This window comes from Chamaea fasciata, unplaced genomic scaffold (assembly GCF_029207755.1).
Source record: "Chamaea fasciata isolate MVZ Bird 193981 ecotype frontalis unplaced genomic scaffold, bChaFas1.0.hap1 SCAF_25, whole genome shotgun sequence".
Taxonomy (NCBI): Eukaryota; Metazoa; Chordata; class Aves; order Passeriformes; family Sylviidae; genus Chamaea; species Chamaea fasciata.
The window spans coordinates 4,277,475-4,349,375 of record NW_027094110.1 but is presented as its reverse complement, the minus strand read 5'-3'; the positions used below and the strand labels follow the sequence as shown (position 1 = coordinate 4,349,375).

The 71,901-nt window shown below is 45.5% G+C and overlaps 1 protein-coding gene across 3 annotated transcripts; it reads left to right on the top strand.

Moving 5' to 3' along the window:
- The first annotated feature begins 18,740 nt into the window (after positions 1 to 18,740).
- On the top strand, positions 18,741 to 47,160 carry NGF (nerve growth factor). Of its 3 annotated transcripts, none has more exons than XM_066203952.1 (3): positions 18,741 to 18,932; positions 42,313 to 42,440; positions 46,296 to 47,159. In XM_066203952.1, the coding sequence occupies exon 3, from the start codon at positions 46,307 to 46,309 to the stop codon at positions 47,006 to 47,008; it is 702 nt and encodes a 233-aa protein (XP_066060049.1). In that variant the 5' UTR covers positions 18,741 to 18,932; positions 42,313 to 42,440; positions 46,296 to 46,306; the 3' UTR covers positions 47,009 to 47,159. The 3 variants fall into 3 exon arrangements, with proteins under 3 accessions (XP_066060049.1, XP_066060051.1, XP_066060050.1); XM_066203953.1 differs by lacking the exon at positions 18,741 to 18,932 and adding an exon at positions 41,946 to 42,008; XM_066203954.1 differs by lacking the exon at positions 42,313 to 42,440 and having other exon boundaries at positions 46,296 to 47,160.
- The last annotated feature ends 24,741 nt before the right edge of the window (positions 47,161 to 71,901 follow it).

Genomic DNA, 71,901 nt, shown 5'->3' with positions numbered 1-71,901 from the left:
CCAAATCCCACCCTGGATATCCCTGGGCGCGGTGTCCAAACTCCTGGAGCTCTGGCAGGGGCTGTGCCCATTCCCTGGGAAGCCTGGACAGTGCCCAGCACCCTCTGGGGGAAGAATTCCTTAATTGCTCCGACTGAATCTGAAACTCCTTTGTGTTTCCCACTGCTGGCTGTTCTCACTTCTAAGAATTTCGAGGGGCGGTTGAATACTGAGAAATGGGACTGCAACTGTGATGAAAATAAAAGCGATACCTTCCAAAGAGCCTCGAACAGCTCTGGAGCAGATGCTGATCTTTGCCTTGAGGTTAGCAGGGCTGTGTTCAGGCATCTGTTGGTGAGTCACCAGGGCAGAGATTAGAACACTGTGTTTGTGTTTAGATTATCTGCTGTAAATGCATCCGGGTGCCTGTCCTGGGATTAATTTGATGAAGGCTGACATTTGTGTACTATCACCTCATTGTTATCTGCTCCTCACAGGCTTTGTTGGCAGTTCCATGACCACCTCCCCCATCCAGCTGAGGAAGGGGAATAAGAAAGTGGAAAAGGTCAGATGTCCTAAGTGATCTTCACCATGTGCTTAGCATCTACATCACAAAAATTAATGGGAGTAACTGCAGCCTCAAGAGCTAGAGGACAAAAGCTGTCTGTCCTTTGGGGTGCAACCACCTCCTCACACAGAATTTGTATATGATTCCTCTCCCAGCTGCGTAAGACAGTAACAGAACAAGGGGGGAGAGTTTTAAATTAAAAGAGGAAGATTTAGATCAGATATTAAGAAGGAATTCTTCCCTGTGAGGGCAGTGAGGCCCTAAACCAGGGTTCCCAGAGAAGTTGTGGCTGCCCCTTGATCCCTGGCAGTGTCCAAGGCCAGGCTGGACAGGGCTTGGAGCAACCTGGGACAGTGGAAGGTGTCCCTGCCATGGCAGGGATGGGACTGGATGAAATTTAAGGTCCCTTCCAGTCCAAACCATCCAGGATTCTATGATTTTATGATTCTGTGATATGATGATAAGGCTTCTTTCTAACACCCCAGTCTGTAGCTGAAGTTTGCTAAGACACTGCTTTTGGCTTCTCCTGCTGAACTGTAACACCACATCCCAAACAGCTGCTCTTTCCACAGTGAGAAATGTTCCAGCAGAGAAACGTCTGGAGCAACCCTGGAGTGGCTCCATCCATGGGCAGGGATGGCTCCCACTAGAGCAGGTGAGATTTGGGCTGCAGGAGAGCACAGCCTGAGAGATCAATGCAGGGCTGGAATTCCTGATATAAACACATTTCCATCTAAATCTGAAGTTGGAGAAATGCCCCAGCTCAGCACATCTCTACCCAGTACCAAAGAACTCCAAAGGCCAGGAAGCTCTCCTCAGAGAACGTGGGGAAAGCCCCATGTGAGAACTCTCCCAAAGATGCCTTTGGACTCTGCTGGTGCCACAGGGACCTGCTCAGGTCAGTGTCAGCTTTGTGAGGCTCAGAGTCTGAATTACCTCTCTGCCGTTTCCTTCCTATAAAAGTTCCCAGTGGGACCCAATGGTTTTAACCACCAACATCAGCAGCCACTTTCCAGGGGCACCGATTATCACTTCATTCCACTGTTTTACAAGGCAAAATAAAGAATCGGAGGGGGAAAAAAAGCAATTTATGGAATTCACAACAATAAATTTTATTACAATTCATTAATTTCTCCTCATTCAGTTCTAGAGAGGACAATGTGATTCCAGGAGTGTTTGGGCCAAAAGTTTCAATGTCACTGAAAGCCTAATCCTTAGAAAACATTGGGAGATGAACTTTGACTGTATAGAACTTTAAACAAAAATAGCATTTTTACTAATGTATTCTTCCCAAGTGCCTGCTTCTTCCTAGCATGTTTCCCATCCCAATACTGTTTTTGCAGCTGGCAAATGACACTGCCAATGAGTCTTTATGTTCAATGTTATTTAATATATTCCCATCAGAAAGCTATTTTTACTGTACAATTTCAATATCTTCTTGAAGTGTCTTGCATGTAACGTTCATACTTTAATTTACATTTCTTTCCCATAGGATAAGTAAATAGAGATTCAAACAACAGTATTGAACCAATTTAGGTTTGTTTGCTGAGAGAAGGGATCTTATAGAATGGAAAATTGCTTTGTTTTACTGAAAATAAAAGGAAAAAAATGCAACTTTTCCAGGCAGTTATCCTAGAGATAATGGATAGACCACCTTTCTAATGGGACATTTGCATTTCATTTTATAGATTTGGGGAAATAACGTGGCCAATAACAACTATAAATGGTGGGATGGAATGTTCTCAAAATCCTGTCCCATTCATAGAACAACCACGTTGACAGGTACAACCTTCAACTTGAGGGAAACACCAGCCTGGCCCAGGGCTCAGACCATTTTATCTGGGGTGTGAGGAGCAGATAATCAGTTACACAGGTTTGCCCAGGACAGATCTCATCCCATCAAGATATAGACTCCCTTCCTGCTGCGCCCTTCTGTATAATAATGATAATAATAATTAATACACATCCTCTGGTCCTTCTCTTGGACTGAGAAAATTTTTATTCACACACAACCAGTATAAAAATACTGTGACCTCTTTAACAATCTTCAAGCCAATACTTTCTGCTGAATTGGAAAAATAATCTTATGCGGCTACAGAAATAATGTTTGTGTTTTATCAGCGCTGTTCCCGCCAAAGGCTGGATTATCTGTTTCACATCCATTTAAACACAGGAAGGTTATAATGGGGCAGACAGCAATCTGGGCTTTATTGGCTGGGAAAACTGACCTCATAAATCTGATTTGATACATCTGTCCTTTGGGCTGTCTGCATGTATGCCCATGCATCCACTTGGCCATGTGCCTGCTCAGTGGTGGATCAGCTTCTGTGGCTACTGCTCAGAGGATTTTCCATCTTCCCCTCCCTGCTGCAAAAATAAATACACTGAGGGAAGTGCAGAAAGGATGATGTGTTTATGGGTGCTTGGAGGTGCTTAAGAGAGACAAGATATTCTTGGAGGAATGCTCAGGAAAACATTCAAACCACACAGAGCAATGTTGATTGTACATTTCTGGCCGCACACAGGGATGTTGCTCCCACTGGCACAGGGTGCCCAGAGAAGCTGTGGCTGCCCCTGGATCCCTCCCTGGAAGTGCCCAAGACCAGGTTGCATCACCTTTGCCATGGCTCTCAGCACTCGGTTCCATCAAATCCCTCCCATTTTCCACATTATTTTACTCCTTTCCCCCATTATTTTACTCCTTTCCCCCATTATTTTACTTCTTTCCAGACCAAAGTATTCCATGTATACCTCTCCTTCTGAAATGAAAAACAACTGCAGGCTTGGGATAGTGGAAGGTGTCCCTGCCCATGGCAGGGGTGGGACTGGGTGACCATTAATGCCCCTCCCAACCCAGACCAGTCCAGGGTTTTGTGATTTGATGATAAGGCTTATTTCCAACACCCAGTCTGTAGCTGAAGTTTGCTGGGACACTGTTTTTGGCTTCTCCTGGTGGAACTGTAGCACCACATCCCAAACAGCTGCTCTTTCCACAGTGAGAAATGTTCCAGCAGAGAAACATCTGGCGGAACCCTGGAGTGGCTCCACCCATGGGCAGGGATGGCTCCCACTAGAGCAGGTGAGATTTGGGCTGCAGGAGAGCACAGCCTGAGAGATCAATGCAGGGCTGGAATTCCTGATCTGAACAGTTCCCAGCGGCACCCCTTGGCTTTAATCACCAACATAAGCAGCCACTTTCCAGGGGCACCAATTATCTCTTCATTCCACTGTCTTACAAGGCAGAACAGGATGATCTGTAAGGTCCTTCCAACCTTCATGATTCCCTCTGAGGACACAGCAGACTGTGAATGCAGACCATCCCTACACAAGACTGCAGGTCATCCTGCACCCCAAATATCAACTCCCACATCAGCACCAAAAGCTTGTGCCTGCCACCTGAACAGCACATTCCAAACTTGCTCCTTCCTCCATGATAAATGTTCTGCCAGAGCCATGGCTGGAGGAGCCATGGAATGGTTTGGGTTGGAAGGGACCTGAAAGCCCATCCCATTGCATTTCCATCACTCCACTGATACCTTGGGAAGGCTGACCTGGAACAGAGCTTGGACAGAGCTAGAGAATAAAGTAGGTATTTATTGAAAGGCCTTTAGAATACACCTTGGGCAGGACAGGGCCTGACCAGGGCTACACCCAAGGTGGACCCAAAATGGTCACAAAATGGACCTGTCCTGAGGTCTCACACTTTTAGAAGTTTTGGTCCATTTGCAAATTGGGGTTTAATTGTCCAACCGCGGAGCTGTGAGGTCTCATCCTTCTTGTCCCTTCCTTCAGCCCACCATTGTTTGTGTTTTTGGGCCTGAAGCTTGTACTTGTTGTCCTTGGTCTTCAGCAGGAAAAGAATTTGTTTTGTCTACCTACTCTGTGAAAAGATTTTACTAGTACTTATTGTGAAGCTCAGAACTACGCTCCTAGGCAGCACAGAATCTCAAAAATATGAAAGCTAAAACTTAAGTCATCACCTCCCACATCAACACCAAAACATTGTTATCTGCCACCTAAACCCAGCCAGAAATACTGGATTTTCAAGGAGACCAAGTTCTGAGCAGGGACTGAGGGGTCAGAACTGGCCCTGTGTGACCCCAAACTGGGTGTTCCAATAATTCCAGGTGCATGGATGCATGTGCTGGACTGCCTTTCCCGCAGTGAAATGTTCCAGTTTGTTCATCCCCAGAGACACGTGGTGGGGTTGCTGTGCAGCACGGTGCAGATCCCTTGCAGTGAATTTATCTGAAGGAAACCACCACCAACCCCTCTCCCCTCCTGTTTTCCAGCCATTCCATGAGTCAGGACTCCCCATCCAGGCTTACACAGTTTTCCACCAGCAAACCGATCTAATATTGCTAGTGAGTAAAAGAGAAAAAATAAAGAAGAGTATTATTTGCTCTTTGCCTTTTTCTATTTAAATAGAGGTCCAGGTACCAATCAGAGAATCATTAAGATTGGAAAAGGTCATAACTGGCAGTTTTTGAGACAGATCATACAAGGTCAAAAAATGTGTTTTTTCCTTTCTGTTCTCTTTCCCTCCAAAGGACTTTTGATGTAAAACTTCAGAAGTGCTGCTATAATGTTCTACAGAAAAAGTGAAGTATATGATAGAAGTAGGAACAAATTAAAAATTAAATATTGTTATTTTAAAACATTTCCCTCCTGCCTTAGGTTTTCAAGGTAATTCAAGGATTGATAAACATTTCTGTTCCAAATGTCTGACATAGTTGTTAGATGCAAAAACAGCAGACAAAATATGTTTAAAAATATTTAAAAATTATAAATACATGTAAACCCTAAGCAGCCTGGCTTGGAATCTGTACTGCTTTCTGCTTGTCTCAGGCTCTGTTGTTTAACTTCATAGTGGGAGAGCAGAGGATTAAACCCCAGATTAGCCTCCATTCTCTGGCTGGATTTGGCAGTCCAGCTGTTTAGAAGGAAAGCAAAGAGGAATAGGCTCAGGCTATTGATCCAATTTTCTGCTCTGCGCTGAGAGGACACAGCAGCCTGAGCTGATTTTAGAACGACTCCACTTCCCAACAGTTCTTCTCGTAGTGCAGGATAAGATAAGAAGATCATGGGAACAGCAGCTGATAGACTAATCCACCCATTGATTTCTCCTCCCTGCTTACTCCCTGTGTTTTAATTGAATTTTGTGGTTCAGCATTGGTTTCAGCCCGTGCTTTCCGAGTCAACCAGAGTACAAAGTAAAGCAATGGGAAAAATCAAATTCTTGAATTTTGTCCAAATGGAATTGGACAAAAATAGACTCAAAGATTCTCATTGCAAATTGGACTCTGGAATGAAGGTTGTGTTGGGGGATTTTTTGTTGTTCTGGTTTGGGTTTTTCTCCTTTTCACTCAGCTCTTGCTTGCAACAAGGCCAATGTGAAAAGGAGAATGCTGGGAAAGAGACATTTTCTTGTTCCCAGCAAGCAGGTTAAAAAATTGAGGGAGCTGGAGGTTTTGAAGAACTCACTTTTGACACAGAAGTCACAGAAGAAACTTAGCAGACAGGGACAAGTTGCTGTCAGTCACCTCTTACACAAATATTTCCTTTGCCAGCCATGCTCTAGCTTGGTTTGCTGTCTCTCATCAATGCTCTAAGAGCTAATAATTCAACTGCTTGGACATCCAGAGGCATCACAGTGTTGAACAGAATTCTAAAAGAAAGGGAGTAATTTAAAAATAGAGATGAACAGTTCCCTTCCACTGCAGCACCGGGTAGTCTTTCCATGCCCTGCCTGCCCTGGGCTTCAGACAAGTTACAGATTTTTCCACCACCTTGAGGACAACTCCTAGATCCCTCTTTCCTTCTGGTTTACCTGGACAAAGCCCTTAAGAACTTAGGAGATAAGATATACAAACACAGGTGATGATTTGTTTGATGCCTTACAGCCAAGATTATGGATGGTAATTTCAACATCTCCATATTCCCCTGCATCCCATGCAACCTTCAGGGAGTGGATGCCCCTTCCTCGTTAGCAGAGCTGTCCCAAAGCCTGGTCCCAGTCCCAAAGGACACTGTGCTGTGCTCAAGTGGCAGAGGAACAGACAGGCCCTGTGAAAACAGAAAATCCAGGATGGGAAGAGGAAAAGCACACGCACAACACAACTTCTCCCACTGACCACGATGCTGTAAAATGACTCAGGTTCCACAAAAGAGCTGCAGGTATAAAATCAGTATTAGACTCAAACAATAAGACAGGCATTCTTTAAATATCCTGTAAGTTCCCCTGGACTTCCAGAACTCCTCAGCAGTTGTTCTTTACAGGAAAACATAAAGCATATGTATTACCCAAGATTCCCAAGTGTGAGTTCTGCTCTTAATGTAGTAACACTTAAAATTCCCAGCCTAATTCCCAAGCAGAATTACTTTACCCATGTGACAGCTTGAATTTGGAATGACCCGGATTTTGGAAAGGCTTGTGGAGTGACAAATGCAACATAAAATTGTCTTTGCTTTCCTGAAAAGAACAGTATGAAGAGGACAACCCAAAATACCAACTGTCCCTTGGTGCATTATTGTCTTGGGTTGCAATACAAGATGTAACCAGCAGTGTGTATTCTATTCCAACTGTAAAAACCGGTTGGGAGGTGTTTTTCTTTATCTCTTCCATGACCCATCCTCTCTCCAGGGGATATCTGCTGTTCATGGGCCATTGAGGCTCACTGTATGGCTGATAGAATTACATAATCACATTGGGAGATGCTCCACCCAGTGGGAGGGGCCAAGTATTCCTACCTGGATAAAACCTGGGATTCAGAACACCAGGGCAGCCTGTTTGCACTGGATTCCCAGAGGGAGACCAGACCCATCTCAGCACCACTGGACCTTCAGAGGAAAACTCCACCCTTCTACAGGATCATCTCTGCTCCAACAGAACCACATCTGTCACTCCAGGAGGACTTGACTGGACTGCTCCCAACACCCTGACCAACAGGATGTCAGGTCACATTCTGACTCTGTCAGTGTTTTCTTGTTTGTTTGCTTGCTTTTTTATACTACCACATTTTTATTTTTAATATTCCTAGTAAAGAACTGTTATCCCTATTCCCATATCTTTGCCTGAAAGCCCTTTAATTTCAAAATTATAATTCAGAGGGGTGAGGCTTTTACCTTCTCCATTCCAAGGGAAGCTGACAGAAGCTCTGGCTTTTCCCTGTCTTTCCAAACTGAGACAATTATGAAGAACAGTTTCAGGGCATAAGGTGGTTCTGTGCTTCCAGGGAATCCCAGCACACCAAGGAGAAGGGTGCCAAGTCACAGCAGCACGGCAGCAGCTCCTGCAGAGCCAAGCTTTTAGCTGATCATGGGCAGACAGGCAGGAGCCAGGCATGGATGCTCCCCACGAGGAGCTGCATGTCCCTGTGGTGTCACCCACGGCTCTGCCAGGCTCCCAGAGCTCAGGGACACGGAGATAAGGGAGAGCCTCCAGAAACATGGATCAGTGGCACCATCCAAACTCCTTTTTATGGCAATGACGGCTCCAGCCTTATCTTCTTGATGTTTGGGAAGTGCGTGTCCTGTGCATTGTTCTTAGGAAAGAGGGAATAGTATCGATCTCCAGGTTAGAAGCAGTAACTGCTTTGGGGATCAGAACCCCAGTCTGTAACTGGTTTGGGGATTAGAAGCCCAGTCTGAACTGGTTTGGGGATCAGAACCTCAATTAGTAACTGGTTTGGGGATCAGAACCCCAGTCACTAACTGGTTTGGGTATCAGAACCCCCGTCAGTAACTGGTTTGGTCTGAGTGGGGCTTTTCCTGCCGTCCATAACCTGGGCTCAAGGTGAACTGGCCAAAACCTCACCCTCTCCCCCTGCTTCCAGAACATTCTGTACTTCCCAGTCCCAAGGCAGTGGTGGAAGGTCATTAACCCATTGATTCCAGGCATGAACCACTGCAAATCCCACAATGCCAATCCATCCCCTCCATCCATGGGCTTCCATTCCTCAAGAGCACAGAGTGAGTTTTGTTTGCTACACGACTGCATTATATAAAGCTGCTGCTGGCAATATCAAAACATATTAAAAGTTTAACTAAGACAATGTGTTTGAGAAGAATTTGCTTTCTTTGGAGCTGGAATGTCCCCATAAAAAGGCATGATCTGTACGAGAGTGAGCTGTCCAATGATCTGCAAACGCTGAATTGTGTCCTGGAGTAAACCCTGCTTTCCTCAAACCCAAATTGGTTTGGATTCCCTCTGTGCATGCAAAGAGCACTTTCAATTCATGCTGCAGCTGCATGTCTTAAACCTGCATTGGGGGCTGGTTGATTTTCACAGGTGGATTTTCATGTCACAGTATTGCAGGTCTGGTGGCATTGCCACGAAGGCTCTTCAGGACACCCCTGGGAGGTGAGTGTCAAAGTGTCCCCAAAATGCAAAGCTGTTGCTTTTTGCAAAGCTCGATCCACTACAATGGTTTGGCAAAAACCACAGAAAGCTATTTTCCTTATCCCAAAATTCTCCCTTTTCCTACAAGCCCATTGAAAACACTATAATTCCATTGAAAACACTATTATTGCATTGAAAACACCGTAATTTCTGCAGATGTGTGCAGGGGGTTAGTGCTGGTTCCTTGTGCCTCCTCCCCACCTCACCTGGCCCCTCACCACTTCACCCCATCTCTGAGGAATCCCACATCTCTGCTCCAGCTGTTCCACTATTTCTCCTGAAAGCTTCCTGCTCCCCAGTCTCCCCCAGTCCTTGTGGTCCCATGCCAGCTCACAGGGCAAGGAAGTCCAGCATACATAAAAGTGAGTTGCTTGAGAGCTTCACTTCACTGCTGAAAACGGAGGGATTTTATTTTGCAGACTCTTTACCCAGCAATGCAGAGGTGGAAATCACGGTGAAGATGAGACAACATCTGTGATAGTGAAATGAAAACCTGGTGTATGAGTGTGACAGCCCTACCAGGGGCTCACTCCATGCCTAGTTTTCCTCACAGCAAAACTGAAAGGCTTCGTTTTCATTCAGTTTTCGACTCAGAATAATTCTCACAGGCAGAACTTTGCCTTTTCCTGCAAAACAACTGAACACACACTAAGCACTCCCTCACTGGTTCAGCCAGGTAGTTCTGGCCTGGAGTTCTGCCTCCAGCAGAGCCCAGAGGAAGTGTAGAAAACAAGTGTAAGAATCAGGGAAACTGCAAAGCAATTTACTGGTGGATGTGCCCTCCCAGTTTACTGCCTTTTTTAGTAGTAAAAACAAGTTGTAACCTTGGCAGGGAGCCCCAGTGTTTTACACTTTCATTATCTCTATTGTTATACAATACAGAGCTCAGGTCCTGGAAGATGAGTATGATATTAAATACTTCTAGAGCTTGGCTTTAAAAGTGATTATCTGTAATTCTTTTCAATCTTCCCCAAAGCCTCAATAAGATTTGTCAATAAAGATAAGCAGATACTGGACAGAGAGATGATGAAGGGCAAGTCCATCCTTTCAATCCCTGGTGTCAGGGCAGGGTCCCTCCAACTGGGCACCTTTTTTCAGCTACTTTAAAATGTCCCACCTCCAACAGAATCATAAAATCATGGAATGGTCTGGGTTGGAAAGGACCTTAAATCTCATCTTGTTCCATACCTTCCACTAGACCAGGTTGTTCCAAGCCCTGTCCAACCTGGTCTTGGACACTTTCAGGGATGGGGCAAATTGTCAAGTGCATCTCCTTCCAAGACTGATGTGAAGTTTACATTCCTAATTTCATCGCCAGGACTCCCTCCTGCATCCCTTGTACCTGCCCAGGTAGTGGTGCAAGGATGAGAGCTGAGTGCAGGAACCTGGTCAGACCCACACTGAGTGAGAGAACGTTTACAAATGCCAGGACAACTTCCATAACTCTGATATTCTGACCCTTGGTGAGAGAAAGGTGGTTTCACTAGTGATGACCGCCCTAAAAATTGGGCTCCCTCCAAAAGAGACAGACCCAGCTTCTCTGAGCCAGGTGAGAGGTGCTTGGTAGGCTGGACTTTTGTCCAGGCTGGGGCAGGACTCACACGCCTAAAGAAAAACTGCAGCCAGGTCTGACCTCGCTCCTGTGAAAGCAGAAAGGCTTTTTCAGCATCTGCTGAGTTTAAACCACCAGAAAAACGAGGGATCAGCCTCACAAAGCAATAGCACTTCTCTCTTCCACGAATAAAACCCAGTCCAGAAAAGAGACATTTCACACTGAATGGGTGTGAGCCTGGTGTCCAGGTCTGTTTCTCTTGATCAGGTTAAACACACCTGGGTGTCCCCACAGAGGGGAGGCCTCTCCAAGCACATTCTCCTTCTGAATTAAAATAACATTTTGAAATTACAATTGCCCCGTGACAAGAACAGAGGACAGCACAGCAGCTGGAGCGATCAGCTGGTAGGGACTTGCAAGCAGGCACCAAGGAGCTGGAATACTCCTGCAGCATGAAAAAGGATTTCTTCACATGGAGAAGGGATTCCTTGGGGTCTTTAATGAACGTTTAGTGCAACAGATGGCTTGATGCTGTGCACATAAAAATGGTTTCATTGGATAGCATCACTGCTTGCAAACGAACCAGGAAATATGTGAGGCTCAGAAATCACCTGCACAAAAACCTTGGGGCACCTCTGCATCCACCCACCGAGTCTATGTGCAGCTCCAGGCTCTGGAAGGGCACAGGGGAGTGAGGAAAGGCTCACAGCAGGGCGTGGAAAGAGATTAAAGTGATGAAAAAGCTGCCTGGTGAGACTGTGGCTCCTTGGGCTGGGGAGGGAGGTGGGGCAGGGCACGGGGAAGGTTTTCAGAGTGGTGAAGGTGATGGATGAGGTGGGGATGGGAGTGCTGCTCAAGAGCCCTGACACTGCTGAAACCCGGGGACACTCACTGAGAGCAGCTCAGAACATGCACAGGTACTTTGCAGAGATAGTGGAGAACTTGTGGATGTTGCTGCCAGAAAAGCTTTGGAAGCAAGCAGTGCCTCAGGCAGACAAGTTCATGGACAACAGGTTCATCCAGATATAAATGGAATTAGGGTAGGGGTGTGCCTTCAACATCCCTCCTGCAATGACTGTGAATAAATCTTACCTTCAGCTGTCACTTCTGGGGACAAAGTGCATTTTTTGTTCATTTAAATCTGCTGTAGTCACTAAATGCATTTTTCTGTCCCTAAAGAAATGCCAGTAGCAGTAACAATAATAAACAATAGCAAATAATAACAGTAACAAATAATAACAAAAACAAAATAAAAATGAAAATTTTATAATAATAATAGTAATCCAGCCAAAACTCCAAGCCAAACCAACCCAGTCCATTTCCCACAGAACACAGACCCACAGAGCTCACGCTTCCAGGCGTTGGTATGTAAAGAGTGAATAACAGTCCTGGTTTTAATTACTGCCCTGCAACAGTGCTAGGAACAGAGAGCCATGTTTTACAGCGATTCCTAAGTGCTTGGAAACACACAGAAAGGCTGGCCAGGGAGAATCCTGCAGATGGGATTCTTTTTCAAAGTTGGAATTCAACCTAAGGAAATTAAATCTTGAATGACTGGGGGGCAATCTGGGGCTCTCCTCAAAGTGTGGCCTCTCTCATGTTCGCTGATTTATGGTAAAGCACAGGTAGCTGGAAAAACTTTTACAGGACAGAAATGTTTGAAGAAATTGGCTGATTTATGGTAAAGCCTGTCCTGGTGGCAGAGCCTGGACAAATCCGGGATGAACTTTAAAGCAGCCAGGTAATTCCTGTTATCGCACAGTAATTTCTAACTCTGCCAAATTACCTTTTATTACCTCAATTCCACAGCTTGGTGACATTTTGCTAGTTAATATTTTTGTTGCCTTTCCACAAGAGTCTTCTTAAAAACTCCCAGCAAAACCAGTGCCTGAGAAGGAAGCTTTAAGCAGAGCGTTCATAGAAAAAGACCATGTTCAGACCGAAGAGCAGGAAAAGGTGTTTCATGAAAAGCCTAATTTCACCCTTAAAAAATTATATCCCAGCAACTCAAATGCCAAAGTGCTCGTCCCACCCCCTCCACAAGACTGAAGCAACAAAGCAACATTCCCTGAGAGCAGCAAGCTCTCTCGTGTGGTCTGTTCTCCAGCAGGAGGTCAAGGGGCACCCTGGAATGTTTGGGGGCACTCTGAAAAAAGCAGACACTTGTGTGGGAGAATCTTTGGCCCACTGGCCACAGTTCCTGCGGTGTTGTGTACATGAATTTGCTGTTCAGGGCCATGGAAGCATCCCTGGAGGACAAGCACAACCTGATCCCACAGCTGTGGCCCCAAGTGCTGCTGCACACGAGGATTCAGTCCTGAAAGGAGGAAGAATCGTGCTGTGATCACGTGTGTCATCTGCCCACTAACAGGGCAAAAAGGATCAGATTTTAATGCGCATCCCCTGCAGATGGAAAATCCCTTAAGCAGCTGCCAACTGCCAGAGGTCATGGGCAAAGCAGGGTCCTGCAGGCGGATGATTCCCATTGTGCCAGCCTGGGCTGTGCCCCTGTGAGGCCGGGACAGGCACAGCTCCTGTCGCACTGGGCTGGGAGAGCACTGGGGAGCAAGGAGGGGAAGCACCAGGCCTGTTTCATCCATCAGAGCAGGGCATGAGGCCTGAAGTTTTAGCTTTCGTATTTTTCAGATTCTGTGCTGCCTAGGGGTGCGTTTCTGAGCCTCATATAAAGTGTTAATCAGCTCTCTGCACAGAGCCGGGAGACAAAACAAATCCTTTTCCTGCTGAAGGCCAAGGACAACTTCCAGACCCGAAAGCACAAACAAGGGTGGGCTGAAGGGAGGAACAATGAGACTTCACAACCTGAAGCTGTAATTGAACAATTAAACCCCAATATGCAAATGGACCAAAACTTCTAAAAGTGTAAGACCTCGTGACTGGTTGTCCATTTTTGTGATCATTTTGGGTCCACCTTGGGTGTAGCCCTGGCCAGGCTCTTGTCCTGCCCGAGGTGTACCCTAAAGGTCTTTCAATAAATCCCTACTTTGTTCTCTAGCTCTGTCCATTCTCTGTTCCAGGTCAGCATTCCCAAGGCATCAGGAGGAGTCATCCAGGCCAGAGCTGATGCTCCTCTCTCCTTCCAAACCCGCTGCAGCAAGGCGAGGAGTGATGCTGAAGGATTCTCAGGGAATCTGGGATTGTGGTCCCAGCAACAGGAGGAACATGCAGACCTCCCCCAGAAGAAGACCTCCCCTCCTCCTCCCATTTCATGTTGGCGTTGGGGGAGTGAGTCCTTGAGCTGCTGAGCTTCTCTGGCAGTGCTGGCATCCCCCAGAACAGGATCCCCCCGTCAGACTGTGGCTGTTTGAAAGATTAATGCCGGCACAGTGTTGGCAGCACAGAACCAGGCAAAAATAACCAACCCTAGCACAGGGGAGGGATGTTTTTTGCTGGCTCTTTAAAGGCCTCTGTCAGGGAGATGAATGTGAAAGGTACACCAGAGCAGGTGCTCTCCTTCTAAAAATCCATCAGAGCAGCTTCTGTCCAAGGAGAGAGACCTCAAACAAAATCCACCACCAGCAAACTCTGACAAACAATGGATTTCAAGGAGAACTTCAACCCAAGTCTGGCTCAGCCAAGTGCAAAAAACTCAATCCTGGGGAAAAACTTTGCAGCTCCTAAGCAAAATTTCTTAAAAATATTCATCCTCTCACAGGATAAATGTCTGAGTGCTGACTCCCAAAATCCATAGTTCCCCTAAATTTTAAATAGTATATACACTCTCATTTGATCCTCTCTGCCAATGAATAGCTGATAATTAATCACAGAATCATAGAAGAGTTTGGATTGGATTCCACCCCTGCCATGGGCAGGGACACCTTCCACTATCCCAGGCTGCTCCAAGCCCCAATGTTCAGCCTGGCCTCGGACACTTCCAGGGATCCAGGGGCAGCCACAGCTGCTCTGGGCACCCTGTGCCAGGGTCTCACCACTCTCAGAGAGAATTTCACCCTAACATCTAATCTAAACCTACTCTCTTTACTTTAGAGCCACTAATAAAAATATACATTAAATAAATAAGCCTGCCAGCCTGTGCATTCCAGAAAGAAATGGTGGTTGTTGTTATCTCTTCAAACAACTGTCAGGCCAAATCTGTGCGGAGTCTGAAGCAGAATGTGAGGTTTTTCTCAGAGCTCTGTCTATATGTCACTGCCACTACAATTATGTTCTGTCTGTTAGTAGCACTTGAACCACCACCAGAAATTTTGCTTTTAGTCAGCTCCGGCTTTTGAGATGTTTTCATTTAGAGTCAAAGGGTTTCTTTCTCCTGTGCAGTACAGAACCCAGCAAAAGAGAAAGGAAGGATTAGTGCAGATCACTCCAGCAATCCAGCAGAGCTGAGTGGTTGTGTCCCCGCTCGGGCTGGAGTGCAGGCTGCTGGAATTGCATCGTGTTCCCATCGATTTTCCGACCCAAGCCGCTTTCCCTATGTGGTATCGACTCAGCTGTGAAGCCATGAGGCAGAGACAGTTAAGAAAATATTTACAGGAGACTGAGTCCTACAGCAAATCAGTAATGAACTTGTTTGTCTGACCCATTTATTCATGACCCATAAGTGAGCTTCGGGTTTTTTCTGGAAATGGCTCCTCCACACACACAACCCCACAGTGGTGCTGCACAAACCCCCAAAGGCAACACACGCCTTCAACTCCTCTAACAGCTCTTCCATTTTCTGTAAGGAACAAGAAGAGAATTTGCATTGTGATCCTCCCTTCCAATCTCTTCATTAACTTCTACTCAGCCAAACATGGGTGAGCTTCCTCCAGCTGAGTCATAAAGGTTGAACATCTCCTATGGAGCCAGGCTGGGAGAGCTGGGGGTGCTCACCTGGAGAGGAGAAGGCTCCAGGCTGACCTCAGAGCCCCTTCCAGTGCCTAAAGGGGCTCCAGGAGAGCTGGAGAGGGACTGGGGACAAGGGATGGAGGGACAGGACACAGGGAATGGCTTCCCACTGCCAGAGGACAGGGAGAGATGGGATATTGGGAAGGAATTCTTCCCTGTGAGCGTGGGGAGGCCCTGGCACAGGGTGCCCAGGGAAGCCGTGGCTGCCTCTGGATCTCTGGAAGTGTCCAAGGCCAGGCTGGACAGGGCTTGGAGCACCCTGGGACAGTGGAAGGTGTCCCAGTCCATGGCAGGGGTTGGACTGGATGAGCTGTAAGGTCCCTTCCCACCCAAAGCAGTCTGGGATTCTGTGATCTCTTTCCATTCACTTTAGCCCTGAGAACAGCTCTCAGGCAAGTTTACACAAGTTAACAACGTTCTGCTTCCTGCAAATGTAAAAGTGCAGGAGCTAAATATTCTTTCAGGTAAAACAGACACCGTCTTCCACTCTGAGTGTTTAATTTGAGGTGTTTATAACTCTTCCTCACACTCACATCAAAGCACCCCCAGGACAGGCAGGGGGGAGGGTTGCTTGTGATACATCTTTTCTCATGTAAAGACTTAGCGTTACAAGGAAATCTTGAATGAAATGCACACACGCATTAAAATAAGCGTCTCTGAAGAAAATAAAACTTGTTAAGCTCATCCCATCTCGTTATATGTTTACAGGATCTCTGAAAACTGTTTGATGCTCTGTGGGTCCCTTTCTCAGTGACCTGACACCTCTCTGAAGTGCCAAGATTTTATGAACAGCAGCTGTACTCACCCATGTTGCTTCCAAACCCACAAAGATTTCAGAAATAAATGAGGATTCATCAAAAGCAACATTTTTCCTCGAAGGCTGTTTCTTCTAAACAGACACTTCTTCCCAAATGCCTTCTCTGAGACTTCCAGCAGCACAAAGGGCACGAATTCCAGGAGGAACCCATAGAGTCATGTCACATTTTGGGTTGGAAGAGACTTTAAAGCTCATCTTGTTCCACTCCCTGCCATGGGCAGGGACACCTTCCACTATCCCAGGGTGCTCCAAGCCCTGCCCAGCCTGGCCTTGGACACTTCCAGGGCTGGGGCAGCCTGGAAGCTTCTCACATAAGATGCTCAGCCAAGAGATCATGGGAGACATGAAATTGTAGTAGAAGCAGAGAAATAACTGGATGCAACCCAGTCGAGAATCGGGAATAGTTAATCCTGTGCTCACAAGACTCTTTATGCAGCTGCCGCTCTGATTCCAGAGCACATCTTTTCCTTACTCAGCCTGACATTCCGATCCCTCACCTTGCACCAGTGACCTGCCAAAACAAGAGAACCCTCAGCTCACGGAGGGTTGAGCAAGGCTTTCCTCTTTAAATCTGTGCCTCCAACCACTGCTGAAGGAGAAGGATTCACCTCCGAGCACAGCAGTGCCCTGGGATCAGACATTCCTCCGTGCTGCCACACCTTCTCCAAAAGCTGAACTGCTGTTTGTTTGGGTGACATGGGAACGTCAGAAAAATCAGACAAGCTCCTGCTTCTTCCCAGGAACCCCAGCTGTGCTGCTTGCTAACATCAGCCTGCTGGGGTGAGCTCAGGAGGGACGAGAATGTGGGACAAGAGGAGGATTTCTTCAAGACTGAAATTAGTGCTGGTGATACAGATTAAGCACAAACACAATGTATTGTTGATTACTGTGTCCAAACGAGCTTTTGCGACACAGTTTTAAGAAAAAAAAACAGGCAACTCTTGCCAAGAAATACTCTTAGAGATGCTCAACACAAGTGTGCACTAACTTTTATGTAAAGACAAGAAAAATCCCATCATTTTATCGCTCTCATCTGACGCTGTTTGCTGCACTCACAATGGACTCAAAGGCTCTTTCCAATTTTCCAGCACTAAGTCCTAATCTGAAGATGTCCTAATGAGACAAATGCTCAGCACAAGCCCAGCCTGGCAGCTCTGCCATGGCCAAATCCCGAGGTCAAGGTTTGCAGGCAACATCTGAAGAAACTCTCCCTGTGTAAACGAAGACACACTTTGGCCTGTCACTGCCAGCACATGCAGAAGCATTTTTCTTGGAGAAAAACAAAGCAATCTGCATAATCCTGGCAAATGGGGAAGGCAATTTCAGCACTCATATCCAGCATTTTGTGCTGCAATTTCCTAAAGGATATTCCAGGCAATTTTAAACACACATCACCTCCAAGAATCAATCTAGCACTGAAGCCACTTTGGCTCTGTGGGGGAGGAATTTAAGGTTGTTCTGCTGGTGCTAAATAAAACATGAGGATATGGGTGCTCCAGGTTCAGAAAGCAGCACATCCCCGTGGCAAATAACTCGATTTTCTCAAGGCTTCTCTGCCTCCTTGCTCTTTGCCTTTATGTAGTGCCTTCCACACATCTTTCCCAAAGGATTTAAGGACCAGTCTCTCCAGCTGGCTGCCCTCTCCTGGATGGAATCAAAAAGTGTGTTTGATTACTTCCACTTAGATAAAATGCAGTGATCTGCTTTTAATTTTTTTTCCCCTTGGATCTGTATAATCACAAAGGTTCCACTGTGCCAGAACAAGAACTATGAAATTCTAAGGGGCTGCTTCATAATCCTCAACAGAGCTGCCAACTTTTCTGAGAGTAGAGTTTTTAGCCAAATTGCCTTTTTTATATATACATAACAAAGTTTTCAATTTTTACATTTCTTTCCTACATTTACCATTGCCTAAATCCCGCTGTTGTTCCCTTGTAAGCTGCCTAATCCCTCTCCTCAAACACGCTGGAAAACATTTCCATTTCTCTTTGTTGCTGAAGGTAAGCTTGTTAAACACAGAATATTTCTGTTGGAAGGATTCTCATATAATCTTTTCCTCAAGTCAGGGTCAAATATTTCTTTGCTACTCTCAACCAGTGCTTGGCTGACCCCAGTTAAAGCCAGCTGATAATGGGGACTGCACAGTTTTTGCGGGGAACCCGCTCCACTCCTTCCCCAGTTAACCGCTGGTGCTCCTCCAGGTTCGTTTCCCCACTCCTGAGATGAGCAAAGGGCTCTGGAGATGATTTTCTAAATGACCCATTCATCAGGGAGCCGGGAGTTTCACTCCGGGAGCCCTCATCTTTAAATTGAGGGCAAGGATTAGGATGCAGAGTGGAAAGGCTGAGGACAAAACATCCCTTGCAGAGGGTTTCAGTCGCTGCCAGCGGCACGGCGGAGCCGGAGGGTTCTCCGGGCGTTCTGTGAGCGCACTCACACGACCAGCCGCGCTTTGAAACTTTCACTGCACATCTGTGCATCCCTGCCTGCGCTCGGCAGCGAGCCAAGGGGGCTGAATTCCTGCGAGTCCCAGCAGCTCCCACACGTCCACAGCGCTAGGACCCAGAGGGAGCCGGCACGCCGTGAATCAGAGCGGAGCCCTGAGCGCTGAATGAGGCTGCGACGGCAGCGGGAATGTGAATGGCTCTGCGGGCTGGCCACAGGGGCCGAGCACAGGGGTGCCACGGAGCGCAGAGCAGCCTGGACACCCCTCGGGCAGCGCCGAGCCCCCGGCGAGCAGCGCTCGGGCTCTGAGGTGAGTGACCCGCCCGGCCCCGCACGGCCCGAGCGCGGCTGCGGCACCGCGGGCAGCGCGGCACGGCCCCGCTGCGGAGCCCGGCGCCGGCCCCGGAGCTCCGGAGCCTCTCTGGCAGGAGGAGGCACCGATGGGATGGGATGGGATGGGATGGGATGAGCCGTGCAGCGCGGAGCGCTCGCTGCTTGCGAGCGGCGTTTGGTTGGGTGAAAAACGAAAATCGCATCTGCTGAGGCAGGTTTGGCTGCACGCACATCTGGAAGGTGTTCGTGGTGCAGCTGTGGAGAAGCTTAAGGCTTGAAAAACATCTTTAGCGGGAGCAGCTTAAGCTCAGGGAAATGCGAGTGTTCTTACTCTTTTTATCCAGGTATACGGGAACTTAGTTTTATTTGCATTCTACAGCAGTTACACCTATATGAAAATTCTTGACTGGCTTTGTTCTGAATATTGAGGCTTTCTTATTTCCTTCCCCACCCTCCACCCTTCCCCGTGATAATTCTACTCTAGATCAAAACTCCTTTCTTTCTTTACTAGGATAAATAAATAGGAATTCTGCTAAATCAAAGCGTGACTGACCCAAGGCAGGATCCTCTTAGCTGCAGACAGAGCAGTACTTCAGTAAAGACCGTGTTATCCTCTGGGATGTCCACTTGGAAAAGCTCACGACCTCCCTGCTGCCTGTGTGTAGTGACAGGATGGAGCTGACAATGTTTATTGATTTATAGCTGGTGATAACACTGCTTTAGCTGAGACACTGCTCACAGATAAAAACGGGGACCCCGGGCAGGGAGACAGAAGGAATTTGTGTGCTGAGAACAAAAAGTGTTTGTGCTTTGGTTCTTTCTTCACTTTAAATTCTCTTTATAAAGCTCAGGAAGTTTTAGAAAAACACCAAAAGTGAGCGTGCTTGTCAGGCTGGTTTTCCAAGTTGTCACAGCTTGGAAGTTGCATTGTGACTGTTAGACAGATAATTTATGGATGTTTTCGTGCTTTAGAGTATCACAATAAAGTTTTTGGGGCACTTTTTTTTGCTAAGCCAAACTAAAATGTGATGATTATCTGCAATAAGACGGAGAGGGAGCCGATTCTTCTGTACATTCCTGCTTGTGGTACTTCTGAGCTGGTTCAGATATTGTGGAAAACGGGCTTTTAAAATCCCCCTGCCAACTGCCATTTCAGGCAGTTTTGTCTGAAATTCAGAGGGCTGCAATATTTTCTGCACTTCCCCGAGAGGTTACAGGGATGGAAGAAAGAATCAAATATATTGGAGAGTTCTCAAGTGTGATAAGAAAGACTCGGCCTTTAAATGTATTAATAGTCACAGATATGGATCATTTTTAAACAAATCTCAGCGAGGTCTGCAGAGGAGCCCCCTGACACATCTGTGCAGTACCAGGGATTGCACAGCTTGATCAATCCCAGCCACTCACCCCGCAGGGATCTGGCTCTCCCAACAAGGTGGTAAAGAAAGTAACTGTGGCTCTATTTCCTCATCCTTGTAGCTGAGCACTGTCCCTTTTCCCCGCTGAAATCTGAAATTGTCTTTTTAGACATCTTCATTTAAGTTCGGTGGAGAGTTACAATGAGCACAAGCATCATTTTAGTGGGTTAAAATGCTAAATAAGCAATTACTTCATAGGATAACTATGAAATAACCACAAAATATTAATTTAAAAAATCAGTTTAGAAAAATAGCTAAAATACGTATTCAGACTCGCATTTTCAGGTGTAAAATATCTTTATTTAATGGGATGTCTAGAAAAAGGGTCAAACAGAAGACATTAAAAACGACATTGTTTCAATCAATAGAATAAATCCCATAAATTCCCCTACTGCTCCATGGTTTTGGCCATATAAATGTTCCTTTAAGCACAGATTCTAATAACTGGTTTTCTGTTTCCTTACAAAAGGCTTTTAGGACTAACAGAATATTGAATATGTACTAATTAGCATTACTGACTCAAATTAAAGGCACTTGGCAAAAATACTGGTAATTTTAAGAAGTTAACAGAAATCTTTGATTTTTTTCCTCCTTCATCTGCATTTTACAAACTGCTGATAAGGAAAAGATAAAGAGTTACTAAACCCGACGGTTTCATTCCAAAAGATTCAGTGCTCTAACAGCAGCAGTCAGCGCTGGATTGGTGGGGTTAGAAATATTTGTCGATCCCAAATGTGAGGCCAATAAAAGCCGGGGAAAACTCAACCCCTTCCAGCCCAGCTACAGCAACGGTGACCTCTGCCGGCAGCTGCCCGGGCAAAGGATTTGTTAAACCCAAGTATTTATCAAATCTCATTCTATTCCCAGAGAAAGGGAGAAACACCTCTTCCCACCAAATTTATCTCGTGGAAAGAAAGAAAGTTGTCCCAGGGCAGTGGAGCTGGGGAAGGGGCTGGAGCACCAGGAGGGGCTGAGGGAGCTGGGAAAGGGGCTCAGCCTGGAGAAAAGGAGGCTCAGGGGGAATTTCTGGCTCTGCACAGCTCCCTGACAGGAGGAGACAGCCGGGAGGCTGGGCTCTGGGAACAGGGAACAGGACAAGAAGTGGCCCCAAGTTGTGCCAAGGGAGGGTCAGGTTGGATATTATGGAAAATTTCTCCCCTGAGAGGGTTGCCAGATATTGGGACAGGCTGCTGAGGGCAGTGCTGGAGTCACCATCCCAAAGTGTTCAAAAATGCACAGGTGTGGCACCCGGGGATGTGGCTCAGGGGTGAGCACGGTGGTGCTGTGTTAACGTGTGGATTCAATCTTCTGAGAGCTCTTTTCCAGCCTTCGTGATTCCATGATTCCGTGGAAGCAAAAGGCACATGCACCAACACTCCTACAGCTGCATTCCTGCCCTGGCCAGAGGGAAATTCTCCCTGTGCTGGGTCTGACCTGAGCAGGGTCACAGAGGCCAAAGCATTTTAAGAACATTTCTCCAACCAAAGCTCAGGGACAGATGTCCTGTGGGATGTGTTGTGGCTTTTTCTCTCCCCACAATGCCCTTTGTGCAGGCCCACAGAATTCATTAAATATTTGTGTGCGTGTGGATGTGGATTTGTACCACAAACTATGTGGTCAAGCAAAGCAAGATCATTTTGCCAAGAGATCACAGTATCAATCCCTGTGAGTTATTGCACTCCCGTCTGCCCAGTGCCACTAATACTAAAGCCATGGAATTTGGGGGAAGAAGATCTCAGAGCCTCCATATAAACCCATCCCATCCCCAAATCCTGGGTACTGCTTGTAGTTCTGGTCACTGGTTACAAAGATAAAAGCATAAAGTAAAACAAGAAAAGGTGCAGGTTGACGAAAGCCTGGAACATTTTCTGTATTTAGAGAAACTACAGAGACTATGATTTCTGTCTGGAAAAGAGATGGCTGTGCAGGGTTGTGAGGGAGATATTTATAGCCACAGTTGTCCTTAAGATGTTGAGAGGAAATGGCTGTTGTCAAAAATCGAGGAGCAGGAAGTAAAGCTGGCAGGTGGCAATGTCGAGGCAAACAGAACAAGGTGGTTCCTCTCTCTGGGCATAAGGGAGCTGTGGAATTCCTCCCCATGGGATGCTGCAGGTCACAGGGTTCAGACAGCAATCACTGAGGGCAAAGCTGCTGCCTGTGGTTCCAGAAATCTGTGGTTCCACAATGAGCCCTGAGTGGGATGAGCAGCGCAAGGAGATGCTCCCTACGTGGCTGCTCTGTGTGCACCCCACTCCCCAGCCATGCCCAGGGGCTGCAGGAGGCAGAATTCCTCATCTGGATGCACTTCTGCTCTAGTTCCTCCTCCCTGGTGCTTCAGCTGTCAAATTCTTGGCCTACCCCACCCCAGAAAAGGTGACCGTGTAATACTTACTGTGGGTTGTCAGTTCATTGCTGAAAGAATGGCAATTCTGGCAAAATGGAAAGGTAAAATAGCATCCCTCATTTTGGGTTTTGCTCAAGGATCAGGTGTGGGCCAGTGTTGAGATTTACAGCTCTTCAGGCGAATCAGTGTCTGAGCAGATTATGAGACACTGGAGAAGGGCCTGTGAATCTTGTGAAATTCACTGAAATGGGCAAATACCATTTCATCTCATCTCAGTGTGGTCTTCATATGGAGCTGGCATCTCATTTGAAACTTTTTATTGAACTCAGGTCTTTTCTAACGGCTTCTACTAAAAATATTATACACGAATAAATCTCAAGTAAAAAGTATCAGGGAAATGCCTCATTAATTACACTGACAACAACCTTTCACTCTGATAGCTGCATCACCCTGAGAAATGCAGCAGTGAAACCTGGATGCCAAGAACCTGATGCATTGGCAGAGAGCTGAGGAGTCACCAAGGACATCCAGAGGTGGCTACAGCAACCCAGAGTCAGAACAGCTCCTGGGAGAGACATTTAGATCACACCAGGGCAGGAGAGAATGGGCAAAGTGCTGCTCAGAATCTGGAGTCTGCACACAGCTGAAAGCTGCCCAGTGCAGGGAGAAATCAGGCCCTAAATACACACACGAACATATTATCTAAATTCAAATGACCGCAGCAGGTAGTTTGAAATAAGGTTTGATGGCTTTTCTGTCACCTTCCTGTCCACCCTTTGAGTTGCCCCAGGCCACTGCTCACTGAATGAAACTCTTGGACTTTTCCTTATCTTGGAGGCAGCTGTTTAATCACCTTTCTTCTTTATTCCCCTGCATTTCCAACAATCCTTTGAGAGTTTATGGCACAGTGGTGGACACCATCAGATGACCCAAGTCAAGATGTGTCAGTCACACATTGTCTGTGCCTGGGATTGGTTTTACCACATAAAATCAGAGGATTGTTTGAGTGAGAAGGGAATTCCTCCCATCCCATCCCTGCCACGGCAGGGACACCTTTTACTGTCCCAGGCTGATCCAAGCCCCATCCAGCCTGGCCTTGGACACTTCCAGGGATCCAAGGGCAGCCACAGCTGCTCTGGGCACCCTCTGCCAGGGCTTCCCCACCCTTACAGGGAGGAATTTGTCCCCAGTATCCATCTAACCCTGCTCTCTCTCAGTTTAAAGCCATTCCTCCTTGTCCTGTGTCATGGTCATGACTTCCACATTTCACAGAGACATTTCCTGGAAGAAACTGAGAGGTGCTGACAACGCACCAGGGTGAGGAGTTGCCTGGCTGGGACTTCCCAACCAAACCCTGACAAAATCCCCCTCAGTGTGACAGAAATGAAACCTGCAGTGCCCAGACCACTTGAGGTAGTTCAAGCCTTCTTTTATTCAGAGGTTTTCTAAAACTGAATACCAACACAGACCATAAACTGCTTCCAAAAAGTCTTTCCCTCATTTATCTTCCTGGCTCCAAAATCCAATTTCCTGTCCTCATGGGGTCCATAACGACGTGCTAATAAAATATCAGATTCTGCTCCCATTGACTTGCTAGGAATCAAAATCCCCACTGATTTCAGTGGGAAAAGATTCAAGAGCAAAGACAGACAAAACTCAACCAGAAAGTAAAACAAGTTCTTTGGCTTTGTTTTGGGCCTTGGTTTACGTATTATTGACAAAATCATGGAATCATTGAGGTTGGGAAAAACCTCCAAGGTCATCAAGTCCAACCTTTGACGAACACCACGGTGCCCACTAAACCATAATGACCATTTATGTTATGCAAATATGAATGAAGCTCCTCCAAGAATGAAATCAAAGAAATGAATTAAATGAATGACTAATGGATAAAATGAATCTGGTTTGTAACTCAGGGCTGGTCGTTTCTTTTGATCTGCCATTATTTGTGAGAAATGTTGCTGCCTTAAAGAGGATCCAGCAAAAATTGCCTTAGCTCATTTACTTGTTAACTGCCCAAGAAATTTATAAAGATTACACTGATTCTGACAGTTCTGACCTACAGTGAGTAAACTAGCCAGTGTAAATACAGCTGGGAAGCAGATTATGTGTTTGATAACTTTCTATTTGCAAAGTAGGGCTTTGCCAGGTGAAAAACTAGTATTGTGATTTTTTCCCCGTTCTTAATCACTTTGTATTTCCCCCTGTTGCATAGGTAGCAAGGTGACACAGATTTTTTACTGGTCTGGTTCACTGCTTTACTTCTGACTGTTTTATTTTGTTCCTGACACAACCATATGTGATCCAGGCTCTTTTAGGAAAAAAAAAAAAAAAAAAAAAAAAAAAAAAAAAAAAAAAAAAAAAGTTATTTAGAAATTTTTGTGATGGGGATTTGCCAGGCGCCTCAATGCTACGTAATACTTTGATTAAGATACATTTAAGAGCTCTGGCTCACAGAATATGTGTTTTTCTATTTTGAAACATAGCTTTTATTCTTTTTCTTTGACGACTTTATGTGCTGGATGAGTCAGGTATGAGAAAAGACCTGCGCTTGTTCACAAAGAGCTTTGCCCTGTGGTGGATGACACAGCCTGCATTTTCCAAATGCATCATTTCCTGCCCATTATTCCATGATCCTTTTGGGATTCTCTATGTCCCAGCACCAGACCAGTAAGGGATTTTAGGTGGCTGCATTCCCACAGCCATACAATCTGTTTATGTGAATTATTTGGACCATGATACGCTCATCTTGCCCTCAGAATCTTCTATTTGCCCCTGTCAGAGACAACGAGCCCCTCACCTGGTCATTTTCCTGTGCCGAGAGGACATTAAAGGGCTTCTGTCTAAAAAGGAGTAAGTTGATTATTCTTGCTTCTGCCCAGTGTTACCAATTTTATCCATTTCCCTCAGGAAAAACTGATCACAGTAACTGCACTTCTTACCTGGGAGGAGAAAGTACATGAAGTGTGTCAAGGGAAATAAATAAGAACAGAACGGGCCATTGAGGTGAGGTGTGGGTTTATCTTCCATGTCAAAAATCTTTTCCATCCCTTCCCTCATTACTGGGAAGCAACCTGGTCCAGTGGAAGCTATCCCTGCCCGTGGCAGGGGTGGAATGGGATGAGCTTTAAGGTCTCTTCCCACCCAAACCATCCTGGAATTCCGTGACTGGTGTTATCAGTGCTCTGCACATTCAACATCCACGTTTTCCTTCTGCCTGGATCCAAGCACTCCCTGCCCCGGTCCCTCCTGCCAAACCTTCCTCTCATCATTTTCTCAGGCACAAGCTGTAAAGAGGAGAGTGCAAAGGGTCACTGCTCAGCTTCACATTCCAGGACACTTTATCTATGCCAAAAGTGTGAGTTTCTGGTTTTGGCAAAGCATCCAGAATCCAAAGCATCAGAGGGAGTTTGATCCATGAGCTCTCCCTGGGTGCACGTTCCTGGTGCTGGGAAGGGCTGTACTAGAGACCATTTCTTTTCTCTGTGTGTTCTGAGAAAGAAAAGTGTGTGGCCCTTTCCTTCTCATTTCTTCCCTCCTCTTTGAAAGCAAAGAAATTAGGAAACTATTTAATGACCTGCAGAATTTCTCCCCTTTGTTCAGTGTTTCAAAATTTTGAAAGAATTCAAGTAATTTGAATTCAGTCTTCAGCATTTTGCTTGTGCCATCACTTGAAAGCAAAAGGAAATACTTTCTGTGAAAATAACACATCTCCAGTGCCACAGGAAAACTGATGTGAGGTTTAAAGTTCAGCTTTAAAGTTCATCTCTCTCCCTTTGAATTTGCAAAAGCTCATTTCCAAGTGACATGTATTTAAACTCTGGCATTGTGCACAGAAATGAAGTACACACCTAATCAGCAAAACTCCCCTCTGGTTTTCATTTTAAGCAGGCAAAAAATGATCTTGTAAGGCTTAGACCTTGATTATTGCTTTGAACCCAATACTAATGCAAAGAAACCCCAGAGAAAAGTTGAAAGATGCAAAATTCAATCACAATAGGCTTTTTAAAAAGATGGTTCAGTTAGAAATCTGCTAGACATATGTTATTTTAAAAAATAGAATAAAAAGCCAATTTCTTTTGTGTTAAACAATGTAAAATAGTCATGTATTCATCATCTGATGAAAATTGTAGCAAAAATAGGCAAATAGCAGAGAAAAATCTATTCCTATTGCCACAATTATGTCAATAATCTGTGGAGTCCCACTTTTCAACAGCATTTAATATTTTCATGCTACAAATCACCTCTGCCTACAAATGTCATCTTCTGTCTCCTCCTTCTCCATCCTCATCCATATTCTCTTCCTTCCAGCTCACAGTAAAACTGCTTTTTTTTTTTTTTTTGTAACCACAATCATTCTTCCTGACAACTGATCCACCACACAAAAGCATTAACAAATAACACTGTAATAAATACAAGGTGCACAGCAAACACCCAGACAAGGAAAATACGTGGTTACATATGGGGTTGTTATAATGACAGCTAATTTCAAACACATCAGGTCATTTGTACTAATTAATATTGGCACAACCCCCATGGAAATTCAGATTTGGAATGCGAGCTTTCTTTAAGGTTTTTTGTGGAGCTGCAGAGGGTGTGAAGCCTGTGGCACCTGTGTTCACGTCGTGCTGCAGGAAAGTGATGGATTTTTAAGTGGAATACAAACCAGAATCATGACTACGTGGGGAAAAAGAATAATGGAATTTATTACAGGATCATTAAGGTTGGAAAAGACCTCCAAGATCATCAAGTCCAACCTCTGCTTGAACACCACCACACCCACGAAATCATTTTGCACCCCCTGTTGTGACCAACGCCCCACAGCAAAGGCCAGAGCCACATCCCAGAGCTGGGGGGTCCCACCAGGACCTTCCCAGGGGATCACGAGGTTGAAGGAGCAATTTAGAAGCTCTCACTCAGTTTTCCCAGATTCCCTGAGAAATCCCAACACTTCCCTTCGCAGGGGTGGACAGAAAGGTTGGAAGGTTTAGGTGGGATATTGGCAAAGAATTCTCCCCTGTGAGAGTGGCTGTTACAATTCTGGTTTCTTTTTCTCTGCTGAGGTCAGGATTAAGACACGGGAAATGTAGGTTCTTGAGTTCAGACTTAGATGTTTATTGTTTCTTATCTATTTACAGACTCACAAGGTGTGAGGTCTAACTAGCAAGTTAGAGAACGGAGGTAAAATGGAGAGTTTCTAACTCTTTCCAAGGTTATTTAAGCAATAATTGCCCAATAACAAGATGGTACCTATGTTATTTATGGTTTTGACCCAATAACGACCACCCAAGGCCACAGTGCAGGCCCTCTTCACCCAATTACACCCAAACCCAGGAAGAAGAAGGAAGAAGAAGATGAAGAAGGACTTAGACAACGCCCCAAATCCTCCATCTTGACCCATGTGTGTTACTATGTACTAAAATCTTAAATCCAAGTTTTTCACCCTGTGAGATCACACAATTCAAACCACACACCCACAACCCCGGAGGGATCACTCAATCTCGGGAGCCTGTTCCACAGCCTCAGGTGAAACGTGGTGCTTGCCAGAGGGTCAGCACCCCTCAGCTCAGAAAGCCTGAAATTTTCAGCCTCCAGGGTTCCAGCAGGTGGGGAGGGGCTGGAATGGATTTCCCAGAGAAGTTGTGGCTGCCCCTGGATCCCTGGCAGTGTCCAAGGCCAGGCTGGATGGGGCTTGGAGCAGCCTGGGGCAGTGGAAGGTGTCAGGGTTGGAGGTGGACGAGCTTTAAGGTCCCTTCCAACCAAACCATTCCAGGATTCCATACTGATTCTTTCCAACGCTGGGGTTCACCTGAGGTGCTCCCACCTGCTCTGCAGGCTCAGCCAGAGGAGGAAATGCCCAACCCAGGTGCAGGGTTTGCAGCCAGATGTCCCTGTTGGAACTTCAGTCCTGGGATCACTGCTGACTGCAGCGGGCTGGCTCACCCTGTGCGCTATTGCCCTGGGTCACAGCAGGACTGTGCCCCGTTAGCTGTGACATCAAATCCAGTTGTTAATTGTGCTTGGAATTTCTGATATTACAATGGGATGGGACTGCTGCACATGACAAATATCAAATACTCATCAAAGCGAGCAGTCAATAAAATTGTGCAACCATGTGCGTGCAGGGAAAAAGATGATTCATTTACAGATGTGCTGCTGGTTTTTCATCGCTGCACACAACCTGGGACACATCAGGAACCAGAAAAAGCCTTTAAACACCACCGTTATTTTCCACCAGACAAACTCTTGCAAAAAGTCTGACGTTTCAGCTCCTCTTTGAAACAATTTCTGCTGGATGTAAGAAACAAAACCCATAGAAGTATCCTTTAGGGATCAATTCTCTACACAGAATGACTAAAAAGCCTACTGGCTTCACTCTAAAATACTGCAATTTTTGCTGCTAGTTCTAATAGCTGCAAGAAGTTGGTATTGTTTATCTTTCTAAAACCTCCTAAAAAGTTGTTTGAACTCCTGGAGGCTGCAGATTTTCCGTTGCAGAGACAAGGCAGCACTGCAGCATCTTTCAGAAGGAAGAAATGTGAGAGGGCAGGTGTCTTGTTCCAGCCTGTTAATCTGTACATTACACTGTAACCTGCTATAAACCTTGCAAATGGAAATAAAAGGGAGCTCTGGTGAAAATCTTCAAATTATTGCAAAGAACAAGTTTTCAGGAAGCAATTAACTGCCTGACTGGGAATATCCCTGTTTTTTATTTGATGTCTAACTCACGGGTGGTATTTTGAAACATTTGATTGAGCTCAGTCAATTAGCCTTGATTATGGTTTGGCTTTTCCCTCAGAATAGGCTGATCCATAGGGAATGCCACTCATACCAGCACTGAGGCAGAGCAGGATGACTCAGCTGATTAATCAGCTTTCTTTTCTCTTATTAACAAGCAAGACTTTGGCTTCCCCAGCTGCTGAAGTGATCACTATCGAGCTCGTGTTGTAACTCACACACCTCTGATCACCCCTGACTCACATTCTGAGAGCAGGAAAAGTCGCCTGCACCCCTGATCTGTCAGAGAATCATGGAATTACAGAGTCCCAGACTGGTCTGAGCTGGAAGGGACCTTAAAGCTCATCTCATTCCACTTTGCACTGGACCGGGCTGCTCCAAGCCCTCCCACACCTCTGTGACTGAGGGACATGCACAGCAATGCCTCACCCAGGGATTGCTGTTCACCATGAAGTCCTTGGCATTGGCAGGAGAAATGTTCCCATTCCTGTTGCTTTCTGATCGAGATTTGTCCCTAATTTGGAATCGACCATAATTCCCATGTTTATGGGCTCTGACAATTCCTTCCAGACCAGCAGGTACTGAATCCTCAGCTGTATTTTGCCAAATAAATCTAATCACTTCTTTAGAACACAGCACAGAATCTGCAGATGAGCCGTTTTTTCCAATCCAAAAATTAGATTAATTTATTAACTAAGTTAATGGAAGAAAAGAAAATGGCTACTTGTAAAAATCTTAAGTAAACACGGAGCTTTTTTCTCTTTCTTTAATAGGTAAATGGCACAAAACACAGCCAGGCTACAGGCACAGTGTGTAATCATGGCCATGAAATGCCTACAATGTAAATGGACTTAATGACAAAATTAAACAAATCTCAATTAAAAGCACAATGATTCCAGACAGGCAAAACCCATCACTCTCCCAGCTTCCCACTAAGTAGATCTCCAAGCATGGAAAGGTTGCCAGCTATGGGGAACAGTTTAGAAAGTTAATGACAGTACAAATGGGATTCACTGGAGACTGTAATCCTGACTCTGAAAGCATTGCCAGAGGCCTGACATGAAGGAACAAGTACTATTTCAAGCAGACTGCAAAGCCAAGGCAAAGATTAACATCTGTCAGGATCAGCTACAGATGATATTCTTATTGATCCTTGAACGTCACAAGAATTTAGAAGGGCTCAGAAGAACTTTAAAGAGAATAATCAAGTATCTGTGGATTTGGTTTGTAAATCTGAGGTACCTTTCCCATATTTCAGCTATTTTTTTTTTTGTTTTCGAGCAGCTGTGTGTGATGTAGCTCAGTGCTACAAGGCAGAAGAGCTATTTCTTCCAACTTAGTCACTGTCGAGCTTAGTCTTGCAGGAAAAGCAGTGGCAGGGAGCAGTTCTGGTGCTGTCACCAACCTCCAAGACACAGCTTTTCATGTTTGGACTATGTTGCTGTGGATTTTGTTCCTGCCTCATCCGTATCTATCCCTCCTAACAAGATTAAGACTTTGCTCACATTCTTCTAATTAAAATGCTGTAATTCTGAGAAGAGATTCCACGTCTTCTTTTAGCAGGGTAATCAGTACATCTGTGAGTTCAAGTTACTATTTTTTAACATCAAAGCTTGCACAAAGATAGCTCTCTTCCAGGCAGGCCATAACTTTTTATCCACACTGGTTTGAATAACAGGGTTCATTTTGTAGCGGGATCAACATCATCTCCTACAAGGAAAGGCTGGGAGGGCTGAGAATGCTCAGCCTGGAAAAGAGAAGGGTCCAAGGAGACCTAAGAGCTCCTTCCAGGGCCTAAAGGGGCTCTGAGAGTGACTTTGGACAGCCTGAAGTGACAGGACAAGGGGAATGGCTTCCCAGTGCCAGAGGGCAGGGTTAGATGGGATTTTGGAAAGGAATTCTTCCCTGTGAAGGTGGGTTGGCCCTGGCACAGGGTGCCCAGAGCAGCTGTGGCTGCCCCTGGATCCCTGGAAGTGCCCAAAGCCAGGTTGGATGGGGCTTGGAGCAACCTGGGACACTGGAAGGTGTCCCTGCCAACCAAAGGCTCCCAACATCTTCTCCTCTCAGGTGCACACAAGCTTTTTTTGGCAGCATTTTTTTCCTTATTAAACTGGGAGAAGCATGATTTGAGTGGAGAGTGTGCAGGGCAGGGAACAGAGCTGGGGAAGGGGCTGGAGCCCCAGGAGGGGCTGAGGGAACTGGGAAAGGGGCTGAGCCTGGAGAAAAGGAGGCTCGGGGGGAATTTCTGGCTCTGCACAACTCCCTGCCAGGAGGGGACAGCCGGGGGGGTCGGGCTCTGCTCCCAAGGAACAGGGACAGGAGGAGAGGGAACGGCCTCAGGCTGGGCCAGAAGAAGATTGGATATTAGTGAAAATTTCTTCTGAAGGCATTGCCCCAGGCTGCCCAGGGCACTGTAGGAGTGGAACACCTGGAAATGCCCAAAAACCATGGAGATGTGGTGCTTGAAGGTGTGGTTTAATGGTGGACATGACAGTGCTGTGTTAACGAACTTAATGCATTTTCCCAACCTTAATGATCCTGTGAACTTCAAGATGTATTTCTCTTACCAGGTGCAGCCTTGAAATTGTTTTTACAAAGTTTTCAGTTCTGTAGCTGTCTCAAGGTACCACTCCACAGCTTTCAGAAGCCCCTCCTGCCCTCACTCCTTCCCCCTTTTCTCTAAGGCTGTGACGCAGCACTAAGAGACAGTTTTGTTTAATCAGCTTCCACAAGATTGTTTTGGTGGACGTAGGCTGAGGAAACTCATTACAGAAGTTTGGTCCTCCCAGTCCAAGAGTTCCCACATTCAATCCACTGATTGCTCTCGCTGTGGAAATGGGGGGGGGAAAGGTTCATATCTAATATAATAAAAGGTAGCAAGGAAAATAATACGCTGCTAAACACAGGAATACTAATCTTCTAGTCCTGGCCTACTTTTATAAGAATTTCCAAGTCCACATACCAGGGAAGTCAGTGAACCCCACAGAAAGCTGACGTGTGAGTAGTCCAAAGATGTCCAATGCCATCAGTGATAGCACTGTGTTGCAATTCAGGGATTCAGAGCTGTTCAGACTTAGAGCAGGGCCAAAGAGAGTTCCAGAAAACAGTTATAGAACATTTCTAGTGGTAGAAACACTCAAGGGCGTGATTCAAAGGAAAGAGAGGCATCTTTCCCATTACAATTTGCACTGCAGCAACAAAAGGTTTTCAACAACCAGATGATGCCAGAAAATGTAAAGACCCTTCAGATGCTCCTCACACAAGTGAGTTGCCAAACACAGATTTATAAGAGCTGTGTCAGGTCAGTCCAACTCCCTGTTTCCTGTTCTTAAGCAAAGGTTGCTGAACTCCATTTAAATTTCTTTGCGCTCCGTTCTGCGCTTGAAGGATTCCCACAGCACAGGACAGGACCTGATCTCTCCTTTACAGAAACCCTTCTGTTGGCCTGTCCTTTGCACAGAGGGGCTGTGTGGCCAGGAGAGGTGTTCAAAGGCACAGGAATTTATTCCACAGACAGCTGCAGGCTCCCAGCAAGGGAAGACGTCCTGCACGCTGCAGCATCATTCACCTCTCTGCGTGTTACATCCTTCAAGCTTTGTGTGAGGTGAGGATATTCCAGAGCTGTCAGCCTCCAGAGGTTCAAGATCCAGACAAACAAACCCCCTTCCCACATTGAAGTGTCACCTTAAATTTCATTTCACCTTAAACGGCTGAGCGGGGGAATAAAAACCTCCTATGTGAAAACATCCACAGCAGCTGCCTCCCCTCAGACTCTGACATAACACAAAGATGGAAAACTCCTACTCCTACTCCCCACTGCTCGCTGGGCCTGTGCCCAGCAGCCCACAATGTCCAGCTGAAATATGGCCCCAGCTCAAACTGTCTCTGCTCCCTGGGAGCACGAGCAGATTTGTTGTGCAGCAGCTGCCTGACACACTGGGGATGCTCACAGGGCTGAAGTTTGGGGTTTCTGTGGCCTGACACACTGGGGATGCTCACAGGGCTGAAGTTTGGGGTTTCTGTGGCCTGACACACTGGGGATGCTCACAGGGCTGAAGTTTGGGGTTTCTGTGGCCTGACACACTGGGGATGCTCACAGGGCTGAAGTTTGGGGTTTCTGTGGCCTGACACACTGGGGATGCTCACAGGGCTGAAGTTTGGGCTGTGTTTGTCCTCACACACTGGGGATGCTCAGAGGGCTCTGTTTGGCCTGACACACTGGGGATGCTGAATGCTGAAGTTTGGGCTGCGCTTCTCTGGCCTCACATGTTTGGTGTCGGGGTGGCAGCTAAAGGAGAGCTGAGATTCTCAGAGCACAGGGATGAAGCAACCCCTAAATCAATCTCTGTGCTAACTCAGTGCAAGGAAACACAACTTGGATTAGCGTCTCTGAATATATATTTTGTTGCTAATGCACAGAATCCATCACATTTCGTTACCGCCCCTCCTTAGGGCTGCCAGCAGTTGTCTGGGACTGTGAGTTAATACAGCAATGAGTTAAAACAATCACACAGCAAGGAGTAAATACCTTCCACAGCAGATGAAAGCCAAGATGCTGAAGAGGTCCCACGTGTGCTGCAGAGAAGATTGTGTGGGGCAGCAGCTCTGAGGCAGCTGGACTCAATGTGTGACAGGGGAAGGCAGGAGCCTTGCAGATAAAGGAGTCAGAAAGCACGTGGAGCGGCACTTGGAGCTGGAGAGGAAACAAAACAGAGGATGTCAACACATAAGCATGACCAGGGGCAGGAGAGAGAGAGCCAGAGAACAGATTTTAAGGCATGGTTATCTCACTCTCCTGCTGCTTTTTAATCCGTCCACTCCATAAAGAAAGGGGCAGACAAGGGTTTTGGTAAAGAGAGAAGGAGCTGGTACTCACATGGATCACAAACACTGGCAAAACCACTCTTGTTTTTCTGCCCCTTGAGGCACGCACACACTAAAACACAATGAACAAATAAGGACAATAAGGCAAATAAAAGCATGTGAAGAAGTAGGATCAGTTTCCCAAACATCCTGAACACTTGTGCTTTGCAGAGGTTTACTCTGCTGCCAAGTAATCAAGATGATCTCCCAGGCTGAACTCGGAAAAGAGGACAGGGGGAAAATGTAGGTATGGAGCTTTTTGCATGGTGTCAACACACTCCCATAGAAAGCGGCTCTAATCCTCGTTAAGTGCTGAGGACAGACATACAGAGTAGGAAAGCCCAGGGGTAAGAATTCCAGCAGCACCACAGCTCACAATCCAGCTCTGTCTCTTCATGGAAAACGATGCAGCTCCGTTGTCTGGAGTGCTGGAAGTGCAAGGTGAAACCCCATTTGCTTGTTTCCCTTTTTCTGATTGTGTTCAGATGAGCAGGAATATCTGAAAGGCCTAAGCAATAGTAAAAACTTCATGTTTTTCTTGGTAAACTACCCTAGATACCCGGAGACTCCTATTTCTCCTGCAAGAACTACTTGTGCTTGCAGAGAACATTACAAGATGACACTGCAATCTGATAACTCAGTGTTTCTGTGGTTTACTTTGTTTTATTTGGTGGTGTTTCCAGATTTTTTGTGGAAAACTCTACCCTGTTTCTTAGGAGGTTTTACCCTCTCATTTCAAAACTACACCACATCTAAAAGGTTCCTGCTGTGCAGGGAAAGAAAACCCTTTTTTCCACCTCTTTGGTAACCAAATTTTTAAGCCGCCAGCAAGGAGCAAAACACTTCAAAGCTGAAAGATTTTCTTGCACCTAACTTAAAGTATTTGCTTAGTTTAGATCTAACACTAAGATTTTTACTTAATATATATTTTTATTATTATAATATATTGCTATATCACTATTTATTTAGATCTGCTGAGTTTAAAACCCACTGTATTTCACATCTCTGTAGTGGAGTGCTTTGGAATTCTAAAGAAATTGTTTTGAACTGAATCTCAAATGGGAAAGGCAGGTGGAGTACAAGGCTTTGAGCATTACCACATCTTTACAATCTGCAGAAAAAAACTCAGGCTCTGCAATGAGCAGATGGACAAATATCTGCTTAAATCTTGAAGGTCACCTCATGTAAAGCAGGACACGAAGCTTATTTCCAGAAAATATGGAAATATTCTTCTCAAATGTACAGGACGTGTCAAAGAATACAGAAAACAAACGGCTAAGGAGCAACAGCCCGGTGACTGAGTTCTTTTGTACACACAATTCCCCTTGGGGTGTGCTGGTTTAAGGAAAAATATTAAAATTTTTCTATAGTTCAAAGTATTTTGCCTGTGCCTTGTGAGTTACAACAAGAAGGACATAGAATGACTGAGACTGCTCTGGGGTCAACACCCATTTCCAGCTGCAATAAAAATAAGGAATTTGATTTCTAAAGGTGTCATTTGAGGGGTCTTTTTCATGATTTTTCCTATTGTAATGTAAAGTAAATCATAAGAGAGAGAATTCAATCCCTGAGAAGGCAATTGAATTCTGTAGGTCTCATGAAAGTAAAATAGATTTATAAAATGGGAAAGAATGTTCTAGAAATTTGAAAAAAAAAGAAAACAAAAGGAGGTGAGCAATGGAGAAGAGGAATATTGCTTCTGCTTGGCAAGAATGCTGTGTTATTCTTTGGGTTCTTCACATGCTATAGAAGTAAATTCTACTGACCATAAGCGAGTGGGGAGGATCATTTTATTAAGTGTTTGTAAAACCACTCGACATTTCTGGATGGAAAAATCCTACACAAAAAGCAAAGCGATATTCCAATCCAGCATTGACCGCTTCTTCCCTATCTCACAGCACTCTGAGTGAACACAAGAGCACCTCCATGTCATAAGATTTAATTTTGTAGATTTTTGTCTATATCCTTAAGGGGTTTTTTAATGGAAAAAAAAACCCCCAAAAAACCAAAAAACAACCCAACCCATCAGTTTGAATTTCTCCAGCTACAGAACTTTTTATCAGGTGCAGCCAGACCCTCAGTTCAGTAGAACAGAGATTTTAAAGTTCTTTCAACTCTATCCTTTGCTGCATCCCTCTGTACTCTGACATGCCAAGCACAGACACCCTTCCGCTTCCCTTTGGAACTTCTCAGAATTCTTGCCCCATTAAAATATCATTGAGTCATGTGAAATAGTTATAAACACACTGGAAGATTTGCAGAAGATAAAATTCCTTTTGGATGTAAATAATTAATAGAAAAGTTGTGGCCATAATTTATGGCTGCTCCTTGTCCTTACATAATGTTCTTTTCCAAATTCGTGATCCAGAGGAACACTGGAGATGATGGAGTCTACCTTTGGGAATCGGATCATGACATCCCAGCTCATTTTTGTTTTCTACCTCATTTTTGGAGTCACTACATTGATGGTCATTACACCACAACGCGTGCAATTGCTAAAAATTGCCTGTGTTCATGTTTATTTGTGCAGTTGTAGAAGAGTGAAAAAGGAGAATATAAATGAAAAATACGAGGCTGAATAAAAACTAAATGCTAGCATTGCTGCTGGGATTCAGCTGGTTCTTATTAATCAGGATTTGGAAAAGCATCAGGATTTATATTCCCTTCTGAATAGCTGGAATAAGATCACTAGTTGGAAAGGTTTACTGGCCCTGAAGATATTGTATTTTTCTGCCTTAACTACTCTTGGCTGTAAGAGGGGATGTAACATCACAGTCTGACTGCCCTCATACTTTTTGTTCCCAGCTGAATTCCAGTTTGATTTTGGTAGTGTTGTGAAGTCTGAAATTCCAGTCTTTTCATTCCTGGTAATATTGTATTGGAAACCTCGGGGCCGAATATAGCAAGCCAACTATTCCCAAATTTAAATCCATTTGAGAAAGGTGTGGAGGGGAGAAGGGCAGGCCATGCTCCAGCCTCAGGAAGGCCTTTGGACTCAGTGTTTTAAGCAGCAATAGGGAAGGTGTCCTGCTGTGTTTGGACAGGAATTGTAGGGAGCAGCAGTCCCATGCAGGCTGTCAGCTGGGGAGGATGGAGGCATCCAACTTTATATAGATGGATTTATCCTGCAGTAGTTTTCCTGTCAGTTAATGCCTGAGATCTTTAGTCACTCCTTGGTGCCTATGAATTAGGATATATGAAACCCTGGAGTCCTATAAAAAATATACATCCAGCTTCAAGGCGATATGGAAAGTTCCAAAGCAGTCATCACATGTCAATCATTGATTTTAGGATTTGCTTCTTGGATGGTAATATAGGGATGATATACAACCCTGGTATGCTGCAATAACTTACTCCTAGCCAGGATTTTTATTTCTAGCTCATTTAATTTGCCAGCTTTATGCCATCGGGGTCATTGACTTCAGGAGAATCAGATTCACATGCTCCTCCAAAAGCTGGTTTCTGTCATCTGTTTTCAGATTTGTCACTAGTTTTGTAAGTGCCGCGTTTTCCTTCACTTTATTTAAAGAGATTTTTATCAGAGACAATTTCTTTATCTTTCATTTAACAACTGTCAGTTTGGTTTTGTTATCTGCAGCAGGATAAAGCTTTCTGCTCTGTCAGGGTGGCTCTGGGCATGTTTCACACTAACAGCCAATCTGTCACAGCAAGGGCTGCATCCTGTCACAAGCCTTTGCTGGTATGGCCACCCTGACCTAAGATCATGGGGTTTTTCCCAAAGGAATCGCATTTTACATGACTGTTGATGCCTCTGAATTCCCACCAGCATGTTCTACAAGCGAGAGGATCGTGATGCCAAACACTGTGAAACAAATTTGAGAAGCCAAACAAATGATTATATTCCTAGGAGTTTGGGGTTTGTTTCACCACTCAGGAGTTTTAAAGTGAGGTGAGCTGTGCCTGCCCCCTGTCACCAGACCTGTCACCTCCTGTCAGGAACCTCCAGCTGTGGCTCCAGGCTGGATCTCTCCCAGCAGGTGGAATGCTCTGAGGGAATGGGGTGTCAATGAAGATGATGGGAAATACACTTCTTTCCTTCTCTTTGAACTTCTCTGTGAGACACCAGCAACTGAAATACTGATGTACTGGTTCAGGATGAAAGAAGGGATAAAATTAGGCCCTTGCAAATAAGTCACTTCCGTTACTTACACCCCAATACATATACGATAAACCTTAAGAAGTGTTTTCCAGAGCCTCACTGGATTTGGGTTTGGTGCATCCCCACCTTACAGAACCATAGCATGGTTTGAGTTGGAAGGGGCCTCAAGGATCATCTGACTGCACCCTCTGGCACGGACAGGGAATGTTCCACTATCCCAGGGATGCCAGGGAAAGCTGACCTTGAACACAGACTGGACAGAGCTAGAGAATAAAATAGGGATTTATTGAAAGGCCTCCAGGATTCACCTTGGGCAGGACAGGGCCTGACCAGAGCTACACCCAAGGTGGACGCAAAATGGTCACAAAATGCACAGTCACAAGGTCTCACACTTTTATAGTTTTGGTCAATCTTCATATTGGGGTTTAATTGTCCAGTTACAGCTTTTGCTTGTGAAGTCCCATCCTCCTTGTTTTCCTTCTTCAGCCCACTGTTGTTTGTACTTTTGGGCCTGAAAGCTGTACTCGGTGTCCTCGGTCTCCAGCAGGAAAAGGATTTGTTTTGCCTCCCTACTCTGTGAAGAGAGCTCACTAACACTTAATATGAGGCTCAGAACTGCACCCCTAGGCAGCACAGAATCTGAAAAACGTGAAAGTTCAAACTCCAGGCATCACCAGGTTGCTCCAAGCCCATCCAACCTGGCCTCGAGCACCTCCAGGGATGGGTTGAGACTCATGGTGCAATTCCCCCTTCAGCACGCCAAATCACCAGAGGAGAGGCTCAGTGGGCTGGGAACCATCCCTGTCATTATCTTTATCTGGGTTTAGGCTGAGTCAGAGCTCTGGAGGCAGATGCTGGGTGCACATCCTGATGACGAGGAGGATCACGGTGACACGATGCTCCCCGCTGCAGGGCAGCATTTTTCTCAGTCTGCTGCTCTCTCCCTAGAAATCCTCAAGGCAACATTTCAGTGCTGGAGGCATTTGGAAAAAAAAAAAAAAAGAAGGGAAAAAAAAAAAAAGGAAGTGTATGAGACACAGGTAGCTTCCAGCTGGCTCTCCAGCACTCATAAAGCTCTTATTTACAGGCTGAGTCACTGGAGATATAATGGAGGAATGAAATGTTGGGTCCATTAGAGATTCCCATTTTCTTGCTCATCAGCTAAGATCAAGAGAAAGCTGTGGCTGACACTGCTCTTAGTCATAATGGCTTCAGGATTCCCTTCAAGGCCTCCCAGGGCTCAGAACTCTTTCCCCTGAGTTGCTAGTGCTAAATTTTAATTCATGTAGCTCGTATACCTGTGAAAATGTTTCCACGAGAGATGTGCCAGAGGCACCTTCTCTTTAGCAGCAACTTCAGCAGCAACTGCCTCCCTCATTTCTCTCTCACTCCCAGAAGCAATGAGACAAAACTAATTCACTACTTGTTGCTTATTTTGGTGACCTCCATGATCCCACTTGCTGCACTGACAGCCAAGCAGTTCTGTTTATTTTTTGCACATCCCTGAAACACGCCAACAACTTCAAGAATGACAGAAAACAACATTCCAAATTATATCATGCCTTAGATTACAGCGTTCCATGCTTATGTTTATTGACTATGTTTATTTTTATTTAGAAAATAATTTACTTGCTGTGTTTGACTGAGCCAAATGAATATTAATTTATCTTTACTCTGTGGAGGAGCTGCTTTAATGGCAGCTGGTCAATGTGCAGTGAGAAGGCTGCACTGACTGCTGCTCTGATTGGAAACAATTAATTTAGTAAATTTATTAAATTTTCATTCCTAGTAACTTTGCAGGCAACATTCCCTGATTGTCCATTTTCCCTCGGATTCTGTGGGTAACTTTAACAAAAGGGGAATTCCCTAAACTTGTTTTGTTTGGCCCTTGTTGCACTTACAGTTCCTACAGGCAAAGAGCTTTCCAAGACACAGAACCATTTGCTTTTTGGTGTGATCCATTTCTCCACTCGACAGAATTACGGAATTGTGGAATCCCAGAATGGTTTGGGTTGGAAGGGACCTTAAATGTCATCTTAAAGCCCCTGTCATGGGCAGGGACACCTTCCACCATCCCAGGTTGTTCCAAACCCTGTCCAGCCTGGCCTTGGACGCTCCAAAGATCCAGGGGCAGCCACAGCTTCTCTGGGCACCCTGTGCCCAAACCGGTCTGGGACTCTTTAATTCTACTCTACATGTGCTGAGACCAAGAAATCAGATTGAATGAGGCATTTTTACCCACCAGGTCTGTCATCCTGTATTCATGTAAATGCTGAAGAAAGACTCACTTCAGTAGGATATTTTATGAATGTCTGGGAGTGGTAGAACAGAGGAATAGTCTATGGATGCTGAATAACACCACATCATTTACTGGATTCTGCCACAGCCAGGAATCCGGGAAAAAGACAGTAAAAGAACTTTAAAAAAAAAAAGTCCTGCTGAAAATAAATGCTTTTGTGGTTAAAAAACAGCCAGTTGGAACTGAAACAGTGTTTTCTTAGGGTGGCAGAACAGTTGGAAAAGTTGTTGGATTATTTTTGGCAGTGGCCAGCACATTATAGCTCTATCATTACTGGTACTCAACTCTCCAGAGTTCACTGAAAGGGTTATTACTTCACTAGTACATTCCTGCAAAAATACAGCATACTCCATCTGTAGCATGAAGCTCTGGACTCTGGAACTCTGTGTGACCTTTCTGACATGCTGATACGAGTGCAGCCAGCTCAGCTCCCAAATCCTGTAACACCCAGGGGGAACCTGAGCCACGGCCCCAGACAGAGGCAGGGTGGCCAAACCACTGCACAAGTGCTGCTCCAGGAGCACGGAACAGGGTGACTCCTGTGCCCTGCACTGCTGGAAACAGGCTGGGAGGGTTTCAGCTGGAGGTTTAAACATCAAGTAACTTCTGCTTGGGTGTTGGTAGGAGCCAAAGTCAGCGGCTGCCTTTGCTGGCAGCCAGAGCTCCCGAGGACAGACACTGTGCAGGTGGAAAGTGAGTTCAGTTCATGCTTTGGCATTAGCAGCTTGTTCTCCTTAGCAAATGCACTCCAGCCTGAATGCAGCAGGATTTTTGCAGTACAGGAGTACCTCATCCAACCCCTATTTACCTTATACAACCCCTACTTCCCTTATGAAATGGAGCAGATAAGCTATTGAATAATAAGATTAATAAAATACTACTTCTATCCCTTTCAGTGCCATGAATTTACAATCAGAAAATGTGTTTTGCTGAGAAGGTGTCAGTGTGCTGGATTTAAGTGCTGAAGAAAAATTAAAAATGGTTTTCCTTTAGCTGGGGTCTGTATGACCATTCACAATGTAGTGGTTAAGACTGGAGTCATTGCTGCCCTTACAGCAGCAATACAACAAACACCTGTGTGCTTTTACGTGCCTGTGAGTTTTGTATCTTCAATTCTTCTCAAATATCAGCCACAATGAGATAATTGTCTGCCAATAAATGGCAATCTGGGAGTCTCCTCCTGAATTTAATTGTAACCAGACTTGCTTCCCAGAACAGATGTTGAGGCTGTGATCCCTGGTTTGTGCCTGGCTGCTGTGCAGCGCCATCAGGTATTGCTGCCCCACAGGGCACCTCTCCTGGGTTTGCTGAGCCCGGAAGGCTCTGAGAGGAGTGGGAAGCAGTGGATCAATAACCACACTCTAGTAGAGGTGCTGAGTAAAGGCAGCCCTGGCTTACAAAAGTGCTGCTCTGCAGTCTGCAACTGCTTTGGACAAGCTTGGTGCTGTGACAGGGAAAAGGCACAGCGCAGAAAGCCAAGGGGGTTTGTCCCCATGCTCCTGCTGCCAAGGGGGGAATGGCACTGCCAATACTGATTTGCTGGCTAATTACTGACACAGACCCTTCTGCCCCCAGTGACCCACGGCACAGGCAGCTGGCAGGAGCAGCAGGGCCCCATGGCAAGGTGCAGCACAGCCCGGCTCAGCTCTGGATGAAATAAGGACCTTGCTGGGGGAGCAGTTCTTCGTGCAGTCCACTCAGAGGTAAGGCAGCACTCCCTGCCCACAGCAGCCTGGAGTCACCCATGGCCGGGCTCCAGAGGAAGGGGTAATGACACTTGACCAGCACAGAAGTGGGGTCAGTGCAGGTGGTGTCATTTCGTGATAACCTTTGTGGCCCGGGCTCCATCAGGCATCCATGGACCCCCAGCACTGGAACTGGCAGCTGCACGTCCCCTGCAAGTCCAGGCGGCTGCACGAGGCATCCACTGTGAACATCCCCAGAAAGCACCAGCAGAGGCTCTAAGAACTAATTATGTGACAAAGTTTGGAGACAGAATCGTAGAATCCCCAAATGGTTTGGGTTGGAAGGGATCTTAGAGCTCATCCTGTTCCAACACCCTGTCATGGGCAGGGACACCCCAAACTCCCCAAAATAGCCCGTAAAATACCACTATGTGCCAGCAAAAGAGTTCACAACCCTCACAGCCCAAGGGTAATCTGTTCTTTGATGTTAACTTCTCTTGCCTGTGTTGTCATCAAGCCAAGTTCACTTTTCTAATGTGTCACTTTCTATTCTCCACTAACTCACTAACTGATAAAAATATTCCATTTTGAATCCAGAAAAGTTACCTTGTATCCCAGATGTGTTCTGTTTGTGTTTGGGCCACACTCCACATAATAATTTAGCACAAGGAGAGGAAATACAAGGCAATTAAAGAAAAAAGGCAAGCAGGCAAGGTCTTTCTGCTTTTGTGTTAATGGCATTAAAGCAAAAATCTCAGCACAGGCAACTCAAGAGAAGGGAGGTAAATGTAGCTGCATTTTAGAGCAGCAAATGTGGTACAGCACAAAACCAGAACCAGCTCTTTGCTGACATTGCACCATCTCTTTCCTATAGAAGGAAATAATAAAAAAGGGGTTTATGCATAAACACAATACACTGAGGCTGCTATTGGCATGGCAAAATTGTGCCTGGATTTTATTCTGCAAACCTTTCCCATTAACATTTCTGTCGGGAAAGCTGACTCTGGAGGGATGCAATGAACCATCTGACTTTAATTTGGTGGTAGAACAAGGGGTTACTCTCTGGAGGGTGCCCAGCCAAGCTCCGAGCTACACCCAGCTCTGTTTCCTTATACAGAGGATGACGAGTGCTCCAGCACGAGCAGCACGTGGGAAAGCAGCAACCCTCAGCCTGGCTTTAAGCAAACTCAAGTGGCTTTGGGACAGTAAGGATTTGCTCTGTGATAAACATTTGACTCCCCTCGTCATCATTTTGTCCCCAGTGCCTCCAGCCCAGCAGTTGCACAGACAAGTGCTCACACAGCTATTGGCCTTTCTCTGCCTTCCTCGCCTCCAGGCAGGCTCTGCTTCTCCACCCTCCTCAGACGCTACCTTCACTTGGCTCCTGGTTTCCTAAATATTTGCTCAGCCCTGCACAAACCCCGTGTTTATGTCATTTCAGCTCCTGTCTGAGATAAGACACACCAGGTCCTGTGGGACACCTCTGCATTTTCCAGAGGATTATGCTCTGGCAGAGCACCCTGGTCAAATCCTTCAATGCTGTTTGGGATTCTAATCTGAGAAAGCTCCACAGAGAGGGGGAACTGCAACCATAATTGACCCACACCCAGAAAAAACATTAGGACATTCTGGAAAATCACAGTGGAACTGCAGAGCCCGATTCCTCTGGTACAAAACCCTGTTTGTCCAGTGGCTTTGGGGCTCCCTGCCTGCTGGCCAGCCACGGCAGAGCTCGGGGCCAGCTGAGACATGTCAGGAAAACAAGGCAAAGAGACGGGGAGGAGCCTCACCCGGGCTTTTCTGTTTATACCCTGTCTCTGCTTATTAAGTCTTTACGGAGGAAATACAATGTCTGCCCTTCACTGCAATTCCAGAGCCTTTCTGAATGTCTCTCATTCCCAACATGTGGCTGAATTAGTCAGCACATGGTAGTTGTCCAACGAGGTATTGCTGCTGCTGCTCTTCCAGCATGACATGGGTCTTAGCAAAGGTTTAGACATTTGGCTTGCACTTTTCCACACCCAAACAGATGTGCCTGTCCTCTGGGTTGAAGGAGGACCAGCACTGGCACTGCATCTGCTCTGCAGGCACTTTTAGGGAGTTCTTGCTCATGGCATTCTGAAAAAAACTCCAGGTGTTTCCCTGTCCAGGACTCCCAGTGCTTTGGCCTCAATGGCTTTAGCTGTGCTGTATCTAGGATGCCAATGCAGAGGTAGCTTGGCACCCACAGTACTCCCGTATTTGCCCTTGAATGTGGAAAAATCCCATCTGTCCTTGTGACACAGATACCTGAGCTCTCCAAGGAAGGAGTCTGGGCTTTATCTGCCCTAACTCAGTGATGTGGTGTGTGCTGAAAGGGCAGGTGGGAGAGCTGGCAGCCACTGGAGGCTGCTGAGCCAGCCAGCACTGGGGTCTGGCCACGTGGCAGGTGTGTGGCTGTTGAGGGTGTGATAACGTCTTTGTTTGGAATGACAGGTGTCTGATAAGGAAGGCAGGAGCCTCCCTTGCAATGGAGAATGTAAACCCCCTCCCTCTAGAATTACTATAATTTTGAAATTAAGGGGCTTTCAAGCAAAGATATGAGAATAGGAATAACAGTTTCTTTACTATGAAAATAAAAATGCAGCAGTACAAAAAAACACCCCAAACCAAACCCCAAAAAACAAACCCACAAAAACCAAAAAACAAACAAACAAACAAAATCCCCACTGACAGAGTCATAATACAACCTGACACCATGCTGGTCAGGATGTTGGCAGCAGTCCAATTAAATCATGGCTGCAGTTCTCCTCCAGGGACACGTGGTTCTGTTGAAGCAAAGAGCCTGTAGAAGGGTGGAGTTTTCCTCTGAAGGTCCAGTGGTGGTGAGATGGGTCAGGTCTTCATCTGGGAATCCAGTGCAAACAGGCTGTCCTGGTATTTCATATCTCAGGTTTTATCCGGGTAGGAATGCTTGGCCCCTCCCACTGGGTGGAGCATCTCCCAATGGGATGATGGAATTGTATCAGCTGTGCAGTGAGCCTCGATGGCCCATTAACAGCAGATATCCCCTGGAGGGAGGATGGGTGGTGGAAGAGATAGAGAACACTGCCCCACTTGGTTTTAACAGCTGATAGAATAGATACTGATAGGTAACAGGGATAGAATACATACTTCTGGTTACAACTTGCATTGCAACCTAAGACAGATCATGGCACGAGGTGCTGGCTTGGTGGCCCCACCATAGCTCCAAGGACACCTCTGCAGACAAATTTAGGGAATCCACAGCTGTTTTAGCCAAGGGACTGCTTCTACTTTCACTCCTCTGCAGCCAAGACACAGGCCCTGGCCAAAAAGGTTGCTGCAAAACTCACTGGAGATCTGACTCCTGGGAACATGCTGTCGCCATATGGTCTCCACATTAATAACACCAAACAAGTGCTTCATAAACAGTGCTCTAACAACAAATACCAGAGGAATTAATAATAATCTAGCTATTATTTTCTAATGTTCTCGCTTTATTAAGAACACTGATGCTGTCTGAATGAGCTCTTCCGGAAGAACAACATCTGGCACTCACATGAATACCAGATGAAATCCGTACGATCCTGGGTATCTGATAAATTTATGGCCAGAACAGCAGCAGATTGTGCCCACCTGGCTCGCAGTAACAGCGCTTTTCTCTATCATTCTGGGTGATAACGTAATGCCCATGCTGTTCTACACTCTGACAGCAGTAACAGTGCCTTTCTTGTTCTAGGTGATAATGTAATGCCCGTGCTGTTCTACACTCTGCAATAACAGAGCCTCTCTCCCCCGTTCTAGGTCATCACGTAATGCCCATGGTGTTCTACACTCTGACTGCAGTAACAGAGCCTTTCTCTCTCGTTGCAGGTCACCACGTAATGCCCATGCTGTTCTACACTCTGGCTGTAGCTGTTTTGATCGGCACACAGGCAGCTCCCAAGTCAGAGGACAATGCTCCACTGGAGTACCCTGCGGAACACTCCCTGCTCAGTACCCACATTGCCCAGGCGGCTCCGCACACATCCCACGGCCACGCCACGTGGAGCCTCGGCAGGAGAGAAGCTGTAAACATCACCGTGGACCCCAAAATTTTTCGGAAGCGGCGTTTCCGGTCTCCCCGGGTGCTGTTCAGCACGCAGCCCCCGCCAGTGGCCGGGCAGGGCCGGAATTTGGGGTTTCTCAGCGGCGCGGGGGCTCTCAACAGGACTGCCAGGAGCAGGAGGAGCACGCACCCCGTGCTGCACCGCGGGGAGTTCTCGGTGTGCGACAGCGTCAGCATGTGGGTCGGGGACAAAACCACGGCCACCGACATCAAGGGAAAGGAGGTGACGGTGCTGGGCGAGGTCAACATCAACAACAACGTCTTCAAGCAGTACTTTTTCGAGACCAAGTGCAGGGACCCCAAGCCGGTGTCGGGCGGGTGCCGCGGCATCGACGCCAAGCACTGGAACTCGTACTGCACCACCACCCACACCTTCGTCAAGGCCCTGACCATGGAGGGCAAGCAGGCAGCCTGGAGGTTCATCCGCATCGACACCGCCTGCGTCTGCGTGCTCAGCAGGAAGGCGGCCAGGCCCTGAGCCCGCGCCCTCCGACCCCCCTACCTCAGCCTGTAAATTATTTTAAGTTATAAAGGACTGCATGGTATATTTATAGTTTATACAGTACAGAAAGAACCTCATTATTTATTAAACTCTTTTGGAAACCTTTGGTGTTTTGTAAGTTATTTACTGGCAGAGCTCTTTGAAAAGTGTTCGTTTTAGTCTCATTCACCCCTACAACTCTGGGCTAATGAACAAGCTTTTAGCAGAAAGAAAATGTTTTCCACATAGCTTTCACACATATTGCTCTCTTCTACAAGAAAACTTCCCTGCTGGTCTATGGTAGGTTTGTTTTCAATTGAATTTTTTTTGTCCAAATACAAGAGATCGAAACAAAACTTGCTTCCAGCGTTACTAATTATCCATAAAGGTATTAATTGTATATAATCAATCATCTTAGTGAGGTCCTGGTAGAAACACTAGTTCTTCATTCCTGTCAGATTAATTTCTAAGTAAGACCTTTAGTGCATATTTTAAAATTGCCAAAGTATTTTTATTGCAAAAATAATCCATACTGTATTATTTTGGAACATTTGTCTGCACAAGAGTAGAATCTCAAAGTGTGTATTTCTGTGTTAAAATGGTATTTTACAGCTCATTACTTCAGAGCTATATTACAGTGAAGGGATTTCAGATGTCAATATACTTACGTAAATTTTAAAAGTTCAAGTGCCTTATAATCCAAATTTGATAATTTTCTCAAGCCAGTGTTCTCATAATGAGGACCTGCCATAGGAACAAGTCTATTCATGCAAGACAGAATAAAATCCAAAAATAAATATTAAAAAAATCACCGAGGCTGTGTTTTAGCAAGGACCCAAAATAACCTTGTGCTCGAGATTTCTGCGTGCTGGGGACATCGACCTCCAAAAATACCCGGCGGAGCCCCAGGCCTGTGCTGGGCGTTTCACTGCACTATCCAAAAGCTGCAGATCCTCTCGTTGTTTCCTTTGGAAGAGCAGCTGTTCTCCATTGCAGAAACTGTTTCAAAACAAATACCACCAAGGCTTTCCAGCATGGTCCCTTCCAAATCCTAGAGGGCACAGCCACCCTCACCTCCCCTCCTGCACGGTTCTTGCTTTAATGCAAAAAGCAGAGCTGACCTTTGCTTCCTCCACGTAAGCAGCACAGCAGGGCAGCAAATCTCCAGAGAAAACGTGCTGGGGTAAAACAGTGCCAGTGGAATTAACCCAGGGCAGGAAGGAGGTGCTTCCTGGTGGGACAGTGCCAGTCTGTGTGATGTGGAGGGTACAGACACCACTCCTGAACGTCACTGCTCTGCCAGTTTGTTTTGGTTTGGAAAGACAGGTGTCTGCTAAGGAAGGCAGGAGCCTCCCTTGGAATGGAGAATGTAAACCCCTTCCCTTCAAATTAAAATTTCGAAATTAACAGGCTCTCAGGCAAAGGTATAGGAATAGGAATAACAGTTCTTTACTAGGAAAATTAAACAAACAACAAAAAAAAGCAGTCATACAAAAAGAGCACTGACAATCAGAATACAACCTGATGCCCTGTTGGTCTGGGTGTCCAGTTAAATCATGACTGCAGTCCTCCTGGACTGACAGATGGGGTTCTGTTGGAGCAATGATCCTGTAGAAGGGTGTAGTTTTCCTCTGAAGGTCCAGTGGTGCTGATATGGGTCAGGTCTCCCTCTGGGAATCCAGTGCAAACAGGCTGTACTGGTATTTCATATCTCAGGTTTTATCCAGGTAGGAATGATGGGCTCCTCCCCCTGGGTGGAGCATCTCCCAATGGAATGATGTAATCGTATCAGCTGTGCAGTGAGCCTCGATGGCCCATTAACAGCAGATATCCCCTGGAGGGAGGATGGGTAGTGGAAGAGATAGAGAACATTGCCCCAACTGATTTTAACAGCTGGTAATAGAATGCATACTTTTGGTTGTATCTTGTATTACAACCAAAGACACAGTTTTCACCCCCCTCTGATAAGTTTTTATGGTGTGGGGCAGCAATGTCCCAGTGATAAGTATGGCTCTCTCCAGAACAACAATATTTGCAATATTTTCATGAATCATCACTTATCTGAAAGGCTGAGGAGGAGGCAGGCTCCTGGCTGTCCTGATCCTCCAGATAACAACTTGTTCCGGAGCAGGGGGAGGCAAGGAAAGCTCAGGGTGCTTCGAGTGCAAACAGAAGTATCAGGTGCCCTGACAGCAGCAGAACACAGGAGCAGGGGCAGCCACCTCCCTGTCACCATCACAGGAGGGATGCAGAGACATCAGTGACACACTGTGGGCAGAGGAAAGCATGGAATTGGAGCAGACTTCCACCTGTGCTCCCCAGTGGCCCTAAAGCCACGGTAACAAATTGCTATAGAACTGTTTTCCAGACCTGACACAATGAGACTAGAGTAGAATGGAGCAGCTGCTCATTCAGGAATCCCAGGTTTATGGAGACCGAGACTATTTTACCATTGACATAAGAGAATTGCAATTGAAAGTGTCTTCTGAATGCCTTTGGTAATTGCAAGCATGTGTAAGACCTGGCACTTCTTCAAAAGCCCTGAAAGTGATGCCTTTCTTCTTCAGGAAAGCTGGAGAGAGACTTCTGACAGGGACACTTGGTGATAGTGGGGGGATGGCTTTAAACAGAAGGAGGGAAGATTTAGGTGGGATATTGGGAAGAAATTCTTCCCTGTGAGGGTGGGGAGGCCCTGGCACAGGGTGTCCAGAGCAGCTTTGGCTGCCCCTGGATCCCTGGAAGTGTCCAAGGCCACGTTGGATGAACTTGGAGCAACCTGGGATAGGGGAAGGTGTCCCTGCCCATGGCAGGTGTTGGAAGAAAATGATCCTAAAGGTTCCTTCCAGCCCAAACCATTCTGGGATTCCATGATAATTAAAGCAGTCTTCGGAGCTGCCATCCCTAATTACAGGTCACACCAAGAGGCCACACAGCAGAGCAGATGGGGAAATCTGTTTGTTGATGCCACTTTAGGGAAAGAAGAAAACAACCGCAGGATTTAACTACTCAGCAAGATCATGTTGGGTTCTGAGTGAGATCTCAGGTGATCAAATCTAGCCCACAACTGCAAGAGAAGGGGTGAGGGATGGAAGGGCCAGGGGACATTGCAGCTCAACTCACGCTGCTGAGACACTGCCAAAGGCACCCAAATCAGCCTCATCTGCTTTGTTTCTGCAGGATCCAGGGGCTGACAGGACAGTCCATACTCAGGTAAGTTACTTTCACTTGTATCAGCTGCATTAGAATCTGTAGGATGAATCAAGACTGGAGCTCAGCATGGAGAATGGAGCTGCGCTGCTCAGCATTTTGTGTAAGGTGACAATAACTGAAAAACCTGTGAGCAAGGATCTCTACAGACCAACTTTGTTCAACATTAACTGCTCACTTACAGCTCTCTGCATTTCCCAAGAGTTCCTCTGGTGCCCTCAGCTTTTCCACTGCTGTTGGAACAAGTGCTACTCACTGTGTGCTGAATTCTCTTCCTACTGTTTTAGAAGTCTACCAGTTTTAATTATATATATAAGCATGATAACCAACTGCTTCCCTAAAAAGATAGAGCTTCTTCATTTCTCCTCAAAGCCCTACTTCGAAATGAAAGGATTGAAAACATTTATGGCTAAGAAAAAATAAAGCTACTTCATCTAAAATGAGACCAACTAGAGGGACTGCTGAGAAGCAGTTTTATTGGAAGACTTGGATAGTCACTAATTCAAGAATCTGAAATTCTCTTTAGACTCTGAGGACAGAAAAGCAAGATCCTTATATTGAAAAAGCAGATCAGATCAATTTGGTTTCACCTTTAGCCAAATGCCACAAGCCTGACACCCACAATTTCACTCCTGGCTCAGCCAGTCTGACTAAGGAGTGAAGGTTAAATTTTGCCTGGAGGAAAACAGATCAATGTCTAGAGAGATGGATAATAATTAGTTTCCATCACCCAGCATGGGACTCATCCTCTCATCACTGCTGTTATTAGTTTGGTGGGGCTTTTTTTGAGGGGGGTGTGGGAGATTGGCAAGAGCCCATCTGAAACCCCACAAGGTTACTCAGTCATTCCTGCTGCTGAGGCGATGCCAAGAGCCGGGAATGGCAGAAAGTCCATTGCAATGCCTACACCTGCAACCAGGCTGCACTTCGTCGGGCCTGGGTGATTATTTTCACTTGAGCTGCAATACAGACAGGAAACACTGACACTGACAGAGTTTACGTAACAGTCGTGCTTTCACCCCTTGCATGACACTGCTGCTCCACTCTCTAATCCCTTGTTCAAGATTAAAGAGCAGCCACACCCTTGCCAGCTCTTCCTTAGTAAGCAGCACCTCAGGAGAGCAATTACAACCACTCGGGGAATTTCCTTGCAGGGTTTGGAATCAGTCTCCGTGTGTTTTCACTTTTCTCAGCCTGTTCACCTGAGGAATCGTCTGCTCTGGAGAAGTCAGTGTCTCTGTGTTTCCAAATTGTTCTGAGGTGGCATCTCCAGCCTGATATAAATCATTGGGCCTGACATTCAATCCTGAATCCCTTGGTCAGTAAAACCATCAAGGGTTGTACATTGACACTTCAGGATCACCCTTCAACCAAGCTACTTTGAGAAGTGCAAATCAGCAAAACCTAAGGAACTCTGAATGGAGCCCAAAGCAGAACAAAATATGGAATTACCACTGAACAGCAGTTTAATACATAGAGAAAACACTCCAGCAGAACACCTGGCACAAGGCTGAAACTAAGAAAATACAAGATAGAATTATGCAATTTCTAATCTGGCCAGGAGACAGCATCCATTGGTTTTAGACAGCAGAAGGGAACCCTGACGGGACCAATGTCTTGTTAGAAAAATGGATGTTCTTTGGTTTGGTTGGTGCTAAAGAGGATCAGATGATCAGCTCTTTCCTGTATGCCCAATTTTACAGCAGAACCCAGCCACTGGCCTCAAATTACCAGATAAAATATTTAGTCCTTATCCTCACAGTGACCGTGCTGCAATAATTGTCTTTACTTCAACAACCTAGTCAGCACTTCCTCAGTGCTCTTTGAGTTTTCCTTCTTGTCCTTCCAGATTTCAAACACCAAACAGTTCCCGAGGGAATCAGAAATTCATAGCTTTTGGAGGGTTTCCCTAAGCTCTCCGAGAAATGAAGAGGAGCAATGAAGCTGCCAGGTTTTGCTGTGCACCTTTGCTGTCTGAATGATGGGGACAATACACTCTGACAATTAAAGCAGCTGGGATGGGGTGGGAGGTTATTCTGTTGTGTTTCTGACAAACTGTTCTGGAGGAAAACATTTTCTTGCTTTACACCAAAGAAAAATAAAACAAATTTTAAAGAAAATGAAAAATAAAAACAACCCAAAACTTCTCATGTCTAAGTCAGTGAAATGTCTAAGTCAGTGAAATGTCTAAGTCAGTGAAATGGATTTCTGCTTTAAATGCAAATAGCTTTTTCTTTTGAAGCATTGCTTAGGCACACATGGCTTTTAAATAGAATATTGCCAGCAGTTCCTGCACAAACCCCAGCAGCCCCTCTCTGCAAAGTGGTGTTCGGCTCCAGTGCCTGTGTGAAGGCTCCTTCTGCCTGGAAAAGGCAAGCCTGTACTGAGCACACTGACTCACGGATTGCCTCTTTTTTTATCGCCTCTATTTCCATAATCCAGCACACTCAGTGGGCCTTGTCAGGCATTTAGCAAGATCTTGCCCTCAGGGCTGTGATCTGAGCTGTGATGGCAGCAGGAGTGACTCACCTGGCTGCAAAGCTCTGCAGGAACCTCAGCCCAGGTAACACCTCCAGCCTCGGGTGAACACACAGATGCTCGTGGCACCTCTGTGCAAAACACATCTGCTGTTGTTACTGCTCAGATATGTCCTCTGGGGATTTTGTTCCGTTTCCCTTTTTCCTCTTGAATCATTGGATTTGGTTACGTTCCAGTTCTACTGCACAGAGTCCAAGTCTGAGAACAAGTTAAGCTGTGGCAGGAAGGAAGGAGTGTGCACAATCCCAATTCCCTGGTGACAGGTCTATTAAGCAATAAATAACGAGCCTTTTATTACAGGTTCTAATTAGAACAGGACTTGTCTGATTTAGGAGCTGAACTGAACACTCATTCCAGAATTCAGTTTGATCTGTGGCAATTACATTCAAGCTCTGTTTGTTTTCTTTTTGGATTGATGATGCACAGGAAGAAAAGGGAAAGGAAAAGTGTTCATGCCACCAGCTGCAAAGGATTGCTTTGGTTCTAGGCTCTTTACAGAGACTGGAACCCAAATTTCTAAAAACATGTGCACTCCAAGCCTTTAGACACCATGAGTTGACATTTTAAGTGGGGTGGAACATGATGGACATAGGAAGGAGCTGCTCAACAGGGAGATAACAAAAGAGTGTGCCCAATTTGCTGGACAATGTCCACTCTACCAAACCTATAAATGTAAACCCCAAGTCTTTATTTTGTTTTCTCACACAATGTCCATAATACTTTTCAGAAAGTCATGGAAAACATTTTCCTATTAAGGTAGTAAAAACCCAAGCAGACAGATTTTGCACAAATTTTTAAAGGCTTTTACGTCACTGACAACAATTAAAAGAAATTTTTAGCCACAAATGTTGTTTAGCAAACAGTAAAACTGGAGGCTTTGTTAAAAATATTCTGAATCAGAACAGCTGTAATGAGCTAAAATGAAGAAGTGAAGGTGACCAGAATTCAAAATTTTGTGAAAAGTCCCTTGTCCTCCATTAACTTCTCAAGACTATAAATCAGAATAGACAAGAAGAGCAAAAAAGAGGTTTTGGAATCATATCCATAAATTTAGATGATTGGGAGCACAGGAAAAGCAGTATCTAATGGGAAACTGCTGTTCTAAACTGGGACTGTTTACTGGACAATGATGGAAGCCCAAGCCTCTCGTTCTAGGAAGTGAAGAGTTCTTGAAGTTCCCTTTCAGTGTGCCCTCCCAAAGCAGATCCCTGAAGCCAAAGACAACAAACTTGGCCAGGGTTATTGTCAGGCTGAAGCAAACAACTTCTCAGCTGTGTGACTGCAGCGAGCCCAGACAGATCAGCCAGGCACCGCTTCCATCCCCAAATCATCCCCAAACCCATCCCCAAACTATCCCCAAATGCATCCCCAAGCCCATCCCCAAACCATCCCCAAACCCATCCTCAAATCATCTCCAAACCATCCCCAAACCCATCCCCAAACTCATCCTCAAATCATCTCCAAACCATCCCCAAGCCCATCCCCAAACTCATCCTGACCAGGCAGCTCCTGCAGCGTTATTTTCCAGCTGCAGGGTCAGAATGCCCACACACAGCTCTGCCACTGAACTGCAGAAACCCTTTTTGCCACAAGGCCAGGAGCTGATGTGGAAAAGCCACATCAAGCTCACGGCATCTTCTTGCTCCACCCTGGCCACATCAGCACAGTGACCTACACAGAATGCAGCTCATTATGCACTGAAGGGACTGATACAATTAGTGACTAATTCCTGACGTAGGAAAGGAAAAACCCCAAACAAAAAACCCCAAATTTGGGTTATTTGCTCTGGACAACCTTCTGTTGGAGTTTTCATGCTTCCTCCGTGCTGCTGCAGTAAGAGAGAGTCAGAGCCAGGAGAACAGTGGCAATAAAGCTTCTGGGAGAAGATAAAGCGTTTCTACTGTGTCCTGAGTGGAATCAGTTACTCTGATTGCAATTTCTACAGCCAGCACAGGGAGGAGAGTGGGACTGTGAAAATTAAGGCCACACTTCCAGGGGTAGCAGATCCTGTATAAGCTCAGCGCTGCTGACAAAACCCCCTTTTCATACAGTCATGGAATCATGGAATGGTTTGGGTGGGAAGGGCCCACCCCCTGCCATGGGCAGGGACAACTCCCACCATCCCAGGTTGCTCCAAGCCCCGTCCAGCCTGGCCTTGGACACTTCCAGGGGTGCAGGGGCAGCCACAGCTTCTCTGGGAAATCCATTCCAGCCCTCACCACCCTCACAGTGAAGAATGGCTTCCTAACACCTGAACTAAACCTACTCTCTGTCACTTTGGAACCCTCCAGTTAAGTAACATAAGAGATGTTTCTTTCTGAAAATTCAAGATGAGGTCCCCAGCACCTCAGGTATAACAAACCCAAAAACTTTCTCGAAATTTGCACTTGAAATACTAAATTGCTTCTATTTCACCAATGCATTAAAGACATTACAGGTCCTAATTTTCTGATTTGCTAAAAAATAGCCAGACATTTATCTGGAGAATTTAAGATCCAGATCACCTTATCTACAATGGATTTGGGACAAATTGAAAAAAATATTATTTATCTCATCTTGCCTAAGGTCAGATCACCTTCAGCTTTATCAAACTGCTTAGACAGTGTCTCATGTGAGTGAGGAGATGATTCATTTGGTGATTAATAACTCCTAATAGAGCTGTCATCAGCAGCAAGGCTTCAATACCGACTTTGGAACATCAAAGCCATGCGAAGGCAAACAGGAAGAATCAAATTAATAAACGAGATTTTTGCAAACTGGATATACTCTGGCTCCTTCAGTGCTGGGCTGAATAATGATGTTGATTGCAGTAGTTTATTCTTAATGTTCATAACAACCCATCATTCTTCAGACAGAGTATCCAGCACTTATCTTCCCATCCATCAACCAGCCCTGGGTTTGTGTTAACCAGTTGTAACAGGATCTTGTGTTTGAGCATCAAAGGTGATTCAACAAACATTGCACACTGTCACTTTCTCAGCATTGCCCAGTTTCTGTTTTGTTTTAGCCAATTTTCTTCATCCCATTCTTATTTCTCTTTTATTTTCATGGACTTTTTTTTTTTTTTGTGCTCAGGATCTTGGTTATTTATATTATTTTAAAATGGTCCTCAACAGCAGCAATTCTCATTCTAATTTTCCTTCTATTTTTTTTTTCAATATATTTCACTTACCTGCTTTGCACCTCGTGCCATAAACCTTCATTTGTTTCTCAAATTGTCAGCCAGGAGATGCTGTGACTCCCCCCAGGCAGGTGACCATGCACGGGGTGGGTGTTCCATCAGTCTGAGCCTTCAAACCAAGTTTTATTCCTTCCCAAAGGATCTTCCCCGTCAATATCCTAAAGGGAAATGGCAGCTGGAGGCAGGAGCACCCCAGCCAGTTTTAGTGCTCCTGAAGAGGTGGTGGCTGGGTAAAAAGACATTTTACCCTGCAGAGCTCCTGCAGAACAGGCTGCAGCAGCACAGTGCTCCTGCCAGCCTGTCTCCCTCTTCCCTGACACAGCCTCTGTCACTCAGCTGCCTCAGATCTTCCCCTCAGGTACATATTAAATGCTCTGTTTTTCAGCTCAAGCGTCAGTTAGAACTGGAGGTAAACCCACCCCTTCAGAGGATTCAGAGCAAGCCACGGGAATAATCCATTTCTTGGCCATTTGCCCTGGATGTGTGAGAGTTCTGCAGACATCTCCACTGGAAAACTGCTAAAGAGAACTCTCTGCCAGGCTGGGCCTTTGCAGACACCTGGGAAATGTGAACAAGTTCCTATAGAGGACCTGAGCAATGTTTTATTTATTCAATTATTTATTTGAGGCTGGACTAAAAATGATCGAAACCACATGCACTTAAGACATTTATTTTATGTTTCACATTTCCCTGTCAGTCTCTGCGTAGGTACCACATCTCAAGCATCATTGTAAAGCCCTAAAACGCCCTTTCAAAGACAAAGTACATTTTTGAAAAGGCTTTTTGTTGGTTTATTGAGGGGTTTTGTTTGTTTGTTTGTTTATTGATTAAATAAAGCAGCCACAAGGATTAAAAAAAGTTTCTGGGCTGGCTCCAGTTCCTTTCCTGGCTTTTTTCCAGTGATGTTCAAATCAGGGGTTGTTCAAACTAGGAAACAGTAGTTTTGCCATTTACTCATACAAAAACTTGGGAGCTCTGGTATTTTTTTAGTAGACATTGCTAACAGGGTTCAAGAGTACCCTCTCCTCTGTCATGTGGCTCTGGCTGTGCATAAACATTGCTTTGACCAATAGGGGCAAAATTAGATACTTCCCAGAATGATTTGTTGCATTCTCACGACAGTTGCGATCCCAGACTGGATTAGATCCAGTGGGAAAATGTTTGGACAAAGTCCTGCAGCAAAGAACACTCCTGAGAGATGTGCCTGTGGTCTGCCTAGGACAGAAGGCAAGGTTACAGCCAGGCCTGGAGAAATGTGCTGCAGGGAGGTGTCTTGGTGTGCTCTGCCTGTTCATAGGCAGCAAAAAAAATTGGAGCGTCCAGCAAATGTGGAGTTTATGTTCTTCCCTGGGAGGGTGGGGAGGCCCTGGCTGCTCCATCCCTGGTTGGAGCAACCTGGGATAGTGGAAGGTGTTGGGGTCGGAAGTGGATGAGCTTTAAGATCTTTCCCATCCCAAACCACTTTGGAATTCTAAGATCTCCAATACCAATCATTTGGTTCAGCTCGTCTGACTCAAACATCATGAAATGGAAACCAGAAGGAAGAAGGAGGAACATGGGGAGAGCAGAAAAGGAAGGTATCACTCAGCCCTCTCTTCAAACACTCTCTCCTGACCCACTAGACATTAGGTTTCAAGAGCTTTAGGAAATATTTAGCTAAAGACTACTCCTAATTCAGTGATCCAGCAGGAGAGATAAGCACGTCAGGAATGAGAGGTGGAAAGTGCAAATGCAGCATGAAATTGGAAGCAGGCACATGGTCTTAGCACCTCCACTGTGCTGCACCAGCCAGAGCTTAACCAGCCTCTGAGGCCTGAAAAACTTAAGCCCCTACTCATTTCTCCTCATCAACTACTTTGTAGTAACATTTCCTTACAGTTGCTTGGGGTTTTTCTCCTTCCTACTGGTTTCCCCTTTCTTCTTCTGTGAGAGTTGTTTGGACTCGTTCAGTTTGCAGATTCCACTCGAGGCTGTGCTTCTCATTCAAAACATTTCCACTCTCAAAGGCATTTTTGCCTTTGCCTTCACTTTGAATGAGCAGTGTGCAACCTGCACAGCCGTGCCTTTTTAGCCCCTTCCAACGAGTTTTATTAATTTTTGTTCCTCACTGCTCCAGCAGATTGCTCTGGGTACTTTCTGCACACATCCACACAACACCAAAATAGTGATTTATGCCTGGAAATCTGACACACATATTGTTAGAAGTTCACTAAACCTGCATTCCTGCAGTTATATTGTGACAGCATGCTTAGGAATACATTTCCTGACTCAGGTGACAGCGTTACTCAGCTTTTCCTACCCTCTTTCATTGCTGGAATAAAGCTGTTCAGATGATAGAAGATGTGAGAAATTGAAATCATCTGGAGACAGCTTCTTGTCTGCCACTGTTGACAGGTAACATTGCAAGAACTAATTCACTGTTGTTAAATTCCTGTTACTTTCATTCACATCTTTGCTGTGAAGGCACAGAAGATCCTTAGTCAAGCAGAGTCTAATCAACAGCAAAAGATATACAGAATCCTTAGGAATGACTTGGTAGTGCTTCAACTGTACATCCTCCATTTTATGTTTTTTCTTTGTGTTTAAATTGTCTTCGTCCCTAAGCCAGAGGTCAAAGTGAAATTGCTTTTATTTATTTTCCCAGTGTGATGGAAGCAGCAGAACGTGGTGCTGCTCCTCTATGACAACACTGACTCTGCAGACAGAGGCTCAGGCTCCAGCTGAGGGGTGTTTTGGAGCAGTAACAGAGGAAAGCTGAGCCCATTGCTCTCAGCTTGGGAATTGTGGTGCCTTTGGGACAGTCTGGTCCCTGGAAAAGGGGGAAAACTTCAAGGCTCTTGGTTCATTTTATCAGGGTAAGAAAAGAAAATAGGAAACAAAACAGAGATAAGAAATACAGGACCCCTGAGCCAACAGCAGCAAACCCAAAAACCTTGTTAACCTTGTCAAAACCAGCTGCTTTTAGCACCTAAACAGGATTTTGGTAAAAGTGTCTGTGCCTCTGTTTAGGCTCTTCCATTATAAATGTAAGACACTGAGGGAGCTGGGAATGAGCAAGGAATCAAATAAACATTTTAGCCTCCTGTTTTGGAGCTCACCACCCAAACTGTCAGCCCTGCAGGGAGCTTGAGGACACACCAGTGTTACCAGGAGTCTGGGAAACCACATCAAAGAAAGACAAATGCACTTCAGTGGTGGAAGGTTCAGCAGGTCACTCCCATCTTAATTTTGCAGAAGGACACAGCAACGTACGTTCAAACAAAGCTGCTGTAGCAGGAGGCCAAGTGCTACAGAAAGGAATCAGCTCAGAGCCATGGACAGACCTCTCCTCTCAATGCTCCCTGCCATGGCTGGAATAAACAGAATTTATTGCTATAATCATCCCTCATCACGGACTGCACAAATCCTGTACCATTAACAGCTTATTCCATAGGCCTTGCATCCCTCTTTCCCTTCCCTAAACTTTTTACCATCTTCTAATTTATAAATAACATCTAAGTTCATATTTCAAATGCATGCAGCCTCTTGGCCTCTATAAAATCTCCAAGAAATCACCTTTACTTCCCACAATGTAGATCCAGAGCATCCAAAGTCTGTTTGCTCGTTATATTAATAGAATTCAGAAAATTGCTCTACAACATTCCTAAAAAAGAGAATCAGCCAAAGTTAGACTTGGCATCTGCACAAGTCTCAGTTATTTTTTGGAATACTTTGACAACACTCTCATGTTATTGTCTCTGGGTTCATTTTTCTGTTCATGTACTCCCCAAAGAAGGAAAGAATGGTATTCCTGTTCTCTGAATAAGGACACATCTTGCTTGTCAGAGAGATTTAATTATTTATTTTCCCCTCTCCTTAAATTGTTGGATCTTCAGATCAGGAGGTTTCAGGTCCTTCTAAATCTTGCTCTTCAGAGAAAGTCATCCTAACTACCTCAAATAAAGAAACAAGGACAGTTTTACCTGCAGAGCAGACACCTTCAATTATTGTCCTTTCAGCTGGTTACTGCAGTGAGAGCCTTTGGAGAGCACAGAAAACCCGCTAGGTTCCTAAATCTGATTTAGTAACACAGAAAACGTGATCTGCTCAGTGCTGGCAGAGCACTGTGGCAAAGCCCCAGCTCCACTTGGCCTCACCTGGGTGCACCTGGGGACAAAATAAAGGTGGAGGATGAACGAGATGACTACTCCAAAGCTGCTTCTGAAGGAACCCTGCAGTCAATTGAGAACATTTTCATTTTCTTTCTTCCATTTGATCTTCTCAGCAACATATTTTTCATATTATTCCTCACATTTTACTTCCATCTGGTTTCAGCTTTTGATTAGAAACTTGGAAGCTCAGCCTTAACAGCTCAGTGCAGAGACCTGAGCTGCTTCCAGCCATATTCCTCCTTGGAGGATCTTAACTCAGCCGTATGGTTCTTTTTACTGAGACTGAGTTACTATTACCCTCAGTAAATAGCTTGCAACTCTTGGAAAGAGCAAAGACTCTTGCAAACAGAGGAGGGGTTTGTTATCCTGGAAGAAACAAAACCTGCAAGACAGATGATACTGATTGAAAAATATTTGCTATGCAAAGTGGCATTTATAGGGAAGCTGCAAATTGCCACCTTTATCAGACAGGACTCATTTAACACACATTTAAATGTTGGTCGAGATCTCACCAGGAATACAGGACCATGAGTACCCTGATATCTGGGTATCTGCAGAATTCACTGCAGCCACAAAAAACTGACAGGGAAGTTATTGCTCAGAAAAACAAAAATTTAAATGTTCAATAATAAGTATTGTTCTGATGGGGTCGCAAAATTGTAGAACCACAGAATGGTTTGGGCTGGAAGGGAACTTAGAACTCATCCAGTTTCACCCCTGCCATGGCAGGGACACCTTCCACTAGCCCAGGATGCTCCAAGCCCCATCCAACCTGGCCTTGGACACTTCCAGGGATCCAGGGGCAGCCACAGCTTCTCTGGGCACCCTGTGCCAGGGCCTCCCCACCCTCCCAGGGAACAATTCCTCCCTAACATCTGATCTAAAGCCACCCTATCCATGTCCCTCCCTCTGCAGGATCAGCAGAAGCTGGCATTCATCAGAGCAGCAAGCGTTGGTGGATGGTCCTATTTTTACACTAAACGCCCAATTTTTTACCTCACAAGCATTAAAACATCCGGAGCCAGAACAAATCTGTGTCTCCCCAAGTGTTTGCAACAGGGCACGACTGTGACACACGACCTGCAGGCACAGGAACACCCAGGAGATGTGGATGGAAAGAAAAAAGATTTGGGAATGGTGACACTCCCACATCACCTCAATTCCAGCAGAAGTGCTTAATTCTCAAGGACCTGTGAAAGCCACAGAAGTAAGCCAGATATAAGCCAACATCAGAAGCACCAGAAATCCTGTGATTTCCAACAGTTTTTGAGCAGCACCAGCAACTTTGCAAGGCATCCTTAATCACCACAAGCATCCAGGCGAAGTTCCCTACCCAGGCTGCAACTGTAGGGCAGGGCTGGAAAAAAGACATTCAGATAATGACTGCAAGAATCAAGGAAATGGGTTTAGACTTCCCCCATTTCTGAGCAATCAAACAGGACAGCCAAAGAAAGACAGAAAGCAGGATTCTAATCACAAAGCTATGAAGGAGCAAGTTTCCAGATTCATCCAGCTTTTGTCACTTGGATTTCCCCCCCCCCCCCCCTTACATTCTAAGCTTTTTTCCTACATTCTGATACCACCTCATCTGGGCTGTGCTTTTATATTATTCTTTGCAGTATTTGCAGAGTTCACAGTGAAGACTGGAGACATATGTAGGACATATGCAGGAGATATCCTGGAATGATCTCATGTTTACAGCTCCAAGTGGGATCAGAGAGCTGAAAGTTGGTCTGGGTTGTCCCCTAGTGGTGCCCATCATTCCTGGGGAGCAGAACCCCACAGGGGTTGTGAGTGCTGATTGTCATGGTCACCCCCAAAATGGACATGTCCACATTAACCTCCTCCCCTGCAGCATTTTCTGCTCAGCTCACAGCATCTCCCAAATTCCTCACTGCAGACCTTACCTGGCCATTTGCTCCCAATGCTGCCCCTGTGATGATGATTATTCCTACACAAATCCATGATCTTCAATGCTATGATGAAGTTATAGCAGCTCTTTTAGAGGTTTTCTCCAGTCTGTCATTTATAATTCGAGTTCTGTCCTCCCCCATTCTGGCAGCATTTTACAGCTTTGTTGTCATTCATAAATTCCTGACAGAGTTCCCATTACATTATCCAGGTCATGTAAAAGAAAATATTGGCCAACACAACATCACCCAACTTCACCTGATAGGCACTAAGAAGCACAGGGAACTGGTGCAGGTTATATTGCCGAAAACATCCATGGAAAAGCACTGACTTCCAGAAAATTCTCATAGATCTTTACTCACATTTATCTTGTTTTCTTCAGCCACACATCTCAGAGAAACAAGTCCATATCTAAAATCTGAAGTGCTGCTTTTTCAGTAACAGGTCAAAATTCTGAGTCCAGATCCGTTGCCAACTCTGCCCCTGCACTATTTTTAAAATTTACCTCTTGTCCAAATCAAGTCATATGGCATCACACAGGCTTTATTCCTTCATGTTTCTCCATGTCCAGAGCACTGTTCTGTAATTTATTTGGAAGGTTGGCAGTTCCAGACATCCTAAATCTCTACACAGCCATCTCCTCCATGTTTCAGCAATTGGAGGGGCTCCTGTGCTTTTACCAAGAGCTTTGAACCCAGGGGAGAAGTTTTTGTTCTCGTTCCTTCCTTTCTGCCTCAATCATCCTCCAGCTCCACGTGCATCCCAGCAGTTTGGGTTAGACTCACACTTATTGTCCATTGTTCTGTTATTCTTCCTCACTTCTCTTTTCCTTTCCATGTTCTGAGTCCTCACTGATGCAGTTTCAGCTGTTTTGCTAAGAAAGCTCCTGTGAGGCCACACATGCAGCAGCACAGGAAGCCCAGAAGAAACTGTGGTATTAAGTGCCTTAAATGCAATTAACTGAAGAATTGTCATGGAAACAATCTAATTTAAGCTAAAGAACAGAGTCATTAGCCTCAGACTTTCACTAAACTTTCATTTCTGTTCTCTATTCCACCCAAAAACACTCAGGAAAGAGGGAGTGCACCCAAAACTTCAAGTCACAGTATTTGCTTTAAAAAACTCCCAACATAAAATTAATTTAAAACCCCAAAACCAACAAAATATATTTGCAAAACCTCCACTCCGAAGAAGGAAAGCAATTTCTTCTTATTCCAGGCATAGAAAGCTCCTCCTAGGGAGGTAAAATTTATTCAGTTTTAAAGGATATGCTCCTTTTAGACAGACAAGTTCCCCAGTACACAGCACTGTTATCATTCAGGAGGTCACTACAGAATAACTCCTTTTGTTACTCATGTGCTCCAAATTCTGAATATTACTAAACTGAAAAAAAAAAAAAAACCTTCAAGATACTTCAAAGAGGAGCTTTACAAAGGGATAAAAAATGGAGGATCTGGGTGCTCAGTGTTTCTAGTGGTGTGTTCTTATGCCATAAATATCCAGGACCTACATGGAAAGCATGGAAGGATTAGATCAACATATCAGTAGTAAAAACCAGATCTGTGTCTTCATCCACTCCATCCCACTCAGCTTTTGCAATAACCTCATTAACAGGTTCCAAGCATTACCCAATAGTGCTCCAAAAAAAGCAAAGCCAGCATCTGTCATAAAGCATCCTGCCCCTCGCCTCATCCATGACGATGGAAGTGCTGCTCCTGCCTCACTCCGTGCCTCCTTGCTCCTGGAGCCAGATCAAAAGAGCACACCTGGCATTTCAATGGAATGCAGAGAGGTCTGGGGTGGCTCCTGGATCCTGTGAGGGCTTGTCCAGCTCTCCCAAAGCTTTTTCCTCTGCACAGCGCTTGTCCTCACTGCAAGGACGTGCTGCACGTGTCAGCCTGTCAACAAACGTGTCCTACCTCACTGCTGGGAGCAGGAAAACTCCCACTGTGCCTGGATTCTCATGAGGAAACATGTACTGAAAGGCAGAATTGGTAGGACAGCAATCCAACTGTAGTTTATTTAATAGTTGCTGCAGGTGGGGTCTCACGAGGGCACAGGAAAGGGAAAGATGAGAGGCTGAGGAACAGCAAACACAGACAGAAAGGTCACAAAACTGGCCAGCAATTCCCTGTGACTGGGGGAATGTGATCCACAGAAAATGGGTGTTCCACAGTAGACACAAAGAGAGTCCATGTCCTTCATCAGAAACCTGACTTACCAGAAAATCTGTAAATTGCCCAGAAATTTAATTGCAGCTCGTAGCTTTGTTTCAGCGATGACAGACTGAAGCTGCTGCGAGTTGGAGTCTGGTTGTGCCTGTCAGGGCAAAAGGAGAATTGTTTGAAACTCAGCCATTCCAATGCCTCCTGCTTCAGAGGCAGCCACTTCTTGAGCAGAGTTTGTTTTACAAACACATCATGGTCGGGTGCAGGAAATGAATTGTCAGTGGGGCTGTGCAGCAGCACCTGAGCCCACTGGGCTCTGCACAGGCAGGGAAGGTGCCCAGGAGCTGCTCTGCCAGGGCTGGGCTCCAGGACCTTGAAACGTGGGTCCCAGCACCAAAGGTAGGCCTTGATCCCTGAGAAATCCCTGAGAGATCAGAGAATCATGGGATCGTTCAGCTGGAAAAGCCTTTCAGGATTATCAAGTCCAGCCATTCCCCCAGCACTGCTGTGCTCACCACTAAACACTGTCCCCAGGTGCCACATCCACATGACTTGGGAACACTTGCAGGGATGGTGATTCCACCACTGCCCTGGGCAGCTGTGCCAGTGTCTGATCACTCTTTCAGTGAAAAAATGTTCCCCTGTATCCAATCTAAACCTACCCTGGCACAGTTTGAGGCAGTTCCCCCTCCTCCTGTCCCTGTTCCCTGGGAGCAGAGCCCGACCCCTCAGCTGTCCCCTCTGTCAGGGACTTGTGCAGAGCCAGAAATTCCCCCTGAGCCTCCTTTTCTCCAGCTAAACACACTCAAACTTCTGTGGGTGTTTTCCACATTGGGAACCAGATCAACACATTATTTTTTTTTTTTAACCAAACCTCTGAAAGTGGGTTATAAGCAGTGGGGTCTTCACTCCCTTCCTAGCCTTCAGTATTTATTGTGGATACTTTACAGAAAGGCTGTCGAGTGCTGTTGGTTCCATTCCCACAAAATCAATCATTTTAGGGCTTCACACTCCAAATGGGAACAGGACAGGAGCAAGACCATTACAGTGGGAGCAAAGAGCAGCTCAGCTCTCCAGATTTTCTTTGAAACTCCCAAAGTATCCCACATTTCTGAGGTTGATCCATACACAAAGACAAAACACTATTGCAATCAAGCAGCAATTTTTACATTATTTCCTCCTAATTGCTTACAGTACCTACAAGCAAAATTTAGACCTGGAAATTCACACCTATTCCCCAGCATTGGGATGTTGGGGGAAATCAATGATTGTTCTACCAACTTGATAAATCCTAATAATTCCCATGTTCAATTCAGTCCACTGCTGCTCCTGGATAAGCATCCTACTACTCTGACCTTTATCTACTCAAGAAGAAGCAGCTCAAGTGCCCTCTAGTGTGGTTTCAGAATATCCAGTCCATGCTTTTCCCAAGTTTTCAGTATGAAATGAGAGGGTTTGTCTTTGGCTTGAAGCATTTCTATAGATCCATAGAATTTCATGACTTAAGCCACTGTGAAAAACAGGTTGACTGCAAAATTGATGGTGATTGTGATTTTTTTATAAAATTGCTGAATGATAGTTATGGCTACTCTCCCTTTATCCCCAAAATAGCAAAATTTACTCAACATGTCTGATATTTTCATGACCACTCTATCTGCTTGTGGAGTGTTGTTGTTATTGGATTGTTTCTCTTGACGTAAAAGGGTTTAGAGCATCACCATTCTACCAAAAAAATGGTACTTCTATTTACTTTCCCAGTTTCTTGTAAGCCCAAACTTTTAATACATATTTATCAAAGTTGATTTTATTTTTCTACCTCCTGCATTTTTAGTGGCTCCAACAAACATTCCCTGAACTGCTCAAGAGATTCTTACTGCTCCATTTGAATTACTTTCCTAGCTGATTCAACCCAAAGAAATTTGGCCCTTTTAAAGCTATTCACAGTCTGAATAATGAACGTGCTGAGATCATCTCAGAGCACATGTTTCTGGAAGCTTTCCTGGCTGGGCTGCACAGGCTTTGAAATAAGCTTCCTGTTTTAGCTAATTCTGATTTAGCTCCAGTCGTGTGCACACCATGTGAGTGAACAGACTCAGGCACCAAATGGGTTTGTTTTTCCCAGACTGAAGGTGGAAATGGGAAGAGCACAGGCTGGAGGGACTGATAATGTTTCAGACATCTTGCATAGTAGTGAAATTCTCAGAGCTGACTCGAAAGAAATTCCAGAGAAATAAATATATGTTCTGGTAGCACCAATGGCCTGTCCTCTTGATGGGCAGCTGCCAGTAAATGCTAAAGGAAACAGCTTGGGAATGCAAGGGTTGGAATAGGAGGAGCACATTCCCAGTTCGGCCTGCTGGAATTCAGTGATGTTTGTTTTAAGAAGATCAGAAGAAAATTTAGAGTAAGGATAATGGGAATAAGGGCAGGCTGAGCTGTGGGATGGTTTCAAAGGAAGAGTCCCGTCCCTTGGCTCGTGGTTACACAGATTGGAGCACTGCAAATGGCTCTCTCCAATTCTCCTCTGCACTTCACAGCCAGGCACGAAGACTCCAATACCTTTCCCCTAATTTTTCCTAAACACTTAATCCTACTCCACTCTTAACAGCCTTTTCTACTACTTCTTAGACCTGGGAAAATAGAGAAGTCTATTTAAAACACTGGCGAGTTTCCAAGCAGCAGCAGCAGCAGCAGCTGTGCTCAGATCGGCTCTCCCTGATGGAAATTTTCTCTTCTTGTACCCAAACACCATCACACCACGATCACACCAATGTATTTCCTTCAAGTGTTCCAGGCAGAAGCAGAAGAGCAGCACTCATGTGAACGGGACAGAAAATGAGATTCTCCCATGATTGAAATAGGGATCCGTGTGAAATAGGAATTATGTCCTCGTACTGCCATGATTTTCCTTTCCACACCTGCAAATACTTTAACAGTCCTGATGAGTGATTCTTACAGGGGTTAATAGGAACTGAGGAAGGGGAGGAGATTTATAAAACGCAGTCAAGTTTTCTGTAGTTAACAAGCAATAAATATTGATTTTAAACATGGGGTGATTTGACTTAGCATGAAAATAGATATTTTGGTCTTAGTGGCAGGTTCTTGAGATAAACATCAGTCACTATTAGCATCTGATTTCAGTCTTAAAGTCAAAAGTACTTGACTTTCCTACCTAGATTCACAAACAGTTAAACACCTTTATGAGTTGCCAAATATGTCTGAATTAGTCTGAGTACATTTGCTCTGGAAGGACATTTTGTACCTTCTGACATGCAGTTACAGATGCAAAGGCTTTGTATAAATAGCACAAGAATAGCTTTGGACACATAATTTTTAAAAGTTCCCCCTCTTCTCAGTTCCTCTGCTTTCTAGCAAATTTCCATGGAAGATGGAAGACTCAGCAGCATTTCTGTTTATTTGAGAAGCAACCATTCACACAACAAAGTTCATTTTGGACTTTTCCCTTCTGTTTTTTCCTGGCAAAGGAGTAACTCAGGGTAAAATTCAGAAAAGCTCTTTGTACTCCTCAGTCATTGACTGAGATTCTGTCCTGGGCAGCAGCTCATCTTGCAGGGATAATTTTACATTTAATCAGTGCTGAGGCTCTGGACCCCAAAGTTCTCCCAACATTGATGGTGGATGTGAAAGGGCTGAGTTAAAACCATTGAATTCAAGGGGCAGCCCAGCAAAGAAATCTACTCCTGGAGTGAGGATGAAGAGCACGAGAAAGGCACGGCTGCTGCCAGCTTGAGTGGAGCCCTTGCCATCTTGTAGCCTGCAGGACAGATTAAATAGCAGAGAAATCTTCCCAAAAAATTAACAAAAGCATTTATCATAAACATGTTGTACTGATGATTTCTTTGAACAGAAACCAAAACTTCCCTCAGATAACTGAAAGCTGTGTCCAAATATTCTTCTGGTACAACACAGGCAGAGTTTTTCTGTGCCAAGAGAAAATCACATTTCACAGTAAGGGTAGAGCAGGCAGCATGGTGGTGCCCCAGATATAACAATAACCAAATGTTAATAATGATGAAGCTTTAAACTCCATAGTGTCATTTGTCAGTTTGTTTTAAAAGCTGCCCTTCCTGATGGAAAGCCATCAATATTCAGAGACATCGGAAAATAAATGGGCTTTCTAGGCTTCTTCAGTTCCCTTGTTCTCTTCTGTTTAACCAACAAACAAATTTACATCCTAAATGGCCATAAAGGTTTTGAGATCTCCCTTTGCCTTGGGTGTCAGGAAGTATTTCCCTGTGATACCAATCACCTGCTACAGTTAATACATCATCTGCTGCTGCTGTCCTTATACTGAAACTTGAAAATATGCCCCAACCTCCATCAATTCCCAGTTTAAAGCAGTTTTGTGGAAGCAGACATTTCTCTATAAGGATCTCTAATGTCTGCTGGGTACCCTCTCCACCATCACTACAGGATACAAACCCTGCAAGTGCCACTCAGCCCCTGCTGTCAGTGAAATCTTCATCTCCTGCCAGCTGGAGGCAGCTCTGAACTGCAGCCAGGCTCTGCTGGAGGGAGCTCACCCAGCAAGGCATCTCTCCCTCCCCGGGAGCTGACCCTGCTCCCAGACCTCACTGGTGGAACTGGTATGTCTCATGGTGTTGCAAATCAGCCCAGTCCCCGATGGCAGTCCAGCGAAAGCAGAGAGGACGTGGCACGTTTCACCACTCACTTCTCTGATTTCACATTCCAGCCGTGATGCATTTTTGAAGGACCACAGAAATGTGCAGTTTAAAACCTGTCTAGTAAACTTCCTTGATCCTGAGGCATAAGCTTTGAATTTGAGTAACTTTCTTTTTTTCCATTGCCCTTTGGAGCAGTTTCCTTTTCCTACTTGGCTCAAACGATTTTCAAGTCAAGACAGCAGCGACAGCAGCAACAGCTTGTTCCCTCCTGTGATGCAGATTGTGAGTCAGGCCCTTTGGGACCTCCGTGCTGACTGCATGAAATTCCACGTGCCCCCAGGGGATTGCCCCAGGGGTATTCCTGGAATGGCTGACAATGTTTGGAGCTCTGCACAGCACCCTGGCTTTCTGTTGTTGCTACTTTCCAGGCTAAGGGCAGAGCTGCACACCCTCCTCTAGCTCCTAGAGTCATTAAGGTTGGAAAAGATGATGGAATACAGCTCAGAGATTAGCAGAGCTTTTTAATAGGCTTTCTGTAATAAACAGTCCCAGAGCACTATGAAATAAGTCACTCTTAGACCCTTTTATATGTATTAGATTTTAATTCCCTAAAGAGAACGACAGATTATATGGGAGTAAACCACAGGGCTGAGCTAGGACAAGACTCAAGAACTTACAGTTCTGGGATCACTCCAGTGGCCCAATCTCTACAGAAAATCTCCACTCCACACTGGTTGTGATACACATCCCCTGGACCTGTGGAAGCCTTCTGAGCCGAGAGGCAATGGACACACAGAAGTTCTGGAAAAACAGCCTCTTCCTCTCCCTCTGGGCATGGAGAGCAGGCAGTGTCTCAAGGTGTTCAGTCTGTAAGAATGAGGATTAGAGTGTCAATCCTTCTCACCGGGAAGGCTGTAAATACAGGAGAAATATCCACGTGCAAGTGGAGACCCCCTTCTGGGAACTGCTTCCACTGTAATCCACAGCAGAGACTCTTTGGCCTGGGGAAAATAAATTAATCCCTGTCCAGCTGTCCCAGACCCCCCGTGACTCATCATGGAATCAGTTCCATACCTCATTTTCCATGCTGACCCAAACAGCCAGATTAGCTCAAAAAGACCTCAGCCATCACACATAACAGAAGAATTCCTTCTAATTAAACATGAGCAACAGTTCTGATAACCTGTTTTTCCTTAGTGTTTTTCACAGTTTGACGGATCATGTTATTATCTTCTAGGCCAGGTTTCCTGGGAAACAAAGCATCTTCTTACTTTTGTAATCCTTTCAGGGAAATTATGCCAAATTAAAACATTTCATGAGCATTCATTACATTTTGTCAGAGATGGTTCATGGATAAATCAACGTCAACTGCCCAGAATGTGCTACTGATTAATGGGGAGAAGAAACAACTAAGCTTGCTTTTTTAAAGTCTACTTCATGTCCAGAGGCAACCAGAGACAAAAGTTCCTCTCTGGCAGTTTTGTGTTTTGGTCGAGGAAACTCCACTGCTGAGAATGGGATGTTGCTACAGCAAAAAATGTGTAAAAGGGGCTCTTCCCATGGACACAAACTCCAGCTCTTACCACATCACAGAATCCCAGAATGGTTTGGGCAGGAAAGGATCTTAATGCCACTCTCCTTCAACCCCTGCCATGGACAGGGACACCTTCCACTAGCCCAGGTTACTCCAAGCCCCATCCAAACCTGGCTTTGGACACTTCCAGGGATCCAGGGGCAGCCACAGCTTCTCTGTGCCAGGGCCTCCCCACCCTCCCAGGGAACAATTCCTACCCAATATCTCATCCACCCCTGCCCTCTGGCAGTGGGAAGCCATTCCCCCTTGTCCTGTCCCTCCAGGACCTTGTTTCTCTCCACCTTCCTTGTCCAGCCCTTCAGTTCCTGGAAGGCCACAATGAGGTCACCCCAAAGCTTCTCTTCCCCAGGCTGAACAATCCCATTTTCCCAGCCTTTCCTCCCAGCAGAGCTGCTCCATCCATCCCTCTGATCATCCTGGTGTCTCCTCTGGCCTGGCTTCAGCAGCTCCAGGTCCCTCCTGTGCTGGGCCCCAGGGCTGGAGGCAGCTCTGCAGGTGGGGTCTCACCTGAGCAGGGCACAGATGCTGAACTGTGATATGGAAGCTCCTTTCCCTTGGCAAGGGAAGATTTAGTGGGAATGTTCCTTTGGAACACCCACATCTTAGAGGCTGTGCAGGCTGTGCCTGTTACAAGAGCCTGCAAACCAGGTCCTCCTCTGTTCCTGCCCACCAAAATCACACACGGTGATCTTCTGGGTGAGTGTCAGGCACCACTCACCTGCACCTTGCAGAGAGACTCAGCAGGAAGAGCTGCTGAATCCAAGTGGGATTGTCCAGCTCACATCTACCTGAGAAGAGAGAAACCAGGCCCAAGAGCAAAAGGAATCTGTAAAGAGAGAATATAACTGGTAATTGGATGAACCCCTCTCATTTGTTTAGTGGAGAGCTGGGAGAGGACTCAAAACGCCAAGCTGGGACTGGGAAAGGCTTGTTGCAACAAAAGAGAAAAGACAACTTGGTGTTCTTCTATCTTCCTTCCCACTTTGGCCTTTAAGGGGTTATGCTAGAAATAATATCCAGATCATGCTTGCTGTAGAAATGAACAGGATTCTGGGATTTTACACCCTTGCAATGCATTTTCTGAGAAGCAGCTTTCGGCCGGGATTTGAAGCACAGCATATCCTGAACACTCCTGAAAAAAAGAAAACAAGGCCAGTGTGTTTGCCAGGGCATCCAATCAGTTCTCAACAACCCTGGATGAGCTTTGCAGACTGACCCAGCATGCAAGTGCCTGATGCAAAACAAGTAAATATATCAAAAAACATTTAAAAGCGTGGAAAGAAACAAAGGAGCAGACGATTTGCCCAGACACTTGGAGAAGTGCAGTCCCTTCTGACCTCCTTTGTATTCCAGGGAGCAATTCCTGAGCTGCATTCAGAGACAGAGACAAAGTTGCCAGGCCCAGAATTCCGGCAATTACTCAGTGGAAATGGAAACAGCAACAGAGATGCCAAAGGTATGATGCAAGTTTCATTGTCCCTGGAAGAATGGGAG

Bases quoted from the DNA above. Each gene is read 5' to 3' on its own strand.
- NGF (XM_066203954.1), top strand. From the start codon at position 46,307: ATGCCCATGCTGTTCTACACTCTGGCTGTAGCTGTTTTGATCGGCACA.